This window comes from Benincasa hispida, chromosome 7 (genome assembly GCF_009727055.1).
Source record: "Benincasa hispida cultivar B227 chromosome 7, ASM972705v1, whole genome shotgun sequence".
Taxonomy (NCBI): Eukaryota; Viridiplantae; Streptophyta; class Magnoliopsida; order Cucurbitales; family Cucurbitaceae; genus Benincasa; species Benincasa hispida.
This window is the reverse complement of record NC_052355.1, coordinates 45,148,326-45,220,414: the sequence shown is the minus strand read 5'-3', so window position 1 is coordinate 45,220,414 and position 72,089 is coordinate 45,148,326. Positions and strand designations below refer to the sequence as shown.

The following is a 72,089-nucleotide window of genomic DNA, read 5'->3' as shown; positions in this document are numbered from 1 at the left end:
ATCAAGCAACACGACCGCTAGATTCGGTGAAGATCAAATGGAGGATTGAAAGTCGAGCAAAATTGAAATTTTGGAAGATTTCGGTGAGGAAAATCGACGATAGTTTCGGTGAGGGAAAACGGTCGGTAGGGGATAAGAATCGTCGTTTCGGTGAGGAAGAAGAAGGGTTGGGCGGACGTTTTAATGCAAGGGAATCGTGTACCCGGTACACGACTTAGGGTAATTGTGTTACACGATTTCTTCAGTCAAACCTGCATGACTGCCATGTCAGACTGGGCGTGCTAGGTGGCTAGGAAATCGTGTACCCGGTACACGAGTTAGGCCTTATCGTGTACCCGGTACATAATTTAGGTGTAATCGTGTACCCGGTACATGATTTAAACACCTATTTTTGGGAATATTTTTTCCCAACCCTATTTTTGTCATTATTTATTAAAAAATATTATTTTAAAAAAAATTCACATTTTTGTCACATTCATCATATTTTCATAGTATTCTCCCCTCATTTTTGATAAGTTTGTTGGAGAGTGATTGGTCATTGTTGTCCTTATTTCTACCCTAAAAAGATGGAAAACAATGTAATGTTAACTTGCATATCTATGTATATACACTCGTGCAAAGAGTCAAAATCTTATTTCGTCTTTTCAAATATAGGATAATGAACCAATATATTTATAAATATTGCAAAATATCAATGTTTATCTTATAGACATATATAATAGTCTATCGTGGTCGATCGCATATAGACTGTGATATTTTGTAATTATTTGTAAATATTTTCAGCAATTTTTTCATTTAAAATAATTTCTTCTTTTTCTTTTTACCTTTTTCTTTACTATATATGATTTAAAAATATATATATATCTTGAAATTTTAAAAAAAGTTGAATATGAAATAATGGGGAAAAGATAATAAAAACGATAAATGTACAAATTTGAAGTTGACTTGACCAGATAAATAGCAAATTTAGAGGTTTCATTTAAAAAAATAACAAAATATTTTCAAAATTATGAAAATGACAAAATCGAATTAAATAATAAAAATGACAAAATTGAATAATAAAAAATAATAATGAAAAATTGTCAAAACTGCCCACACTTATATAGATAAATACTTACCATTTACTACGGTGACTAATGCAGCTTGCCAAATGTCCAATCAATACCTACTTAGGCATTCATACAAAATAAAAAATAATTAAAATCAAAATCACCAACAACTCAAATCCCACATGAAAGAAATTGAGATTTGGAAAGTTTCTTCATGTGATAACAACACCTCTTGTTCTTCCTTCACTTTTCCTTTTTGTCGGGCGACCCACAACACATACTATCATCGTGAGAAATGAAAAATAGTCTTCCCAGGCGACCCAACACAAAAGAAGGTGAGGAAAATCTTTCACCTTCTCATATATAATCTTCCCTAAAACTTGTTTACCCATTTAAGAGACTTTAAAACTGATACAATTACAACGAGTATCACCTATATCTTTTTCACAGGCTATTCTATACAATGTTTCACCCAAACAGAAATCTTTGGATATAATATATAGAGATCTTCATATTTTTTTTAAATAATTCAAGATTTACCTAATTTTTTTAAAAATAAAATAATGCATTTTAAAATAATATTTTATTTGTAATTTTTAGGTCGACCGAATAAATCTTTGTTCTACAAATATTTTTCTCTACTTTTTAGGATTTCAAAACTGGAACGCAATATATTATTTATCCTCGTCATTTAAATAATAAATTTAAAATAATTAACTATTTAAATGCATTTAAAGAATGATTAAAGTTATGAAAAAAGAGAAATTTGAAGGAAGAATGAGAGTCATTGAAAGTTGCTAGAATAATTGGGAGGAAAAACAAAGAAACAAAGAACCAATAATCGTCAAAATACACTGTATTTCTAAAAGTACCCGAAGAAATGAGGTCAATCACTAAACATAGATCATTCTGGGGAAGTCCGATAAAATCTACATCATCTACAAAACATCCTTATCCTCAACAATTTGAACAAGATTCGGATTGTTGGAACCATCTTAGTAAGTCAATTGAAATATAGAAAAATTGTTAGAAAGTAAAAGCTTATCTTAAATATATTCAACAAATTGTTGGAATGACGAGTCCAATTGAATATAAACCTCAAGAACTTGAAAATCATGATAGTGTGAACCTTAATCTCATCTACTATAGAAAAAAAAGTCTAATTCTTTGTAAAGTCATAGCAAAAACAACACGAGAACAAAAATGGCTAATTACTTGTATGTTAGTAACACAATCGTTGATTGAGATATTCATAAAACAAAATGTATATCAAGTATTTTATCCAATCCAAAATAATAATAATATTTACAATATTTCCAATATTTCCAATTAAGCTATATTCAGATAAAGACAAAGTATACGTTATAAAAAAGACCTCAGTTGCATGGCATACGTTTTGCCAGAATCTTCTTATTTTCAGACTTTACCATAAATTCAAACGAAATATCAAATCTTGCTATTTTGTCCCATTTTCCTTTGAATTTCGGATATCTAAGAAATCGAAATCTCTGAATAAAATTTAGGGCCTGGTAGAACACTGGGCTGAAGTGGAAGAGCAGCCCAAAATGGTTGTTGGCCCAGTAGGTATGAAGTAGCATATGACCTTTCGCACCGACGGAGAAATGAGATTTTTTTTTTAATAAATAATTTTAGTATTATTATTGGTTGTTTTTATTTTAGTAAAGAAATGGGAGTTAGGGAGGTGGCATTTGTTTTTTTTCTTCACCTATCATTTTCATCCGCTAGTTTGAGTCATAATATTTTAATTCCTATACATTCGATTGGGCAGTCTTTGTATTAATATTACATCTAAATTTTAATCTTTCTATTTTAATAAATATTAAATTTAGTCCATGCCAAAATAAAAATAAAAATTTAATTTAGTCTTTTAAAATTAAATAATAATAATAATAATAATAATGATTTTAAAGATTTATTGAAATTACATCCATTGAAATAAAATAAAATTCATATTACGTAGATAAAAATAATATTTTAACTTTTTTGGAACTAATGATTGTTTAGCCTTTCTTGTTACACCCTCTTCTAGATTATCCTCTAAATCCAAGAAGGGATGTGAAGACAGTAGTCGTCAACCCTCTTATGACAACTATTGTCCAACCTATACCTGCATACCTGTTAAACCTTATTAGCAATATATATATATATATATAACAGATTTTGAAACTTAAGTTTAACACAACAGTTTGACACAAGTTCTACCCTTACCCTCATCACATGTACAGGCAAAACCAAGGTCTAAACATAACAAAATGAACCACTTAAACTTCAAAATGCTTGGAAGATCCTGAGTAGTGATAGACTGGCACATCTGCTAGGCTTCGGGACGTCGACCACTACCTGTGGAAGAAAACATTTGAAAGTATGAGCTTAAAATGCTCAGTGAGTGACTATTTTAAAAGAAACATGCCTCTGCACATTCATAACATAAACAAACTTATCATAAAACATTTACATTCTCATTTCAAGGGTTTGAAAATAAAAACTGAAAAACATGAAATCATAGCATATAAAAACCCTGAATTACAATTCATCATTATTTCCTGTTAAGCACCTCTACTCCTCTGCCTAAATATGAAGAAGAACCCTTTTGCTCAATCCCTAATAACCTTAGTTGAGAGAGTCCCCTTTTGCTCGATTTCATTAACGTCAATAATATGGGTCATACGTGCACATAGAGCTGAATTGGAATCTGACCACCTTACCATACTTTCGGTGTCAAAGATTCCTAATATAACTATAATTTGGGTACCTTACCATACCTTCGATACGAACATTGGAGTAGGGTTTTACAAGGCACAAAATATTTAAAAACATTTCATGAACATAAACAAAATACTTATAATAACATGACTAAAGTTTCATGAAAACTTGTCATCACATAGTGCTTTATACAGTAATATGTTGGGATTGGTGTCCTAATTCTCCCAGTGGTCGTAGTTTGTAAACTTTTTGTACGCACATTGTTATTAATAAAATAAATGTTATTTTATTTACATTTACTCATATCCAATAAACTAAGATCTATGGTTATTTTATGTAACATAAGCATGTATATGAGACATACAAGTAGATTATACCTTAAGTAATAACTTAACTGGTTTGTAGTATAATGATATAGGAGGGATACCTTATCCGTAGTGTCACTAGGATACATGCGAGCGGGGGTGTCTTATATAAAGAGTTGTAAAGTGCTACAAATGGTCTGATCTTGACCATTCATGTGGATACATGTGAGCAGGGGTGTCCTATACCTTATCCCAGTGACAGTTACGGATTTCCGAAAAACTTCCGCCCTTGGGGTTAGATATTTTTTTTTACAAGTGTTGTAAAGTGCTACAAATGGTCTGATCCTAATCATTCATGTAGATACATGCGAGCGGGGGTGTCCTATATACAAAGAGTGTGTATAAGACCAGACCAACGAATGATTAGTCTCTTTATATAACACCGTTGATAATTGAGACTTATATTTCACTAGGATGACTATAGGTAACATGACCTTAATCTTGAGTCAGTTGGGAACTCTTGCTCATGAGGGCGGTCTTTTGATTTGTATGGGTGAGAGTGGCCAAATTGCCAACTCAGCAAGCCTACTATTTTGAGGATTCGTCTGATTAGGGAGCTGGGAACATCAGCTACACAAGATGGAATTCACTCCTTCCTCGAAGTAGGGCTAAGTAGATAAATTGCTCTTTTAAAGGCTGATTCCGGGTCTTGAACATAGTGGTCACACCCTCTCTTGGGAAGAGAGGACTCAATCATAGTAGGCTATAACTTATTATTCATTAGAGGAGTCAGTGGTACTTAAGGAGTTAGATATAACTACAGGGGCAAAATGGTAAATTGGCCCAGCTGTACTTACGAGCGATTTGTGAAGGGTTATTGCACTGTTGATTGATCATATGGACACATAAATATATATGTAGTGAGAAGAGTGCATCTGTTGGTCTTTAATGGAGTGCCCGGCAGTTAACGGATGATGGATCTCATGACTAAAGAGTTTAGTCAGTTATTCATGTACCGTTGGAGCTTCAAGCTATAGGTTCATAAGGTCCCCCTCGTAGCTCAATGGGTTCAAGTTGAGAATAAGATTTTGGGTTAGTTTGAAGTGTTCAAATTAACAAGAGAAAATTCAATTATATGTGATATAATTAGTATGATGTATGAGATACATTATATGAAGGAATTAATATAAATATGATTTATATTAAGTACCATAAAATAGAAAAAAGAACTATGGTTTATATGTTTCATATGATGAAATATTAAAACTATAGATTATAAATATAATATGATAAGTTGGTTATCATATTTATTCATAATATATTAATTATATGATAATTAATTCTTTTTCTTTAATAACCGATTTGAGTGGGAGGTTATTGAAAGTTTTATGATAACCGTGAGATAAAAAGGAAAATTGGTTTCCAAAATTAAAAAGTTAATTCATTCGAAAATTTCTTATGGAAAAGGGCTATCAACTAAAAATAGTTTTTACTAAGCGATAGCTGTTGAGAGCATACACGATCGTTTAGAGTTGACTATACGATAGTTACTCGTTGATCGTTTCTACATGATCGAGTAGCAAAGTCTATGCGATAGGCTTCAGTTTGCTAAATGATTGAGTACATCGTCTATGCGATAGACAGTGTTCTTATCTCCCACTTACTCGATCGTTTACTCGATCGTATACCTCATGTCTTCCTCAATGCAAGATCATACAGAGCCTACAACTCCTGGATTCTCACACCGAGAATACCAAGGTAACACTTGTGGTGGTGTTCTACATTTGTTCGTGAATCAAGTTGGACTCGATTGGGTTTGAGAAACATTCAGACGTTCATGGAGGCTGTGTTCGTGTTCGTGCTATTGGTTGTTCCGGTTGTTGCATTCGAGTGCATTGTTGGGCGTATTAGACACTGATCGAGGGATACTTGAAGAATGGTTCTTCAAAGGTACGCATACTCTATCCCTTGAATCCTATTGTAGCATGCTGTAATTTCTATTTATGCATAATCTGTATGTTTCCGTTTAAAACTGTAATCATTGTGTTCATTCGGAATGGAATTTGGAACGATCCACTTCCGCTGCTCATGGAGATCTCTGTTTGTGATTTCCTTTATAACATTCTTATAAAATTCCTTTGTTGAAATTATCATGCTTCATCGTATAAACATAAACCTATGGAAATCACATGCTAGTTTTATATTTAAAACCTCATTCTTTGAAATCATAGATCAAGCGATCAACATATAACTAAAGCATGCGTTGAAGAAATCATGGTATTAAAACAATATGTTAAACTGACTATATGCTGAAAATCATTTGTAAAACTACTCATTAGAAATCATTGTGAAAACTTATCACTCACTGTCTTACGCTACTTATCCAAGGGTCTGTAAGTCTCTCTTATTTGTGTCTACCCTGGAATAAGGAAAGGTCCCTTGGTTAGTATCATTAGCTCCCTTATGAGCTTAACAAATAAATTCAACATCGTCGCATACTAGCGATTTCATCGCATCATAATTGAACACATCGCATTGCGTATACTTAGCCAGTGTACCTTCAACTTGGCTTTAGATAGGCAACCCTCGCTATCGGGTACTCAATAAACTCTTAGACATACTTACTTCCTTACTTATGCATGAATGTCGCTGCATATGCTCGCATAAATCCTTGCTAATTTCCTATGCGCTTCGTCACATTCTTTGTCTGATTAGCTGCTTGCTTGTCCCTCGGATGCAGTTGCCTGCTTATTCATTCATTATTTTCAGATTTCAATCTCTAGCTTTAATAACTCTAAGTCTAACCATTATTTTACTAACGTTCTTTCTAAGAATTTGCTCATAAACACTTTATATTTCTTACCTTAGAATTCGAGCATCAAATTCTTCTGAATAGGCTAGAAATCCTTTACTCCTATCGAGCTTGCCTAAAATTCCTTCAATACAACTGAGTTTCAAGTGGCAGCAATACTTCCTTTTAGGCGTCTAAAAAATTTGGCAAAATAGTTTCCCTCTTTGAAAGATATATTTATACTTGGGCTTGCATGTAAGCTTGTCTTAATTAAATACCATATGGCATGTTAATTCTCGATTAGCATTTCTAAGGCTACCATTTAACTCACTAAATAATTAAGCTGAACTCTTCAGCTTAACTTCATCACATGGGGCTTGCGATCACTTAAGCCCTTTCCTAGTCATCGCATACTCCTATCCATCATTACATCAATTGAACGACACCATCATCGCATCAATTCATGGAAATCCCGTTTGCTAACTTCTAAGCCTCTCAACCAACACTTACTTCACGATGCTCTTAACACACTGCCTTAGCATCTTCTTAGAGTGCCTGCTTAGGCAACTGGGCCGCTTGCACAACGCCTACATTGATCCTCACCAATCTCATATGAGATTGGTCGCATACTTCCCATATACCAGCCTCGACCATTCTTTCTCACTCGAGAACCAACTTCCTTCTTCCATGGCCTTTCGTACACAACATGGCTATACTTAGTCGTCATGTCCCCTTTTCGGACTTCTGGCTGCATAGTTCAATAAGACTGGTCGCATAGCGTGACATAACTTCATCCATAAAATTTTATGTTTTATTAATTCCTCTCTACTTCACCCGAAAATTTAACATTCCAAACTTAGAATATTTTCTACCAGTTTCTTCATTTTGACCTTTACATAGAACACAATGAACCTTCCCTACGCTCCAACTAATACAATGCAATCCGATCCTTTCTATTAATTCTCGAATTTGGATCCAACTGTACCTTTAATACCATCGAGTCATTTCAATTTAACATCTTCTGACTTGTAAAATTTAGTAATACTTGGTTGCTACCATTTTAAAATTTTAATATTGTGGTTTAATCATATGGTGCCGTCTTATGACAAAATCTTTTAAAGTTTTCTTTATTTTGTAAGCTGTGAAAAAATACAGCTGCTCAACTAACCATTAAGTATTACTCGTCAAAAGCTTGCTATGATTTTTTTAGAAAGAAAAATTGTAAAGCACATATATTTACTTTTTTAAAAATAGAATATCAAAGTTCTATGCTCAATCCACCCACAATAACTCCTCCTTTTTCATTTATTCCATGGCATTGTAGTATGAAACATCCTTCTAACACTAATGAATGTTAATTTCCATTTTTTTTTCTTCTTTTCGATATATTCTTATTTTCATTCTTCTCAATGTTACACCAAACTTACTATTACATGAACCTAACTAAACAAAGTTGTCTTTTAATTTCTCCGCCCTTACTGCAAGAATTGAAATTAACTGTGAAAACTTATATTCTACCTATCTTAATTCTCATAAAGTTAAATTTCAATTTTCAACTTATTTGTGACTATTATTTAGATTTTTTAGTTGAATATATAAAACAAATATATTTTCAAGAATATTTAAGGTAGCATAATTCAAATTTAGAAGGAAATTATCTCTAAATTTTTATGCAATGGGTGAAGACGGGAGATATTAGGCCAAATTCATGGTCAAACAAAAAAGAAGTCCATCTATTATTTGAGAGAAACTCTCCAAAAGAACTAAGTTTTATTTCAAAATGATATTCCAAGAGTTACAACTCTAAGGTGATTATTTGTAACCTTAAAAAAATAATTAGACAGTTAACTAATTAGTTTTAAAATACTAATTAAACACTATTGATTAATCTAATAATTTCCTCATTAGCTTTCTTGTAACATAGTAGGTTTCTCCCCTTGATACGAATCAAGGACCACCTTTAATTCTTAATAATACTTAGAAGACAGTTGAGTTTTTAGTTCCATAAGTTCTTGTAATTAGCCAAACTCTGAATATCAATCCATTTTGAATATGGTTTTGAAAGCTTGGATCACAAACAAATTAAGAGTAGTTATCTCACATCAAAAAAAAATTTTTAAAAAGTGATGGATTCCAAATACTAAAAAAAATCTGTACATTTGGTTTTAAATCATCTTAATTTGAAGTACTTTAAACCTAGTAAATTTTAGTTGGGCGAGTGATATAGTGCTTTGGGAGTTTTATTTTTATTTTTTTTAGAGTAGGGGAGAGATTTTTATGTGATTGTAATAATTGTTTACATAGTGGAACGTTTTCCTGGTCGGTGATTTTTTTTTCTTCTTCCGTTTAGAGTTATTCCCGTGTAAAGTTCTTAGTTTTATTACTTTATTTTAATTTCACTCTTATTTTTATGTTTCTTCCGACTGGGGGAAATTGTTAGAAATAACACTGTCAAGTTTTCACTGTTCAAAACTAGCATGCTTTTTGGAAACTCGTTAGACTAATTTTTCTCGGTCCATCTTGGGTGAGATCGACGACTGAAATTTAGTTAAAAAATTAATTTTTTCTAATTTATTGATTGTTTTGGAGTTTTCGATGAAATCTTAAGCAATATTAACACCGAGATTCCACTAATTTTTTCAATATTTCCAAATTTTATATCTTTTCAAAATTTCTCCAAATTCAATTATTTTTACCAAATCTTATATCAAAATTTTACATAATTTTTCAAATCTTTACTCTAATTTTTATTTCCACAATTATATGAATTTCCAAATTTCCAAATGAAATGACCAATTATAATTATTCAGATGGATTCAAGTGCACTATGAAAATATCAAATTTTGCAAATAATAATAAAAAAAAAGATTTGTGAAAATATAAAGAATCTTGGTGTTAATCTATTCAGGATTTGATCGAGAAAGCTCAAATATATAGAATTTTGGTGTTAATTTTACTCAAAATACAATGAGATTCTCAAATCTTACATAATTTTTGGCAAACTTTGATCTTTGGGTTGAAATGTTTGAAAAATTAGGTAAGATTTCATATAAAATTTGGAAAGATTACATAATATATAGAAATATTGATAGAGTGTTAACTGGCTGAGCTTTCATCGAGAAAGTCCAAAATAATAAATGTTAAACTTGTATGTAAATTTTAGTGATCGATCTGAGTGAGATGGATTGAAAAAAACTATTGTAACGAGTATTTTTTAATTAAAAAAAAAAGTGCTAATTTTAAAAGATGGAAATTTGATGGGTTATTTCTCATAATTTCTTGGAAACAAGCTTTTGTTCTTCAACCAACGCATTGCGGAGGTATTTTTAGAAAGAAAAAAAAAGGGGGTGGTAATGAGAGAAAATAAAGTTATAGATTGATATAGTTGAAAGAAGAAAAGAAGAAGAAAAGAAGTGGATGAGGGTTTGCTTTATTGGGTGGTCCATTGGGTGCATAATAAAGTGCATTACCAACAAACTAAGCGTTCAATGGGTGGTGCCTCTCTACTCTCTAGTGGATCATAATCCATCTTCTTCTATAAATGGTTATGATAGATAGATGTGCCATCTTTGCACCTATTGCTTACACCAATAAACATAATTATATCATTTTCATTGCTTTACTGTCAACTCCTTTTCTTTTTCCTTTTTTTTATATTTATCATAAATGCACACACTACACCATCCCCAACAAATATTGATTGCTCGGTTTGTTCAAACATTGCATCACTAATGTTAACATGATTCACTTCCATTGCAACCTCATCAAACTTTGCAAATTAATATCTCACTCAATCTTAAACTACCTACACCTTTTTACTTCATTCCATTGTTCCATCATAATTTATCAAGTAGTATATTTAGGGCCAAACAAGATCCAAAGTTTACTGACGGATCTAAACTAAACGCACATCTCAAAAGGTAAAAGTCAGATATTCGAATTTTGTATTGGCCAACTGAGCTAGAATATTTATACTAATAAAGAAATAACCGAGCCAAACTTGATCCTAGCACTCTACAATCTAGAAGGTTACAACCAACCCCATCGCTAACATTGCACGTAATCACCGGTGTGTATTATAAAAAGCCCCATTCAACAACCCCAAGGAAAAGAAGTAAGTAAACTCCAAAGAAGAACTCTAACCTTACTTTCTATACTTAGCTAAATTATACACTCTCTGTACTAACTTATGCATTGGAGTGTAGTCAACTCAACACTACACCAGTACAAATACTCTCACGTAGGTTGGCTTGGATTATGCGATTAGATCAAAGAAGCAGGCTGACAGATAACTCACGAAGGGCTTACGACAACAACAAATGTGTGCGAGTTTCCTACACCAACATGACAAAATTTTCTTTCTTCTCTTTTCTATAAAAATGTTGTTGAGTTTTTTTGTTGGGTAATATTGATATTGGGGTGTAAAAAGATAAGTACAACTCAAGATGCGCTTAATTATTGTTCAAAAGTCATTAGGTATATAAATATGGACAACTTCTTTATTCATTCAAGAACTTTTAATTTTACAAAGGTAAAATCATGTCATTTACATTTATGGTATTGAGGTTCGCACATTAAAAAGATGAAGACGAACTGAAAGGTAGGATTTTGATATTATATATTACAATTATTTGATCTGTTTAAAAAATAAAAAAAGCTAAATTCTGGTTGAATTTGAACCCCCCACATTGGAGACCATGTATGTTGCCTCAAAATTAATGGGCTAACCAATCCTATGTAAAATGCTTCTCAGTTTGATTCTCCAACAAATCCAAACATAATTTTAATTTAATGATTAAATTTTATTTTTCCTTATATGTTATCAATTATAATGTATAATGCGCTTACACATAAGTAACACTGTGATATGCTTTTTCTCTTTTACCACTTTGGCTTTTAAGATCTCATAAGATATGATAAGTTTTGGGTATTAATTAAGTATTGCTTCTTTCACAATCATTATGATTAATTAAACATCTTGATAACCACTAAAATTGCACAAGGGAATAAAAATCAGGACACACATTAGTGGTTGAGGACATTACAACAATTGGCTAAAACTAAAGGAACAACTCTAATTCGACACATAATCCTGGATCCAATTCTCAACAAGGGTTATTCCAAAATTCACCTTATAAAATCTACTTCTTTATCTTCTTCTTCTTATTATTATTATTATTTTCATTTGTTACCAATAAGGCATAAACATTCAGAATTTGAATTGATTTCATGTTTGAATGGACAATGAAACTAACATCATTATATAGAAATATTTGTCTCATTAGACTATTTAATTAAAACCTTTTTCTCTTCATATAACAACTAAAGGAATGGAGGATTAAATCTCCGACTTCTAGAAAAAAAAAATCATACCAATTACCGTGTATTAGAAACTTTTTTCCATCATATATTTGTATAACTTATATCAACTTAGGAAGATGAAGGATTATTTTTAGGTAACCATGTAACACTCTATGCTCCTTCCATTATTTATGCCTAACCTAGGAACTAATCTATCTTCAAGTTTTAATTTATCTCAATTAGCACATCTTTAACTGCAAAGTTTACTTTTAATAATCATCATAATTGTTTATCTTATAAATAGGAACTCCCACCCTTCATTTGAGCTACATGCATTCTGCACATAAAAATTGAAGGCCTACTAATTGTAAATTTGGTCCCCATGATTTGGAAAAAGTTAAAATTTAGTCGCTATGATCCTTATAGCATACTATAGAAACTAAATTTTAACTTTTTTCAAATTATAAGGGTCAAATTTAGTACAAAATTTTAATTTTTTTGATTATATGAAAATAATTGTGTTGGTTTTATTTTTACAAATATGCATTGAATAATTATTTAGGCTCGTTCAATAAAATATATTAAATAACGTTTGAATAATTGGTAAGAATCTATTTGATGAAATATAATTTTATAAAACAACACATCCAAAATGGTCACGGAAAAAAGTAATAAAGATAAGCATAGAATCAATTCAAAGCTTTAACCAAGTTTATTCCAAGAATATAATTCATTAAAAATATTCTTATTATCTAATTGCCATCAATTTATATTTAAGTCATATCTTTTGGACTGCTACCTTTAACTATATAATTAGTAAGTTGCAAAGGAACTTCAAGATCAAGGCCACTTGACTTGCTTTAGCATTTCTTGACTCTATTAATTTGTCAAGAAATTTCATTCTTATTCTGAAATACCAGCATAATTTCACATCAATAATTCAAACATAAATGAGGACAAAATTTTATTGATATATTTATATTCATTTTTTGAGTTTAACATATAGACGTTAACATCTGAATAGTGATCTTTAATTTTAAATTGTGATGACATATGTATTTTAGTAGGTTAAACTATGTTCCGATGTTCAAATAAATATGAAGTAGTTGCAAATATAGCAATTAAGTCTAAAATATTTGCAGATCTAGCACAATGCAAAAAAAAAGTTACAGATATACCAAAATTTATATTTTATTTTCGAAATCTATTAATGATAGATCGTATCGCTAGTCTAGTAGGATTTTATCAGTATAGACTATATTATTTGTAGGAGTTTATAAATGAGTCTATTATTGAGAGACTTTACTATATTTATAATTTTTTAAAAAAATATTACTATACACTTAATTATTAACTTTAAATATACTATCCAATGTAATTACTCTAGAAGAAGTAGGAAGGGATTGATAATTGAAATAAAAGATGATTGAAAGATGATTATGAAAATGAGGGGAAATAATGATGTGGAAGGAAGGAAATTGGTTGAATAAATATGGGTGAAGAGGCCATCCACAAACAATTGAAGGGTCCACCTGCCAAGTGGTTGAGGTACACCACATTATGGAAACTTGCAACCAAATTTTCTCACAATTTCACATCCAAAATTAAAATCATCATAATACAGTCTATAGTTGCTGGCACCACATGTCACACATATGTCTTGCAACTTCATTATACTTGATATTGATTTTTTCCCCTTTGTAATATGGGGTTTTTTTCTTTAATTTCTTAATTAAATTATTGAAATGCTTTAAATTTTGAAGATGCTATCTGATGTTTCGAACAACTAAATACGAAGACATAGCTAACATACGTTATTAATGAACTATCTAAATTTTTATGTCGATTCTCTACTGTTTTATATTTTTTGTTTTCTTTATTTGTACATTCCATAACAAATATATTTATATATAAATAATGAAGATTATTGTAATGATATTGATTACCCAATATATTTCGTTTATCCTAAAATTAAAACCATTAAGATATATTAATCATGTGCCATTTTTGCATAAAGTCAAGCAATTTGGTAATAAAGCATCCATTAAAATATGGAGTGGTATGTTGCAAACATACAACTTGTCAACTTTAGGCAATTGAAAAGTTATTTTAGATGAAAAGCAAAATGGGTCAAATTTAATTTGATAACGATCTTATTTTTTAGATTTAAAGAAAAAAAAAAAACTAAGACGGTTTACTTTACCAAACTTCTTTCTTTGTGTGTGTATGACTTCTTTCCATTTTATTTCTAAAAATTGACCCATTTTAAAACATGGAGATGTTAAAAATAGAACAATAAAGAAAATTATTTATATCAAATAGTAAAATTTTAATCTTTTTTAATAGAGATCTATAAATAATTTGACATTTTTTCTATTTTGTGAAAATTTACCTTTAAAATATTTGTTTTGGGGATTTATTTGTTAATGTAGATGATGTCAGCATAGAGAAATAAAAATACCTTTATTTCGTTACATTCTTCAATTTTTCTCGAATCCTTTTCAATGTTTTCACAAACCCTTTAAATAAACAATTGATTTTTTTTTTTAAATGTACTTCTATCAAAATTAAATAAGAAAAAAAGTACTAAAACAAAATGGTTTTCGATTGATAAGATTTTTCTAAAAAGATGATAAGAATTTAAAAAAAATTATTTCATATAATGTTTTCTTTGTTTGATTTAGTAAAAAAAATCCTAAAACAATAAAGATATAATAATAATAATAATAAATAAATAAATAATAGGAAAAGTTTTGGTTTAATAGAAAAACTAAGACAAAAAAGATATAATAATAATAATAATAATAAATAATAGAAAAAGTTTCGGCAATAATGATTTTTGGCCAGTATTCCTTATTTTCGAAACTTAGGGTTTTTTATATATAGAAAAAAATCAATATTTGTCTCTTTTTTTATATGTATAATGTTTCTGTCATACATTATTTATCTCATATATACATTTTAATTTTATTTTCTATCAAACCAAATAGTGAAAACATCATGAAGAAATACCTTTTTTTAAAAAAGAACTCTTATCAGTTTTTTATTTCTAAAAACAAATTTGTCAAAGAATTGTATCAATAAAAATCGTGGAAAAAAGGGGAAAAAAGAATTTTGAGTTAAAGGAAAAAGATGAGAAGTTTAAAGATAGGAATAGAACCCTAATAAAGGACATTTGTGACTTTTTACAGGTAAAAGGGTCCGAACAACAATCTTCTTAAAAATAGGCTAATTTTCAAATTTGAAAATTGAAAGAGTCCACTTTTGTCAATTTTCCATATATATATATATGGATCTTGAAATTCATCAATCAATTTTTTGAGAAAATTTAATTTGGTTTGAAATATTTAAAATATCCCTAAAAGTTAGATCACAGACAAGAAGAAACCTTTCAAAATATAAAATAAAATGCAAAATTATTATCAAATGAATATTAAATTGGCCACAAAATGGGTTGCATGCATAATTGAAATTTGACCCCCCAAAAAAAAGCATGTCCTTGATTAATATTTATAATATTATGTTTATAGATCCAGATCCATCCTTATAGTGGCAACTGAGATTTATTTTTTTGCTACAAACTTGTGGGTCAAGCTTTATTGTCTAGTCCTACCTAGCTTCATCATAGTTTTTTTTTCCCCTCCTTTTCTTTGCTTTTTGCAATTGAAGATGCTTATGAAGTCAATCAAGTTTGGTTTTTGATGACCTGAAATCATGTCTCCTACTTTAAGGATTGGAGAAGTTTAATTAATTGAAGCAAAGTAAGGAAAAGAAGGGTTCACTTAAATTCATTTGCTTTCACATTTATATATATGTTCATATTATATGGTCCCAATGACATTCTTTGTTGAGAGAGATTTGTTTTCTTTAAAACAATAATGAATGTCAAAAGTCATCTAAATCCCATATACTTAAATAAATATTTAAATTTCTTCAAGAATTTATCATGTTTGAGCTCACAATTAAAAAATAATTTTGCTTCGTAGTTCAGTTGCTTATAATATATCGATTAAACAAATCAATGTATAGAAAAGGAAGAAAAGATGTGCAAGATATAAAAAAGTAGTTAATACTGAACATATATATGAAATATTAGGGAAAATTAGGTTTTGGTCTAATTTTTGGAATCTAATTTTTATTTCGTCTCTAGGTTGCACTTTTAGTTGTTAAATTTTGAGTTTTGTTTCACTTTAATTCCTAAGTTTCAAAATAGTACATTGTTAAAAAAAAAAATTCAAAATATTGCAATTTTACCATTGAATTATTTCAATTTGATCTCTAAATTTCGAGATTCACACTTTTAAACCTCAATTTTTTACTCAATACTCACTTTCAATCTTTGACGTCAATGTTTATTAATTAATTTAAAATAATAATGAAGTGAACTTTTAAATTTAATTTTAATAATGATGAAAAATAGTTCAACTTGTTGGAGATTTGTTGATTGTCTCTATATTTTTCTAAGGCAGTTTCTGGTGATTTTACAGTTGTCACAAATGAAGTCTTAACATTTGCTGTAGGTGTCTAGTTCCTGCATAATATTTTATTTTCATAATCTAGAATTTATAAGTGCAAATGTATATTGTTCGATATTTTTCTTATTTATGGTGCAACCTTATTTTCACAAAAGATAAATATTTTCTAGAAATTCTTTGCTTAATTGGACACGATTTTTAAAAGAAGAATAATGACTCTCTTTTAGGGTTGCCACATTTGTCCATCATGAGAGTGTTTATTCTTTGTGACCGATTGTGCAACATGGTGCTTTGATTTTTGCTCACTTTATTCCACTGTGCATATCCATTGGTTGAACCATTCATGAACTTGAAGATAACTTAGGGGGAGCTTAAGACTTCATTATTGAGAATGGATTCTCGATCTTAAGATGAGTTTGATACTTTAATTCAGATAAACGATTCTCAGTTATAAAGCAAGCCTAAAACTATTGCTTGAGGAGGAGTTCTCCATTAGGGGTGGTCATTCAAACCACAAAAACCGGACCGAACCGAACTAAAAAATCAATGAAATTGAAAAATGCGGTTCGATCCGGTTTGAAGAAATTTTGAAACTGAAATAATTCGGTTCAGTTCGATTTCACTTTTGAAAACCGAATTTGAAACCCAATCGAACCATTTTTAACTAATATATATAAAAAGTAAAACCGAATTTAAAATCAAACCACTTTTAATTTAAAGAACAAAATCGAATTTAAAACCGAACGGAACCGAACCGTTTTTAATTAAAAAAAAACTGAATTTGAAACTGAAAGTGGTTCGGTTCGGTTCGGTTTGAACCAATAAATCAGTTCGATTCGGTTTCACATTTTAAAAAATTCGGTTTGACTACCAAACCGAACCGTTTCCACCCCTATTCTCTATCTTAGGGGGAGCCTAAGGTGAAAAGTGATTGGAAAGATAACTTCGAGAAGAGAGAGAGTCTCTTACACTATGAAATGTCAAAGTGTCAATCACTAATATTCAATAACTTAGAGGGAGCCTAAGTTCATTCAGAGAGGGAGTCTTGCATTTAGGGGAGCCTAGGTGTTCATTAAGTTAGGCTCTGCTTGAGTCACTGTAAAAGTCGTTACTTTACGGATAAATACTACATTGTAAATGCTTGACTTATTAATATAGTAGATTATCTTTCATGGACACACCGCTCTTCAAACGTAGATGGTTTATCGTCAAACTGGGTTAACAAACTCTATGTTCCCTTTACTTGTTTTTCTTGTCGTTAGCTTGTTGTTATTACAATTTTTATCAGTGCTTTCCATTTAACTTACGTATTTCAAGTGAGCGGTCATCCTATCGCTTTTCACAATTTAATTAGTTATAATTTTCTTAAATTAACGTATAGATATTGTCACTCAAGATAGAGAGTGAGCATTTAATGAAAATCGAGGTTAAGAGCATAAATCTTGAAATTTAAAGGATCAAATTAATATAAAACTCAAATCTCAAGGTTATTGTAACATTTTAAAACCTAGAGACTAAATTGAAACTAAATTCAAAACTTAAAGACTAATAGCATAACATTTTTAAATCTATAAATAAAATAAAAACTACATGTACTACGAAAAGTATTTCCTGAATATTAATATTACGTAGTAACCTACATCAAAAAGTTGATTAATATATCAACCATTAATTATCTATAGAAAATGAAATAATAAATTTTATTCAAAGCTATATATATGAATTTAAATAGATTTTTAATGACAACTAGAGACCTAAAGGAGGAAAGTTACAAACATAAATTTTACATCAAAATTTAGCATATATATGATGGGTGTATATAAAAAGAACCTAGACACAAGTTGATGGATTTATTGGAGTTAAAAGTCATAATAGTAATACCTCGAGCGATGAACAAGATTCTTAATTAAATCAAGAATATGTTTGGTTTTGATATCTTCGATTAAAAAAGTATTAATAATAAAAATAAACTCTTCTTTTTCTAGTTCAAAACTATATAGTAAAAAAATCGACCAACAAGAGTAAGTTGTAGTCTAAAATAACAATATTATAATGATCTCAAAGCCTCTAACCCTAAATTAGGGTTCAGATGGTTCTAAAGAGATAATAAAGTGAAAGGTGGGTTATATAGTGAAGTTGGTTCTAAACCAATAACTTTCTTCCTTTACCTAAAGTTCTTGAAATTATAAAATTAATTAGAGATTCGGCATAATCTGACATAATCCCAACAATGCTGTAATGACCAAGAACTTTGTTTATCAACTTCTCTTAATTTTCTTTCAACAAATATGTACATTTTGCTTAGGATGCTCATTAGCTTTCACAATTTCTGAGTTAGGTTGAGTCAGAAAATATTTTAAATCCAATTAAATTATAAAAATAATTTAGAAATTTAGTAAAATTAAAATAAATATATGTATATCATTTAAATATTTTGTGATTTCATGATAATTCGATTGGTTTGGTTCAACCCAAATTAATTTTTAGGCTAACCCCAAAGTTAATCTAACCTATAAAGTTTTTAGTTATTTAAACCAAATCCAACATAAATATATCGATAATCCAACTCAAATCGTACGAATTAAGTTGGATTGAATTGATTGAGTTCTTCAAATCATCGATATTTTTTACCACTCTAAATTACATATCTTAATAATTTATAAACCCTAGCTCATATATTGTTTTCATTTCTTTATTTAAAAGCTAAATCGAAGTCTTGCTATTCTACCATCCAAGATCCAAACACACACATCAATAATCGATGTCCCTAACTTTTAAGTTTTGTTTTGATTAATAATAATATTTGCATTTAATACCAATCTGCTGAGGCATGAATCTTCCCCCCTTGATTACATAAACATTAGCATAAAAAGAATCAGACCCATAATCGAAGAACATGGTTTATTAATTAATATTCTAATAACACTCATCAAAATGGATTAATAATTTTTGGAATTAGCCCTTTTAATAAGCTATAGATCTTTCTAGTCTCAACTTCAACTTGATAATTCTTTAATTAACTTAACTTACATGGCTCTCTTCAGTTCATAACATAATCATAATTAATTAATAAATGTAATCAGATTTTGAACATCAGGAAGTTTCGTGTGACGAATAATTAACATAATTGATGTGTACTTTAGCTGGCCTGTTGCATTCTTTTCTTTTTTTTTTTCCTTTTTTTAATTTTTTCTGTCTGTCCTTGTCTCTTTGAGAGACTGACATAATGTATAATTAAATTTATACACAGCTTAATTAATTTTTATCATTGAAATGATATTTGTTTTGTCCTGTTTTTAGGTTTAGTCAATATTAATTATTGTGTAGAACAAAGAGTTCACACAAATTTAAAAAACAAAGAAACAAGCTTCCCCACGCATGCTGCCAATTGTCTTATAGCCCATGTGAATTAAACACTAATTTAATTTAAATTGCATCATTTGGATCCATTTAGCTCGATTTTTTAGATTTGATATTAAGCAAAACTCCAAATTCTGTGTTAAATTCAATTAATTTTATGAAGCATTTGGTCAAAGCAAAGTGGGATTGAAACTTGCAATTCCATTCAGAGCTCCCCTTTAATATTTACTATTATTATTATTATTATTATTATATACAAAAATATAAAATATTAATGGTCTCACAGTTAACATGGAGTAAAATTTAAAGAATAATTTGTATATACCGATGATCAAATCATGTCTACTCTCATCAAATTATTATTATAATAATCCAATTTTTTTTTTTTTTTTTATCAAACTATATACCATAATTAAAGTGATTTTTTGCTTCAATGTTCTTTTTCAAAATTGATGTTTCAATATCTTCTATGTTATTTCTCCATCTAGCTCTTTTTTTGTTTTGTTTTTTTTTAGTGATATGTACTCTTTTTTTGGGATAAGTTAGAGACCTACACTTAAATAGAAATAAATAATTGTTTTGATGGAACCTTATCCTTTACCTCCATTATCGATTGTCTATTTGACTATATTGAACACATTTCAATTATAATTGAGTAATAGTGTAGTTATAAGAAAAAATAATTTTAAAAAATTAAATAGTCTTTTCCATGTTTCTGTCACTAAACATAAAAATAAGTTTCTATTTGTTGTCTCTTAAGCGTATACGCTCCTTTTTTTAGATTGGAAGCTCAATTTTTATATTCTCATTTATTGTACTACACAAAATTAAACTATATTTTGATCTGATTTTTTAATGATATGAATTAAATAATTACAAATTTAAAAATATTGATACTAAATTATTACCAAGTGTTAAACTGTAGAATTAAAATTAATGCTTTGTACGTTAAATCATTTACTTCAATGAAAGTGCTGTTTTCTTTTTTTTCTTTTTTTTTTTTTTATAAAAAAGATAATTGTTAGTCTATCGAAAATGTTATTTATGGCGAGTTTGACGCACTTTCATATTTAATTATTTTTTATTTAGACATATTTAATAAAAATGATTACTCTTGCGTTAAATTACATTTTCTTAAAAGTGATTTTAATCATAAGTTGTTTCACTATACTACATCTAAAAGTGATTCTACAAGATATGAAGTGATCATTCTATTTTACTAAAAAAAAATGATTCTAAACCAATTTGATTATTCAAAAAATGATTATTATTTGTTAATTCAAACACATTTTGTTTTATTTTTATTTGTTTTGATTTAATAAGAGATAGAGTTGAATGTTGAATCATTGATCTTTAAAATAATAATTGATACATTTATCTCCTGAGTCATTCTTGAATTAACATACACACTTTTATTAATTTCTAAATCGTGACTGATTATTTTTTAAAATGAACAGTGGTGTACATCTTTTTTAAGAAAGATATACATCTATTTTGAATAAAAACTTTGGACGTTTGAAAGATCTAGAAAAATTTGAACGTAGTAAGTGAAGTACTATGATAGTATGATACTCTACTCCTTTATTTAAATTATTATATTTTCTTTGTATATATTTTTTTTAAAGGCAATGATTCTATCCCATACATATCACTTTATGTTACATAATAAGAAAAATAAAAATGATTCAATTAAAAAAATTGACCCCTAACAAATTTAAATGGCATAAAGATAAGTGTAACCGAGATAAATACCAAAGTTATTTTCTTTCTTTTTATGGTAGTGGTCCCATCTTATTTTTATAAAGATGGTGACATGACAATCCAATTGTTTCTTTTTCTTTTTCTTTTTCTTTTTTTATAAATAAAAGAAAAGAACAAATCTCATTATCATTTAAACAAACAAACAAAGAAGAGAGCAATGAAAAACGATGAGATATATTGAATTAAGCATTGAAGAAAAGCAAACTCCCTTTTTTGGCCTCGAAATGTTATTCATTATTAATTATCTTAAACAAGGAAATTAAATTAAATTAATTAAATAAAAATAAAATATGTAATTAGAAGTAGGTTTCCTTGATCACCGACACCTTAAAAAATAGGAATCATAGAAGATAGGACTTAGGAGGAGGTTGTTCACTAAAAACAGATAGCGACCACACATAAAATAAAAATCTCCAGCCTTTTTTTCTTATTGAATTCATTAACTCAATTTCCTAAAAAGAGAAAAATAAATAAAAAAATTTTACGAATAGAAAAAATGTCAAATTATTTGGAAAAATAGTAAAAAAAAATACTGATAAATTTTTATCCATATCTATCCTCCTTATAAAAAAATTAAAATTGTGTTATTTTCCATAAATAGTTTTTTTTTTTTTTTGGAAAATCTTCCAAAAGTAAACAAAAAAATATATTTATTTAAAATATATAGATATGAAATGGGTGGTTGGAAAACAGATTCTGGCAATGGGGTGGCAGGATTCTAGTTGATGAACAGCCAAATACAGTAAAGCTCCGAACAGACGATTTTCTTTTTCTTTTTTTTTTTTAATTTAAATTTTAAGATTTAACATCAGTTGTCGTTTTGTTTATTTTAATTTGAATAAAATTTTTAGTATTTCCTTTTGTCAGGACTTTGTGTATTGTAAACTGTAAAGTAAAAGTAAAGGCCTTATGTTGAGTCCATATCCATATGCCAAAAAAATTGTTTAAAAAATATTTATTTGAAATTAGGTGTAAGAAAACAATTGAGTCAGTCCAACTGCAACAATGCCACAGCAAAAAGAGCCAACAACTCACGAGGCGCCCAATAACCTATATTAATTCATTCAAAAAATATATATCTTTTTTATTCTTAAAATTTAAAATATTATACATTTGGGTTCCATTTTATAATAATTTCGTTTTTATTTTTAGTTTTTAAAAATTAAATCTATTTCCTTACTTTTCTTTAAAATATTCGAAATTTTAAAATAAAAATAAGTGTTTAAAAACTTTTTTTTAGTTTAGAATTTGTCTTGATTTTAAAAATTAAGGATAAAAAGTAAATAAATTTAGGGATGGAAAGGGTGCTTGTAGGCCTAATTTTAAAGAAATAAAAACTAAAAATCAAATGGTTACCAAACGAGACATTTGTTTTTAAATATTGAGTTTATTTCAATTTAATTTCTCATAATGTTACAATTTTGTACTTGATATTTAAGTTCGATTTCAATTTGATTTCTAAGTTCAAGATTTATACTTTTAACTTTGCTTCTTTATTAAATGTTCATGTTCAGTAATCAATATCAATATTTATTAAATAATTTTAAATAATCACAATGTTAAATTGAATTTGATTTCAATAGTGATAATAAAAATAGTAAAACCTAATTAATTATAACCCTTTTATTTTTAAAAAAATAATTAATAGACACAAAAAAGTAAATTTTTAGTGAAAAATTAAAGTTAAAAGTGTAAATCTTGAAATCTGTAGTCAAATTAATATAAAATTCAAATATCAAAGATAAAATTATATTATTTTGAAACTTAGAAGTTAAATTAAAATTAAACTCAAAACTTAAAAATTAAAAAGTTTACTATTTTGGAGGTTATGGAAAAAAAGCTATTATTTTCTTAATTAATTAATTTCCAAGTAAATATTGCCTTTTCTTTTTAAAGTTAATAATTAAAAAAATAATAATTCGGCATCTTACTTCTGTTTGCCATAATGACTTTGAAATGCATTAAAATATCTGGGTTTATTTTATTTTATTTTTGTAATTAATTTCCACTAAAAATTTTGACCTTAAATTCTTTCTCTTGACGTCTGAGTTGTGCGTCTATTTAACCCTCCTCATCCTCTGTTCTCTCTCCTCATCTTTCTTTCGTGAGTTCATATCCTCTGTTTCAGAAAAAAAAAAAAAATGGCATCAAAACGCCAGAGGAACGAAGGAGAAACAGAGGAACTAAGGGATGGGGAAGAGCTAAAACGCCAAAAGTCATACAACCAAATCCTCTCCCTTTTAGAAGAAGAAGAAGAGGAAGAAATTGAAGATTTATCCTCAATCATCACCACACTCCAACAAGAAATCTCTTCTCCAATAATCCAAACAGAGGCAGATGTTGGAATTGCAGACTCTGTTTCTCTACAAGATTACTCTTCTTCTTCTTCTTCTTCTTCCTCTGTAGCTAATTCCCCTAAATGTATGAACAAAGAGGAATTAGAAGAAGAGGGTGAAAGAGAGAAGGTTATGAGACACCTTCTGGAAGCTTCGGATGATGAACTTGGGATTCCAAATGGGGAATTTTCGGTGGGTGAAGGAGTGGATGGAGTGGCTTTAAGTGATGCGTTATGGGAGTTGGAAGATGAGGCTGCTAATTACTACACCTTGTTTCAATCCCAGCTTTTTATGTAGTCTTCTTCTTCTTCTTTCTTTTTTTTTTTTAATTAATTATGGAACCATATTGTAGGAGTAAATTCAATGTTAGAAGAACAATTCAAAAAAATGGGGGAAAAAACAGGGGATTATTATATTGATTGGAAGAAGACTTGAAGCTCATCATCTCTGATCTAAAGAAATGGGAAGAGTACTCTGAATTTCAATCATTTTAGAATGAAATGAACAGTTCAACATCTCTTTCTTTTCTTTCAATTACTTTCTTTTTCTTTCAAAGAAATAAGCTTCTGCTTTGTGAGGGTTTATGTTTACATCCCAAACCACCGGCCGTCAACAAAAAAAAAAAAAAAAAAAAAAAAAACGTAGGGATATTTGGGACAATGAGTTAGATATTATAATCTTAAATTATTATAGTTGAGTTATGATAGTTTTCGTTTGAGGTGTAGATTATTTTAGTTTAGATTATAATAGTATGCGCTTGAGGTGTAAACTATTTTAGTTTGAGAAGAAAATAATAACGATAGAAAATAATAAATATTATAGTAAATAGAGGTTTTGAAATAGTATTGGCAGTAACTAATTAGAAGTTTTGAAATAATTATTATATAGCAAGAAGTGGTTATTATATTTTGATGATAACTCTTGCACCAAACGTCCTAATAAACTTTTTCGGCTTTTCCAATGGTTACCTATCTTTTTCAACTCATTTTAATTACAAACAAAAATATTTAAAATATTAAGTGTAGTTGAATAATGGGGCGATGCACCCAATTTTCCTTTTTTTAAAAAAAAAAGAAAAAAAAATATTCTTACTTTTGGTCTATGATGGATGAGATCTATCAAAATGAAAGGAAAATTTTAGGTCAAGTCTTCATTTTATTCTCTTAATTTGAACTTTTGCTAAAGATATTAAGTTTTAGTCTTTCCACTTTGAAAATGTGTCTAATATACTACAAGTTAAATACTCGTAGTCTTGAACTAACGAGATTGGAGGTTTCCATTCTCTCCCCTTATTGTCAAAAAAAATAAAAAATAAAAATAAAAAAAATAAACCTACCCCGAATTTAATAATAATAAAAAAAAGTTTTCCACCATGGCTATCTACTTTTCTTTTCTTTTTAATACAATAGGATAGTGAGAAGAATCAATCACAAGCTTTTGATCTCCAAACACAAATCAAATATCAGTTGAATTTATGTTCGTTTCGATCACGATTTATATCTACTTAAACATTTATCTATCAAACAATTGATAAGAATTAAACCTAACTAAATTGGTTATATTATATAATTTTAAGGACTAGTTGCATAAATAGAATTCAAGCCCAAAATAATTATAATATATAGTACAAATGGTAAAAATAATTGCATATATATAACAAAAAAATGGTTAAAAGAATAAAAAGCTACATGCCTAACCACCATTTTGCCCGCTTCTTCCCAATTTTCTCAAATTGAAAGCTACCATTGATAGCAGCTATCGATGATAGCGACTGATAGCTGCTACTGCTGATAGTTGCTATCAATGATAACTTTCAATTTGAGAATATTTATATAATCTTGAAATATTAGCTTTTAATTTGCTATCAGTTATTAATGACTATCATTGAAACACTTTCATCAATTGGAATCAATCTTGAAATATTAATAGTTAAGGCTATAAGTGGATGTAGTTATCAACATTGAAAAAAAACTAACAACTTTGAAAGATTGAGTTATACCAATGATGGAAAACTATTAGTCGATATTAGTGATAGTCACGATAGAAGATTATCAGTCAAAACCAACCCTTCTTCGTTTGATTTTGTAAACAAATACTACTGTATACAAATACATAAATATTTCAATTTGTGTCATTCATTTTTGGGCCATCTATGCCATTTTTTCAAGTTTATTTTCTGATAGACATCATACTCTTTTAAAGTCTTACAAAAAAGAAAAAAAAACTATTGGCTTGTTGATATTGTTCACATTTCTCATTTTTTTGATAAATAAACTTTTTATAAATATTCTCGTTTCTTATTTCAAATTTTTAAGATGGATAAAAGTAGTGTTTTTAGTTATTTATTTATTATTTTTTGTGGGACTTCCAATTGATTATTTGAAATGAAAATTTCAGTTGTATTAAAATTTTCCTGTATTAAAGATATTTCTATTCCAAAGGAGAAAAAAAAATCTATCTCGTTATAGTTATTTGATAACTATTTGATTTTACGATAGTTTTTATATGTGTTTCAAAGAAATATTTGAAGTATACACAAATATTAATAAAAACAAAATTTTAAACACTACTTTATATCGGTATATAACGTTCAATTAAAATTAAAATGGAGATTTTCAAAAATAAAAAAAATAAGACCTAAAATATGTAAAATTTTAATTTTTTTTTTTTTTTTTTTTTTTTTTTATAGAAATTGGTAGAAGTCTATCGTTGAAAATTTTTCATATTAGAATAATAATTTACCAATTTTATTTTCTTTAGAAAAATAATATTGAATTGATCCATCAACCTTTCAAAATTAAGAAAAAGACTTTGAAATCGAATTTTACATTTGAATATAAATGACCAAATCATCACTAAAAAATGAGGAAACCCAACCGAAAACGAACGGAAAATGACTACACCACCCAATTCAAACAAGTTGAAAGATTTTTTTTTAAAAAAAAACAAGAGAAACATTGAAATGATGTAGAACCAAATCAACCAATACTAATTGAGTCTTGATATTGATTGTTTTAATTATTTATTTGTTTATTTATTGTGGCTTGAATCTTCTAAAGTCTTAGACCCTTAATCTAGAGATGAAAACAACGTAATAAATATTTAAAAATCAAATAGTTACCTAAATTGAACCTTAATTTATGAATTTAAAAAGTTTACATTTATTATTTGATGTCCAAAATCTAAATCTTGATATTCTCGTTGTTGTATTATTAAAAAAAAAAAAAAAAAAAAAAAAAACTAATATTCTCAGTAAAGATTATGTAACATAAGTATAAATAAGTATAATAGTAATATAGAGAATTTACATTACACAGAAAAGGTTAATCATTAAAAAAAATACAATTAAAAAACAATTTGGTGTAGTCAAAAGTCAATTCCATTATATTCGAGTGCTTTTGAAGCCATCTTTCTGTCGATAAAGGTAAAAATGCAATGAGTCAATTATTTATTTTCTTTTCTTTTTTTATTACATATTGATATTATACAATTATCACTTTCTATTAATGAATTATTGTGGAAATAAATTACTAATCCATTTTCAGACACCTTAAATCATTGCAGCTTTTAATGGTCTTATTGGTTGGTCACTGCTCAGAATACTACTACCGCAAAATTTCGTCATACCAGAAAATTTGAAACTCGTAAAAAATACGAGAAAATTCATAGTTTCAAGGGACGTTTGTTTCACAAATTTTCTCATGTTATTTCATACAGATATTTAATATATTTATTTGTTTCACATTGTTAATCCATGAAACTTCAAAACCTATATCGTGAGTGTTTTTAATACCTTATAAAAATATGAGATTTTTATATCTAAGAGATTACTAGTAAAAATATAATTTATTTATTTAATAAATTAATATCAATTACTTAATTTTAATTAATTATTAAATATAAATATATTAATTAGACTTAATAAATTTCAATTAATATTTTATGATTAATGTTTTAGGCTATCTTAACCAGATGATTAACAATATTCTTATTAATTTATAATAATTTAATTATTTTTAGTAATTAATTTAAATTAATTAATTATGTTGGATAAAGGTTTAATATAAAAGTATTCATTTATTTTTATTTTTATTCATTAAATAATGCTAAATTTATTTGATGACAATAATTGATTTTTTATATTCAATTAAGTTATTATTTAATTTTGGTTTCCATATACAAATTTGGTAAATTGAACACGTATTTAACTTCCAAATATTGATTATCATACATATCTAAATACAGATATTAATTATCCCAGATATTCAAATCTCAAGTATTTAATATCTATACCCATAAAAAAATGTCTGCGATTTAAACGGGTCCTAAAAGATAAGTACACTACCATACTTTCTTTATAAGTTTCTTCGTTTTATTATCCACGTTCCACTAATATTTTCGAAAGCCAAATCAAAATTTGAAAATCTAAAAAAAAAAAAAGATAGTTTTCAAAAATTTATATTTAATTTTAGAATTTGATTAAAAATTTAAATACTTATTCAAGAAATATGAAATTTACGAGAAAGTAAGTATAATTAATTTTGAAAACTAAAATAAAAACAGTAGTTTTAAAAAATTATTTACTTTTAGAATTTAACTAAAAATTTAAATATTTTTTAAGAAAGGTAAAATTCATAATATGAATTATGAAATTTAAGAAAAAATAAATATAATTTCAAAAACAAGAAATAAAAAACAAAATCGTTAACAAATAAAACTTTTGATCTCACAAAATTGTTTTTGTTTTTTTATAATTGACTAGAAGTCAAGTATTTCTTTGACGAAAGGTAAACCTCATATAATTAGAAAATTAAAGGATGCAACAATATATAAATTTCAAAAAATTAAAACTTAAGAAACGAAACGCTTCAATTGTTTAATCCTTTCTTTCATCCAGTCTTTAAGCTAATCTTCTTACCTAACTTGATATAGAATAATAGGTAGAATATTGCATGTGTATCTAAAAAATAAATGAATAATTAATATGGTATTATATGGAAAACCATATATCTTTCATAGCATCTTCTATAGTGCAAATGAAAAATTCTAAAAATGAAAGTTTGTTAATTGTACTGAAAATAAACCAATATATTTATAAATATAGTAAAATTTTACTATATATCTACGATAGACTACTATCTATGTCTATGTACATCATGATAGATTCAGATGGTAGTTTATCGCGGTCTATCGCAAAGTCGACTGTAATATTTTATTATCATTTGAAAATATTCTCAATATTTTTTCATTCAAAATTTTTTTCCAAATTAATAAGTTGATTTTTCTCATCAATATCATGTCTAGGGAGTTGATTGCGTTTAAAATTGAATAATAAAATAGAATTATTATATAAATATTATTTTTACTTTTCACTTTATTTATTTACCATTGTAATTCTACTACTATTATGAATAAATAAGAAAAATACTTGGCACGATGCAAAATTTTCATTTAATATATATACATATATAATTAGATGAGTTGCATAAAGATAAATATAGTCTAAGTTATACTCAAATTTCACTCTATGAATAAAGTGGTCCCCACTCTAATTGTGGTGGAGAACATTATTTTTTCTTTGAGTTAAAGAGGTCAAGATATTTATAATTTTTCATACAATTGAAAATTCAAACCTACACATCTTGTTGTAATAATTTTTTTTTTTAATGAATGAAATAATAATGTTAAAAAAATCAATTATTGGTCATGTTCAAAAAAAAAAAAAAAAAAATTGGTCGAGAAAATATCATAGGCATTTATAATATCCTCCACAATAAAATTGATGTATTTATTTGTTAATTGATTTCCTTTAGTATTCAAGTGGTTGCGAACAAAAGTTACTAATTTTCCATTTGAAATGATTAAAATAGGACAACGAATGACATTGCCTCCCAATCTAAAGCCTTGTGCCACCAAATTTATCGTCTAATTTTGTAAGGATTGTTGCAGGGATTTGTTTAGATTAATGTCAGGGGATCAAATTTTTAGCAAGGAATAAAGTTAATTTCAATCAAATATAATATTTTTTTCCCTAAAAAATTTTCGATGAAATTTCCATTTAAAGAACAATTTCTAATCAAAACTAATAGTATTTCATAAGCAAAAGATATATAATTAAAATGTTCAACAATAATTTTTATACTTTTAAATTATAATCTACACCATAATATTCAAAATGTGTATCAAAATAGGATTGAGACAGGGAGTTGATCCTCATCCCGTTACTCTCGTTTAGCCAACAAGTAGAAAATTTTAGTCAAGATTTTAAAACAATTTGAATATTAAAAAGAAAGAAAAAAAAAATGAACAAACTGTTTTCAAAACCAAAATTTTGAATAAATATTCATTAAATACAAAAAATGGAAAATTTTCAATTTTGACCCTAACTTTGTTGCATCAACTTGAATCTCAAACTTTTATATTCATCCACGTGAATCCTAAATGTCAAAAATTATTGTCATTTTTACCATCGGTTTAGTTTCCACTACTTTTTCTACTAATTAAATAAGAAAGTTCATACTCATTGATTAAATTCAATCAACATTTTGACTCTAATACCATTTTTTCTAAAATTTTATAAATTTCACATTGTGTTTTAATTCATTGAATGTTAAAAGAGAGTATTTTGTTTCAAGATATTAGAAGAAAAACTTATTAGTAGAAACAACAATTATTATATTAACACTAGAATATTTATCTTTGTTTGAGGTGTAATTCAACCAAATTAAAAATTTATGGTTAAAATTGATAAAAACTTCACAAGTTCAGAATCTAAAATTGATTTTTTCCCAAGAAAAATTAGTATTATTTAATATATAGTAATTTTTTATATGTCGGATGAGAAAATCAAACCTCTAGCTTTGAAATTAATTATACAAACACCTGACTTATAAATTTCTAACTTTGGGAGAAACCCGACACCAAAAACCGACCAGAAAAAGTGTGCGAAATCCTACTGACAGTCGGTCAGTTTTGTCAATTTTTTTTGCCAAGCAAAGTCAAAGTAAATAAAAATGAAAGATAGATATGAAGTATTATGGTTAGGTTAACATAATTTGCAATTTTTTTTAAAATTTATATCATCCATTTTTTTATGAAAAAAAAATATTTCAATCATGTAATGAGCTTGAAATTTAGGTAAAAAGGGATAACAACACAAGACCTTAATAAATGCCCTAAATTTCGTTTTTGTCCAGCTTTACTATTATTTTTAAAAAAATGTCCAAGTGGCTTCTTATTTACACAAAAATTAGGGTCTAATTACCTTTTTATCCTCAGCCTATAATTAATTATACATATTTTAAAAAGAAAACTCAAAAGTTCCCTGGACTCACGTGCAAGATTTTTTTCAACCAATTTTTTTTCAAAATTCCCACTTATCATCTCTATCTCTCATTCTCTCCATCTTCCCAACAAATTTTGATGGTTAGGATTTTTGATTACTTAAATGAATGTGATATAAATGAAATTTATGATATATATTGTGATTTATGTCGAACAATAAGCCAATATGAGATTTATATATTGTGGTATATCTTATATATTCGTTTATACTGATTTATGTTGAGCATTGGATTAATCTCTTATTTATAAATTGTAGAATTTTTTATATATTGGTTAAAATATTTTCAAATACCTAACAAAATGTTTTAAGATATATTTAAAATAACCATGAATCCGTCATAAAAACCAATAAGTTGATAGGTAAAACCAACGTAAATAGAAAATAAAATTTTATTAAATGCATTTTCTCTTCTGGATTAACCAAAACAATAAAATCTCAACAAATAAATGCATTTTCTCTCTTCAATATCAAGAGTTCTTTGTAAATATGAAAAATTTCTCCTAATGCCACATTCTCTCTCAAATTAGACAAAATAATAAAATCTTAATAAATAAATGCATCTTCTCTCTCCAATATCAAGGGTTCTTCGTAAATATGAAAAATTTATCTCCGTGCCACATTCTCTCTCCAATCGCTCACCACATTCAAATGTATTCTAGCCCAAAAAATCTTATATACGAAAATATAAAAAAGTTAGGACTATTTATGAAAATAAATTTTGAAAAGGGATTAAATTTATAATATTCTCGAAAGAAAATAATAAATTAATATTAAGGCAATAGATTGGACTTAGATTGATGATAGTGGACTTACTTTTATACTTATCTTTTAGAAAAAAAAATTAAAAAAATAATATTTCTATACAACGATCGATCAATTTTCCAAATTTTTTATATGAAAACTGAAAACCAACCAATTCCTACCTTAATTCAGTCGGTTTCAATCAGTCAGATCGATTTTCGACACCTTTATGTTCATTTTAATGTCAATTGAGTTATACACATTTAGACATTACATTAAAATTTAATTAAAAGTAATATTGATGATTGATTAATTGAATTAAATCACTAAAAACATTCAGTACTATAATTAGAATATTAAAAATTAATAATAGAATTTTATAGTAAATAGTTAAAATAATATAAAATAATAATGGTAAATGTGTTCAATGAAATTTAACAATTCAAAATAAAATGTATTTAAACTAGTAATGATTAATGATATTAATTAGTTCATTAATTATGCTAACCTTTTATTGTACATCTTCTCCTAGAAGGTACTAGAAAATATGTCCGATGAGTTTGAAATTTTCATGGATAGTAATATCATGAAAAATACAGAGTCGAAAAACGAAACAAAACAAACCCTCACTCAAAAGAAGAGTGGGCGTGGGATTTTTTTTTTTTTTTTTTTTTTTTTTTTTATCAAGAAAAGACATATGAATTTACTTGACACACAGCTGATGCAGAAGTATCCTGCATTGCTACAGAAATTCGGTTGGAACCTGTAGAATAATACTACATCCTTTATGTATATACATAGAAAGAGAATAAACACTACTGCTCTAACTTTGTCAGCATCAGTTGTGGGAAGAATCCTCAACTCAAGCTCATTGCAGGCCATGGGTTTATCCCGGCGGCAGGGAGAGCGGGTCGAACAATTGGAACACGTTTCACAACTGAAAAGGCTTCGTTAAGACGAGCAGCTTGACTCATTAATGGAGATCCCTTCTGCAAGTAGTAATTATCTCAGGAGGTCAATAAATATCATCTAAACTTCAAAGATATGTATATATATATATATATAAAAGAAAAACAGAAACAAAATGGAAACCCCAAGAGAGTACTCAACAAAAGAGCACTTGAACAAATGGAGAAGCTAATATCTCCCTCAAAACTAAGCTACACTAAAAAGTTCTTTATATATATATATATATAATAAAATAATAAAATAAAACAACAACAACAAAAAAAAAAAACAAACAAACAAACAATCAAACCAACCAACCAATATTACAGCATAGCGTGATAATCTTGATTAATATTTTAGCACATCAATGAACGGAGATGACACCGACAGTTTGATGCCCGACCACCGAGCCTGTCAACCCAAACAACTAAATCCCACCACTCAGCACTAACAACGAGCCTGGGAGACGTTCTATTAAGCTTGATTCACATATCACATTATAGAGAAAAATACTGGATTTTCACCCAAATTGTTAAGATACCAAGTAAGGGAACCACAAATATGCAACACAATAAACCCAACACCTACAACTTCCAGAATTTCTTCACATTGTGTAGCAATTTATTACTAAACCCAACACTCAAATGGTTATTATGAGAAAAGTGCAGTACCATACCATAAAGAACAAAAACAATATCATCAGGCAAAAGAGAATAAACAAATTCAAACAAAGAGTGTCAAAAGTTCAGCATCTCTTTCTCTTTGCCTTATGTATTCTTACGGAATTTACCTTCTCATCCAAGATAACCTTCAAATGTAAGCTCTGGCTCTTCCTCTTCAATTTGTAGAGCTTCCTTCCTAGAATAATGAAACCCATCAAAGCAGCCACTACAGAGTATGACCAGACAGGGCTTGCCTTGAACAAGCAGTACTTCAAGACCTCAAATGGAACCTTCCACCAAATTACTTTCCTCTTATCTCCAACCTTACTGCCAGATTCTGCATTGACTTTTGTTTCTTCAACTTGGAGATTCTTGTCCTCCTCCAACTGCTCTTTCCTTTTTTCCAACTTCACTACTTTTAGGCCACTTTGATCAATATCCCCACTAGACTCAGACCACAAATTGCTCCCATCCTTACTTTGAGATTGAATTTCATCAATTTCTTCAAAAGCTAATTCAATATTGGGATCAGAGCCATTGATTTTGCTCTCATGGGACTCTAAACTTTCCAACTTCTGAATCCTACCACTCAATTCGTCATCACCTTGCAGAAATTCTGCGATTCTGGACTCAGTTTTCGAATTGGGTTCGTTAAATTTATGCTCATCGGACTTATCACTACCAGAATCAGACCATATTTTCCCCGAATTTACCCGATCATATCTATTTTCCGAACTCGGATCAATCCAACTAGGATTATCCGATTCGACTGAACCCTCCTCTTCGATAAGATCACACTCAGGTACAGTTTTCCCTCGCCGTCCCTGATTATCAAGAGAGAAATAGTCGGATTTGATTAGGGAATTGGAATCGGACTGACCTTCAAATCCCCCAAAATGGGTAAACTCGGCCGGAGTTGGGGAAGTTTCGGGGTTCGAATCATGGAGCAGCACTTCCCAATCCTGAAACTCAGCTCCCACTGATCCTTCCATGGCGGCCAGCACCGAAGTTCCTCAACCCACAAACTGAAACGAAAAAGGAAAAAGCACAAGAAACAGCTTATACTCCAACCAGCGAAAACACAAAAAGAGTAAAGACCCCAACAGAAATGGAAGGGAAAGTAGTAAAAAGAAGATCCAACCCACTGAGAATTTAAGAAAACCGATGAACCCCCGAAGGTAATCTGACCCAACAAACCGGGATGTTCGAATTCGACTAGAGAGTATCAAAAGGCAGAGGCGCAGGGGAAGCAATGTGGAGGTGAGAACAGGGGATTAGGGTAGGGTTTGACACACAGGCAAATTGAAGCTGGTGGACAAAAAGACAAAGGAAAGAAAATGGAAGATTGGTTCGGGTTTGGATGAACTCGCCGCCAGTGTCTATGTATTCTAAAACACCCAATTCTTACGTCACCTATATTTCCTATTATTGGAGACTTTTTGAGTTTTAAGGAGGAAAACAGAAATGGTTCTCTTTTCGCATATCAAACATTTTTCTCATTCATTTTTGAAGAGTTCAAATTTCTCACTCATGATTGTTTTGGTTGAATTATGAATTTGGGGGACCTAACTTGAATTTTATCTTTATATTGTTTTAAACGTTTTAATTTGGTTTGTATTGTTAAACCTACGTGTTTGACTTTAGTCAATGTTCTTAAAAGAAGTCCAGCGTTTCTTACCAACCAAAACCTACCTTAAAAAAAAAAAAAATTAAATAATAATAATAATAAGAGGGTTACAGAAAAGTCTAACAAGTTTAAATTAACAATATTTAGATCTGATTGATAACGTTCTCGTTTCTCGTTTCCTATTTTTTGTTTCTTTTTACTGAATAATATGTTTGATAACTATTACTATTTCTTTCAAAAAAAATAGAAACAAAATTTTTTTTTGATGACTATTTCTTATTTCTTGTTTTTTTCAGTTTATTTTTAACAATATAATATAAAAGGAAAATATATGTCGTACATTAAATATAGAAAAGATATCATCAAAAGTTTATGTATCTAGTACAAGTAATTTCCTAAGAAAACTAAATGCAATAACAAATTGTATCATATTCTTCATATGTTACTCACATTTGATAGACATTGTCATCTCTAACTCGAGTTATTAGTCTTACATGATGTCAAGTTATATCCAACTTAATTATATTATTATGTAAATGTCATCGTTGTAAAATATTAAAATTAAACTAAACGAATGTCTTAGTCGACAAAATTTTAATATATTACAAAAGTCTACTCAATTTTAAATATATTAAAATATTAGAATTAAAATAATATATAAACGTGTATATTACAAAATTTGATAATCAAAAGTTGAAATATATATATATATATAAAATTAGTAACATAATGAAAATTAAAATAATTGTAGAATTTTAAAATTCAAAATAAAAATATCTATCTTAGGACTTGAATACACAATCAAGAAGTGGAAGGAAATTGTAGACATTCAAAACTACTCAGGTCAAATATGCATTTTGTTAAAGAAAAAAAAATTAATATAATACGAAAATGGAATAAGGTGTAGTTTCTCAAAATTTATCATTTTTTATAAACATTTTTCAAATCTTAAAAACAAGATACGAAAACGATTACTAAACAAGTCCGTTTCTTAAAAAATGAGAATAAGAAATAACTAACAAAAAATAAGAACCAGAAATAGCAAACAGAAAATGAAAATGTTATGAAACAAAATGAGCATGTGGGTTAAGAACCATTAAAAGGCCACAAGAATTACTCTCTTAAGTAATTAAAATTTACTTTTCATCATCTCAGAAAGCGTGCGCAAAGGATTTGATTTTTTCTTTTTTCTTTTTTTATAAAAAAACATTTGTTGTTCTTAAAAGTTACCAAACAGTTCAAAAACTACAAAATTAGCTAAAAATTATTCGATCTATAATGGTCTATGAACAAGTAATAAATTAAAAATCTTAAGAAAAATATCAATTTATAACTATACAAATCTATCGATTTAAATCTGCAACTTTGGTCGGTGCATCAATATTAGGATATAAACGATAACTAAAATATCATCAGCACGTACATCGACTTACAGCTCCAGAATCATCTTTTCAATACAATATGGATCATACATTAGATTTCGTTTCTCAACAGACCTAAAATGATCATTTATCAATTATTTCATTTCCCGCTTAAAACTTAGTAACAGTATAAATATGATCTGAATTAATGGTAGAGTAAGACAAATCCACATAACTTCCCTAAACTTTGTTAGTCTTTTATTATATTTTTCTTAATGAGAAATAAACTTGGCTAGTCAAAGCATCCATTTAAGTGCAAATCCCTCAAAAACATTTTACGAACCTTAAATTCATCAATTTACAAATAAACATTAGTGTTTAAATGATATTTATCCATATCTGCCGTATCTCTTGGAAAAGAAAAAAAATTTAATTTCAAGAACTCCATGTGCTGGCACTAAAACCTCGTAACGAACCAGATTCCCAATCAAGCAGCAAGATATAGAAGAAATCAACTCAATACATTCATGATGCGGAGGAGTTTTGATTAACCAAGTCCAATGATGGCAAGAAAACTATGGAAACTAAGTTCAAATAGTCCAAAATTGGAAACTAGTCCCACCACCAAAAAACAAACAAGATTTCTAAATGACAAATAATTAAAGCAAAACTTCTAAAGACGTAACATTCTCATCTATATGATGGAAAAGATTTAGCTGTAGGAAATAGGTCGTTGAGGTTAACCTCAGTTACCTTAGATCCTTGGCTAATCTTTACCGTCTCAGATGATGAGTTTTTTTTAGTCAGTAACTCAATCCTCATCTTCTTCATCCCCATCTCCACCAGCAGCCTTCTTGGCAGCTGCCTTCTGGTTCTTTCTCTTCACCCTTCCAGGGCGCCCACCTCCAAATGGACTAGTGAGAGAGAAGTCTATGTGCTTTTGAGAATCGACTCTCACCATGAAAGAAGGGATGTTAACCACTTGTCTCCCAACCCTAAAATGCACGGGACTCAAACGTTAACAAAGATGAAAACATTAACAATAAATGCTTAAGAGCCTACAGACATGTCAAGCCTGCTATCATCTTGCAAGAACTGTCCACCAACCATAAAGAATGCAAATATAGTGCAAATGCACTTAAAACAGCTAGTGAAAAAAAATACGAAGTTTAAAATTCAACATAAACATTAGTTGGATTCAATTATGCCCCGTATCATGTCCATAGTAGCTCTCCTGATGAGACATAAATTGAATATATACTTTCCACTATCCGATCATTTTTCAAACTCAACCTTATATTTTGACAATTGATTACGGAAAACACCACATATTTTGTTGCCAAATCATAAGAAAGAGGCAATATATGAAAATTCAGTTCATCATTTACCACTCACACCCTAAAAGTCTGAGCATAATTGAAACCAACAATCCACTCTATACGTAAGATATGTTGCACAACTTAAAAGCTTAAAAGATTAAACTTTTGAAATTGAAAGAGCACAAATGAAATCAACGGTATACTTTAAACGTATGGTAAATAAAATATATCTACAAAAAAATGTTGTTGATATACAGAGATCATGTATGAAAATAAAAGCCAACAATGAAGAATAATTCTTCTGAGAATAAGATAATGAAGCCACCCTACCTTATATGCCTCTGTCTGATGAGCACTCTAGCATGGTGAATAGATTTAGCCATTCCAGACTTGAATACGAGGGTTTGGAGACGACGCTCAAGGAAATTCTCGACAGTAAGAGCCAAAACATAATCGAGCTTGTTTTGACTCTCATCCAAAAGACCGTACCTGTTCATCCTCCTAAGCAAGGCCTCTCCCTCAAAAATCCTACGCGGATTCTTTTCATCAAGGGTTAAAAGCATCCTTGCATTATTACGGATTCGGCTCAATGCATATTGAACCCTCCAAAGCTCCCTTTTACAGCGAAGCCCATATTCACCGACAAGTTTAAGTTCTGCATCCAGACGTTCCTTCTCATAAGGACGTCGAGGTTTCTTGAAAGTCTTTCCATCTATAAAATGACAGATCCCACTATTCAATAATCACGGTTCTAAGAAAACATATTGTTGAACGAGCTACTATGTCATATGCTGAACTCCATAAAATGAACTGAAAACATTTGAAAGAAATGAAAACAGGAAGATCCTCCAGCATTATAAATTTAATCCTATGAATCTGAGACTCCATGATTTCTAATATGACTACCATGTAAACCTAAACAGACGTTCCTCCTTGGTTCCATCTAACCTAGCACTAACCGTGATAAATAGCAAGTCCAAAAACAACACAACCAAAAGAAAATCACAAGATAAATAGAAAGTCCAAAAACAAATGTAAATGTAAAGCGGATCTTTGGATGCGATAATAGAAAACGATGGATAGGCAGTTCCAGAAAGTAGCTGAGCTGAGAATACTTACAATTACGATAGAAGGAGACGTGCACCATGTTTGGTTCTCTGCTACGGCTTCACTCCCTGCCCTGCCGCCGCGCTCTCGATCGGAAGCCCTAAACACGAAAACAAAGAAGCGCCGAAGTGGAAGGAGGGTTCGTGGTGGATTTATATGAGTTCTTAAAAACCCTTGCCTGAAGGTTTGAGGCTGAGCCCTAGACGCAGCTCTGGATGGGGAGAGTGACGGCCCAATTAACATATGGGCTTTGCAGAAAAAGGCCCATTATGAGTCTGTTTCGGCCTTTTGACAGTGAAATCACGGGCTCTGCACTCTCTCAATAGCATTTCCGCACAAGTTTGGGACATCGCAATTTATGTATAAATATAGATCTTTTTTCGAAATTAGTAAAAAAAATTAAAAAGAGGGGTGAAATGGAGTGGATCTCACACTTGCTCGATTATCCAAAAGTATAGGTCTAAGTTTGGTCGAAGGGCAAACTTAGGGGTATAAAGACAATGTTTATGTCGTTGGTCGAATTTGCCTAATCTTCAATAATCAATCCGGTAGCCCTACACTTAAATGTGGTTTATTACATTTAAATTTAAGTTAGGCTTTGATCGTGTTTCTTGAGTCAGCTCATTGAATTAACAAATGTTCATTCTTAAATTTGATCATCACTTTTTTTTTAAATAGGTTATTCAAGAAAATATTTTGAATCTTCTATATTTTATTTATATAGTTCATTTTGTTTTTAGTAAGAGTGCAATTTTTTATTTGAAATGAACGATAATAAGTTTTCTACTATTGTTTTATTTTGTTGGACTATTAAACCCTTTTTATGACCGCTTTATATTGAAGAATACGGCAAAAAAAAAAAAAAAAACTCATTATTTTATATCATTGGAAACTTGAAGTAACTTCTAGTTTATCTCAATGTCGATTTTTTCATCCACGTATTGTTTATTATTATTATTATTAAAAAAAAAAAAACTTGAAACTTCTTCCCCGCTATCATTGCAATTGAATTTTACATAATATCACTCATAATAGTTCAAATTAAAAGAGTCGGACATGATTTGATAGGTTTCCTGACATACGGGCAACATGCACTCTCCTAGGCAAGTCCTTTTTCTTTGGCTAAATAATGGAATTCAAATAAATTTTTAGCTATATTTTTTCAATTGACCAGACGATGGGGTCGGTCCATCAAGGGTCATTTTTACTAAATTTTAGGTCTAATTTTTATTTGATTCCTAGTCAAATAATGTTTATATATGTAGTCCTTCAATTTTGACGTTTGATTTAATTTAGTCTCTAGATTTAAATGTTGCAATTTTCCTCTTGAGATTTTAATTTTGTTTCAATTTGGTCCATATGATTCAAAATTTACACTTTTAACTTCATTTTTTTCATTACAGTGTCTATTAACTAATTTAATATAATCATGAAGTGAAATTTTAGTATGATAAAAAATAGTGAAACTTAATTAATTTTAATTATTCTAAATTATTTTAAATTAATAAATAGGCATTAACATTCAAGATGTTGTGTGGGTATTTAGTAAAAAATTGATATTAAAAGTGAAATCTTGAAACCTAGGACCAAGTTGAATAAACATAGGGACCTCCTTTGTTTGGAGTAAGGCTTGTGAAGACAGTTTTCAGAATCTCAAACAGAAGTTGTTTTATGCCCTAGTTCTTATGGTACTAGATGGATCGAGAAGTTTCGTTATTTACAGTGACTCCTCCAAGAAATTGTTGGGGATGATGCCCTAAAGTCTCATGTCCTGTAGTTTGTAAACAGTTTCTACGAGCTTGTGATGTATAATATATGATATTTACTTCACTTCTTGACTTTGCACATTTGGTTGTTTTATTTGCTTTACCACAAACCAATAAACTAAAATCTTTGGTTGTCTTTATGTAACTTAAGCATGTATGTGATGACATACAAGTGGATCATGTCTTAAATGATAACCAAAATGGTCTGTAGTATATAGATATAGGAGGGAAACCTTATCCTGGTAACGCTACGGATGCGGCCCGCTTTGTGGAATAGTTACAAGTGTTGTGACTTGTCACAAATGGTCTGATCCTGATCATTCATGTAGGGGGCATGCGAGGAGGGGCGTTCTATACAAAGAGTTTGTATAAGATCTAACCACGAAGTGTTAATGTCTCGTTATATAATGTCGTTCATGACAGAGACTTCACTTCACTATGATGACCATAGGTAACATGACTTCAATCCTGAGTGAGTTGGGAACTCCTATCGTTAAGGGCGATCCTTTGATTTGTATGGGTGCGAGAGGCCAGGTCGTCAACTAAACCTACCATTTTAGGGATTCATCTGATTTGGGAGTTGAGAACTCAACTACACAAGATGGAATTCACTCATTCCCCAAAGTAGGGGCAAGTAGATAGATAGCTCCTTTAAGGGTTGATTCCAGAGCTTGAACGATGTGGCATCACATACCTTTTCATGGCCCGAGAGGTGATCACACATAGTTGGACTATGTTGTATTATTCATTAGAGGGATCAGTGGTACTTAAGGAGTGAGATGTAACTACAGGGGCAAAACGGTAAATTGGCCTGGCTGTACTTACGAGTAACTATGAAGGATTATCGTACTCATGATTGGTTATATCCGATGGACACAGAAATATATCTGTGGTAAGAAGAGTTTAGCTATCCATTTTTAGTGGAATGTCTGGCAGTTAATGAATGGTGGATCTCGTGGCTAAAGAGTTTAGTCAGCTATTCACGTACCATTGGAGCTTCGAGCCATGGATCCATAAGGTCTCCTTGGTGGCTTGGATACAAGTTGAGAATCAGTTTTTGGGTTAGTTTGAAATGTTCAAATTGACAATAGGGAGTTCGATTATATATGATATAATTGAACTGGTTAATTATATATGATATGATTGACTAAATGTATGAGATACATTAATTTGGAGGAAATTTGATATAAATATGATTTATATCAAGTAGAGGAGAAAACACTATGGTTGATATATGATGTCAAACTATAAGTTATGAATATAATATGATTATATTTATTAATTTATTAATTGGACGGTTATGAGATAATTGTTCACCATTTTCTCCGAAATCATGCATTAGTAGGAAGCTCAATTCAGTTTTCATAACTAAAGAATAAAATGAAAATAGTTTTTATTTTTGCAAAAAGACAAGCATAATAGCTCACAATGTGTTAGCATTCGATCGCATAGTACTTGAGAGCCTATACGATAGCGCTTACCATTTACTAAACGATCGCACACCCGCGTGCACTTTTCCTAAACGATCGCCTACCATTTCCTAGACGATCGCGCCTGAGCAGATCTAAACGATCGTATAGATGATCGCCTAGCTTTTACTACACGATCGTGTACCTTGCCTAAACGATCAAACACCCGACTATACGACAGTCTTTCACTTCTCCCACTTACTTGATCTTTAGTACACGATTGCCTTCCCTCCGCACCTCTACCAAATCCGAACAAAGCCTACCCTTTGGATTCTCACTCCCAGAGTACTGAGGGCTCCGAGTGATGGTGTCATCCCCGTTTCCTGGTGTTCTGATGCGTTATTTTATGAGGTGAAATTATGAAATGAAATGCGATTATGGAAATACATTGAGCAACAAATTTTCTCAGCAGAATCCAAGTATAAATTCCACTGAGTTTCCTGTTAAGTTGATAACGGGCAGAAATGTACGTTATCATAGTGCTAAGTTCTTAAACAATGTTGGATTGCGTTGATAGAATATGTTAAATTGCGTCCATTAAGCATAAATTCTATAATATTGCGGTCGCATACGTCCAATGCATTAGAGCAATTGATCTTTATATTTTTGTACAAAATAATGCGTTAACGCAATGCAAAGAATGCGATCATAGGAATACATTGGTCGAGCGCAACTTCACCGCAAGACTTTGCGTTGGTCGTACTCGCAAACATTCACCCAAGAAGAATCACCGCAACATGGTGGACGCATTCAGATGAAAGGATAATTAAGATCGATGGGACAGAAAGCTGACGGCAGTCAGATCCAAATTAAGTTGACAGCCGATAACGGTCACAAAGTACATCCAACTTTATCGGTGACAATTATTCGACGCATCAGTCAGGAATTAAAGCTGTCCCATCTGTACAACCAGGAGAGAGAAGCCGCCTTTCACCATTGATGCTCTATAAATACCAAGTGCATTCTTCAGAGAATGGGTTAAGCAGTCGATTACTTCACATCACTTTACAAGTTCACACCTTTGTTCATAGTTTTCTTTTCCATTTTTACGGCGGAGCTAGAGAATAGTGGTGACACTGGAGATCGTCCATGGCAGCTCGAGAGAGAACCTTGGGGCGTAAGAGTAGAAAACGGGTTGACTCTCGCGAAAGCGAGAATATCTTTAGAGCACAAGTAGAACAGTGTAACGCCTGGTGACAAAAAATTGCTTCAGGCTCTTTACTATACTTGCATTGTTATTCTGTACTTCATCTTATATCTATTCAATGGAGGTTCTATTTCTACATTTGCTCACTCTCTTAATACGCATGAGTAGCTAAACTAGTTGAATGGGTTGAGAGGAACTAAGCTAACATGATCTAGGAAGTTCATTGCTTGCGATTGTTTTGTTTTATGTTGTGCAAATTACCCCTTTAGAATTACTCGAGAGAGAATCTAAAGAAAGAACTTAATGTCTCGAGAGAGCTAGGTTAGAATTTGGTCTCGAAAGAGCAAGATTAGACTTGCATAAACAAGAGATAGGGACTTAGAGATAAGCTCTGTTTGTCAACTTGCATCGCATGCATCCTAGGAATAGGAATGATATTATGTGGTCGCATATTTGTGTGAATGTCATGTTTTCATCGCATAAATAGAGAAAAAGGTTTATGTGTAAACCCTGTAGACTTATCGTATATTTATCGCATACGTTCTAGCCTTAGAAGCCATGGCATTCACGTCAAAAAGTGGTTTACTATTGTATGCATGTTGCACGATCGCAAAGCATGAACGCATCCTAGGGAGTGTTAGCCGAAACCTTTCTCTACCCGTTCACCGTATATTCATCGTATTTCCCGTTTACCAACTCTTTTCAAACTTTGCCACATTTATTATTAATTTTATCAATGCAACAACCAACCAACACTTGTTTATTTCACTGGTTACCACAAGTTTTCATAAAAATCTCCAATGCAACTATTTTCACAAGTCCCTGTGTTCGACCCTAGACTTATCAGGAAACTCAGAGGAATTTACACTTGGATTCTGCTGGGGAAACTTGAGTGCACAATGCTATCCATCAACACATATCATCCATATTTTCCACACCTCATAAATCTAAGCATCATAAGTCCAGGGTCAAACTCAGGGACTAGGAAAAACGGTATGCGGTGATAATTTTCGAGAAGACTTTGCGGTAACTAATAAATCAAATAGTTGTTTTTGGGTTGTTGTTTGCGATATGAACTAAATGTATGTGGTGGAGTTATGAAAAGAGTTGATAATACGGAAGATGCAATGAATATACAGGGAACGGGTTGAGAAGGGGTTCAGTTAATACTTCCTATGATGCGTTCATGTTATGCGATCATGCAACACACATACAATAGAAAATCATCTCTCAACGCAAATGCTACGGCTTCTAGTACTAGAACGCATGTGGTATATGCGATGAGTCTATAGGACCTACACATAAGCCTCTATTGTTATTTATGCGATGACAAATGACACACACACAAATAAGGCGACCACATAATATCATAACCTATCTCTAGGATGCATGCGATGCATGTTAGCAAACAAAGCTTCTCTCTAAGTCCCTATCTCTCGCTTATGCAGATCTAATCTCGCTCTCTCGAGTCTAGATTCTAACCTAGCTCTCTCAAGTCTTAGGTTCTTTCTTTAGACTCTCTCTCAAGTATCTCTAAAGGGATGTTGGGCGTAGCATAAGACAAGATAATCGCATGCGATGAAGATCCTAGGTCATGTTAGTTTAGTTCTTCTCAACCCATTTGATAAAGTTAACTACTCATGCATGCTTTTAAGAAAGTAAAAAAAATGTAGAATAACAAGTTTCATTTAATAAATATAGAGTTGAAATACAAAATAACAATGCAAGATGAGAATAAAGAGCCTGGTAGCAATCTCTTGCTTCCCAAGGCTTTTACACTGTCTTTTCTACTCTGTTCAAAAGATAGTCTCGCTCTCACGAGAGTCGGCCCTCTTTCTGCTTTCCACGCCTCTAGGTTCTCTCTCGAGTTGACCAGAGTAATCTTTCGCGCGTCTCTTTCCTTCTCTCGCTCCGACTTCTAAATAAAAAGGAAAACTATGAACAAGGCTGTTTCTTTCTGAGGAAAAATTCTCTAACTATCCGAAATCCTTCACTGAAGGTTGCCTTCGGTATTTATAGAGCTTCGGGGTGAAAGGATGCTTCTTTCTTATGATTGCACTAATGGGATGGTATTAATTCTCTGTCTGATGCGCCAAATATTTGTCATCGAAAAGTTAAGTGTACTTGTTACAGTAGTTCGTTAGTGGCTTGTCAACTTAATTCAGAATCGACCGTCATCAGCTTTTTGTCCCATCGTGATTTATTATGCTTTCACCCAGATGCGCCCACCAAGTTACGGCAGCTCTATACGACAATCCTTCTTGAGCATATATTTGCGAGTACAAATCATCGCAAAGCCTTGCGATAACGCTGCGCTCGACCGTTTCTTTCTTGTGATCGCATTTTATTCTTTGCATCAACGCATATTCTATACAAAAACACAAAAGTTAACTGTTTTTATGCGATGAACGCATGCGACCGCAATGTTATAAACTTAATGCTTTTTGGACGCAATCTTATATATTTTATCAACGCAAACCTGCATTGTTTAATACCTTAGCACTATAATAACGTGCATTTTTGCCCGTTATCACATCCCCAAATTTAAACAATACTTGCCCTTAAGCATAAGCTAAAGATTTCCTTTAGAAAGTCAACCACAATCTCTTTTCCTAGATTTCTCAAGGATACTCCATTCAAATCCTATACTCCAAAATTTCTTTAATTCTTATTCAAGTCTCTTCTTAAAATATTTCTAAGACCTAGGGACCGCAAGTTTAACCTTCAAAAAGACTTTACTAGATTCCATGACATCACATGATTTATTTCAAAAAAAATTTTTCACTGGGGTGTTAATGATTTTTATCCTTGCAAATTTTTGACATTATTATTTTTCTCTAACCTTGCTCTGATCCAAGTCCCTCGTCTTCGTTTTAGCTTGCCCCCACGTGTGTCATGCGGACATCCAACTACGAGCAGGGTGCTCTTTCTCAGACTAAACTCATACCCATTCGACAGCGTAGTTGCGGTCATTTTTTATGTGTTGATCACGATTTCTACCTTCATTTTGGCTTGCCCCCATGTGTGTCATGTGGACATCCAACTACGAGTAGGATCCAATCGCAACATTATGATTTTTTTTTAGAATAGCAAAATAGCAAGGTCGAAAATAAATACCTCACACCCAAATTTAAAATGCGGCAATGTCCTTATTGCCAAAAGATTGAAAGAGATCATGCGGTGTTCATAGGAAGTCTGATAAAGGGTCAGTGTGAAAGAAAACTAGCAGACCACTAACTTTTAGAAATATTTCATGAGGTGACTGTCCTAAAATTAAGTTGACGTTAGTGTACATGAAAAAATAGAAGTATGTGTTTCATCATTGAAATCATAATTGACAAAGAGAAAGCATGCGGTGACTTATTAAATTTATCAAAGTTAAATGATTGTAGTAACCAAAGAGGATGCACTGATAAAATGTTCAAAATTAAAATGCGATGCGATAGTGCAGAATTTGGAATAAAGTCAAGGAAGAATACAACTCCCAAATTTGCACTGTCCCCCATATTGTTTTTTTATGCATTCTGTTTTGCGGCAATCTACCTCATTTGGATTGCGGTGACGGAATAAAGTAGTTGCGTCTTCATGTGGCGCCTCTGCAATTGTTCATCTCGATCGTTGCAAGAAAAATATTGAAAGGGTCAAAAAATATTAAAGAAAAAAAGGTAACAAAATCTTTTACTGCAATCGTTCAGCATGATTGCATTTTTTTTTTGTAGAATGTATTAAAAGACAATGAAATGAAAATACTAAGGAGTAGAGATAAGTTGAAGATTTCAGGATTCCAACAGGTACTTTACAAAACTTGCGTCCCTAATGAATTTAGATCGCCTGATAGCATAGGGACCACCCATTTCTTTCTCATTCAGAGTTTCTCAGGTCCATGGAGTCGACTTGATGATGCCAACCTTCTCCGCGATACACTTTCACTCGTTGCCCATTAACTTTGAATATGTTGGTTTCGTCATCATTAGATAACTCAATCGCGCCATGTGGGAATACCTTTCTGACTATGAATGGTCTGGACCAATGTGACTTTAATTTCCCAGGGAAGAGCTGTAGTCGTGAGTTAAATAGTAAGACCTTCTGCCAGACTTGGAGGTTTTTGCCACATATGTATTTGTCATGCCAGTGCTTTGCGTGCTCCTTGTAGATCTTTGCGTTCTCATATGCATTAATTCTCCATTCCTTCATCTCGACCAATTAAAGTTTTCTCGCTTCTCCTGCTGACTTTAAGTCAAAGTTTAGCTTCTTCACCGCCCATAGCACTTTGTGTTCCAGCTTCAGTGGTAAATGACATGCTTTATCAAATACAATGCATACTGGGACATACCTATGGGTGTCTTATATGCAGTCCGGTATGCCCACAACGCATCGTTGAGCTTTGTTGCCCAATCCTTTCATGAAGGCTTTACCACCTTCTCAAGTATTAGCTTGATCTCCCGGTTGGACACTTCGGCTTGACCATTCGTCCGCGGATGGTATGCGGTAGCCACTTTATGGAGGATATTATATTTGTGCAGCAATTCTTTGATAGTGTGATTGACAAAATGGGAGCCTTCGTCACTTATTATGGCATGTGGAGTGCCAAAACGAGTGAAAATGTTTTTCTTCAAGAATTTAGAGACTACCGCCGCATCGCTTGCAGCGCATGCTACTACTTCTACCCATTTGGACACATAGTCGATGGCTAACAAAATATAATTTTGACCATTCGATGGTAGGAATGGTCCCATGAAATCGATACCCCAAACGTCGAATAACTATAGTTCCAAAATGGTGTTCATAGTCATCGCATGTTTCCATGAAATGTTATTTGTGCATTGGTATCGGTCACACTTCATCACGTAGTCACTTGCATCCTTAAACAGTATTGGCCAATAGAATCTACTTTGTAATACTTTAGTTGCGGTGCGCTGTCCTCCAAAGTGCCCACCATATGATGAATCATGACATTACAATAATATGTGTTGTTGAGCAGCATTCTGTACACATAATCGCAAAATCTGGCCTGCCCCCTTCTTATATAGATTTGGCTCATCCCAAAAATATGATCTGCATTCGTGCTTGAACCTCCTCTTTTGGTGGTCAATATAATCTTCGAGAAATTGCTCGCAAACCAAATAATTTACCACGTCTGTATACCATGGCAATTCTTCAATATGAAACAGCTGCTCGTCTGGGAACATCGCACTCACCTCTGACTAATTGCGGTCAACCTCTGGATTTTCCAATATGGATAAGTGGTCCGCAACTTGGTTCTCCATCCCCTTGCGATCAATTATTTCTATGTCAAATTCCTAGAGGAGGAGAACCCATCTGATCAATCTCGACTTCACGTCTTTTTTTGTCATCAAATATTTTATTGCCAAGTAGTCAGTGTGGATGAGTACTTTTGTCCCCAGTAAATATGCCCTAAATTTCTCCAAGGCAAAAATTACCGCAAAGAACTCTTTTTCTGTAGTGGTGTAGTTAGCCTGAGCAGGATTTAAAGTCTTACTCGCATATGCGATGGGATGTAATATTGTTTTTCTCTTCTGTGCCATAACTGCTCCCAACGCATACCCGTTCGCATTGCACATTAATTCAAAGGTAAGTGTCAAATCTGGTGTGATCAATACGGGCACGGTCGTCAATGCATTCTTCAAGATCCTGAATGCGTTGAGGCAATTGTCGTCAAAGTCAAATTTTCTGTCAGCCTCCATCAATGCACTCATCGGTCATGCTATTTTTGAAAAGTCCTTGACAAAATGTCTGTAAAATCCGGCATGCCCTAAGAAACTTCTTACAACCTTTACACTTGTTGAAGGTGGGAGTTTTTCAATTTCTTCAATTTTTTCCTTATCCACCACCAACCCGTCCCTGGATACCTTATGTCCTAGCACGATGCCCTCTTTCACCATAAAATGGCATTTTTTCCAGTTAAGTACGAGATTCGTCTCCTCACATCTTTTCAATATCTTTTCTAAGTTGGCAAGACAGACTTTGTATGTGTGCCCATATATAGAGAAGTCGTCCATGAATATTTCTACAGAGTCTTCAATATATTCTGAAAAGATGGCGATCATGCACCTTTGGAAAATGTTTGGTGCATTGCAGAGGCCGAACTGAATGTGGCGAAAAGCAAAGGTTCCATATGGGCAGGTGAATGTGGTCTTGTCCTGATCTTTGAGAGCAATCATGATCTGATTATAACCGGCATACCCATCCAAAAAGGAATAGAAGTCATTTCCAACTAGTCGATCCAATATTTGGTCAATGAAAGGTAAAGGAAAATGATCTTTCTTCGTTGCCACATTTAGATTGCAGTAGTCCATGCAAATACGTCATCCGGTGATGGTCCTTTGCGGTATCAGCTCATTATTTGCATTGGGGACTACCGTCATCCCACCTTTTTTCGGCACGCACTGCACGGGACTGACCCACGTGCTGTTTGCTATCAGATAGATGATGCCCGCATCTAACCATTTGATTATCTCCTTCTTAACGTCCTCTTTCATCGTAGGGTTAAGTTTGCGTTGATGTTTGATCGAACCCTTGCGGTTTTCTTCGAGACGAATTCGATGCATACAGTATGCGGGGCTAATTCCTCGTATGTCTGCGAGTATCCATCTAATCACCCGCACATATTTTCTCAGAATGCTCAGCAACGCATTCTCTCGGTTTTCATTAAGTTCAGATGAAATAATTACTGGCAGTTTTTCATTATGCCCCAAAAATGCATACTTTAGGTGGTTAGGCAGGGTCTTCAACTCTATTATTGGTGGTTCTTTTAAGGACGGTTGCGTTGTTTTTATTTCTTCATTTACTGTTGACTCTTCTTCTTGGGTTGCGATCATATCATCTTCCTTGTTTGTTTTTTCTATGATTGCATTGCATGCAACAATGGATGCGATCGCATCCTCATATTCGTTTTCATCATTAGGCTTTTCTTCTTCATTCAAACTCTGGCCATCATCAGATTTATTCAGGTCTTCTTCGTCAGGAAACTTCATGGCACGAATGATGTCGAACTTGAGCTTCTATCCATTCACGCTCAAGGTGATCTCTCCTTTGTGCACATCAATCTAAGCACGACCTGTTGATAAAAATGGTCGCCCCAAGATGATGGGCACATGCTTGTCGGCTTCGTAATCTAAGATAATGAAGTCGGCTGGTAATATAAATTTTTCGATTGTAACCAGCACATCCTTCACCTTCCCTTCTGGATGCACCAGAGATCTATCTACTAGTTGAAGAGTCACGGTCGTGGGAGCAAGTTACCCCACATTCAGCTGCTTAAAGATTGATAGAGGCATCAAGTTGATGTTGGCTTCAAGGTCACATAATGCTTGCCCGATATACAGTCCTTCAATGGAGCGAGGTACAGTAAAACTCCCAGGATCTCTCATCTTCGGTGGGATTATGGATTTCGAGCTCTGCGTCAAAGTCATCGTGGCAAACTTACTAGTGCATTTCTTCTTGGTTACCATATCCTTCAGAAACTTCGCATATGCGGGCATCTTCTCAATCACTTCAGTGAACGAAATATTAATATGCAATTATTTTAACATAGTTATGAAGAGTTGGTACTGTACCTCATCATTCTTCTTCTTTCTGAGTCTCTACGAGAAAGGTGGCAACTGTACTCTCACGGTTCCCTGTTCTTTTGGCTCTGAGGTGGACTTAATCTCTGGCTCTATCGCTTATTTTTCTCCTTATTCCTCTCGAGTCACCACAATCTTATTTTTTAGTGCAATTGGAGCAGTCCGGCTAGGCTTCTTCTTCTCCCCTACCACAGTCTTTCCACTCCACAATGTCACGGATTGACATTGCTCTTTACCTGATTCCCCTGGGTTGCGTGGGAGTTCTATTGAACTCGGCAGGGCCCCTTGCGGTATGTTCTTGAGTTCGCTCGCAATCTGGCCCATCTGTAATTCCAGGTTGCGGATGGACGTCGCCTAGTTTTGAAGCACAGTTTCATTTTTCTCGATATACTTCTTCAACAAACTTTCTAAGGAGAAAGATTGTGACGGTTGCGAACTGCTGGCTTGACTACTCGTCTGACCGTTGTTTCACGGAAAAACTCCGGGTGGCTCTTCTTTTTGCACCACTGATTGGAAATTTTGTTGCTGATTTTTCCACGCAAAGTTGGGGTGGTTTCTCCACCCAGGGTTGTAGGTGTTAGAGAATGGATTATTTTTCACAAAACAAATAGACTGTGGGTTTTGTGGGTATTCTTCCATTGCGTGTCCTTCACCGCAAGTCGCACACCTTACGACAGTCTGATTACTTGCGTTTACTTGCCTACTATGCGGTATTGGGCTGTTGATTGCGATTCCCTGAATTAGATTCATCATCGCAGTCATCTGACTTTAAAGTGATGCAATAGCACCATTGTTTGCGTCATTATCCTTTATTCTCAGTCTCTGATCGCTCTCTCTTCAATCCTCGTGATTTTTGGAGATGCGATCGAGGATGTTCTTAGCCTCATCATATGTTTTGTCTAGCAGACCACCAGCAACTGCCGTATTGGCAGCGGTCTGCGAAGCAAGATTTAATCCATGATAAAAGATCTCCATTTGCAAGTAGTCTGGTAATCCGTTATGTGGACAATCCCTTACCAGCCTCTTAAACCTCGCCCAGGCATCGCTGAGCGATTCGTCCATGTCTTGTTGAAAATTGGTTATTAATTTCCTTCTCCTGGCGTTCTCAGTGGGTGGGAAATATTTCTTCATAAACTTCTCTACGACTTGTTCTCAGGAAGTGATCTCCCTCGGATCAAGAGAGTACGCCCATTTTTGTGCCTGATCACACAAAGAAAATGGGAACAAAGTTAGTTGACCTTCTTCGGTAGAGATATTCAGGAACACAAAAGTGTTGCAGATTTCTATGAAGCTCCGGAAGGTGCGTGCAGATCCTTACCACGCCTTCCTTCGAACTGTCCTGCAGTCTGGATCTGCAACATCACTGGTTTCATTTCGAATTGGGATCCATCAAGAGCAGGCCTCATGATTTCTGGAGAGAAATCGTAGAGGTTTGGTGATGCATAGTCCCGAATAGGCCTATTGCGATCATTTACCAGTAGGATTGGATTCATCATGACATTGTTTTCATTTGGTGCTCCGTTTCCAGGTTGCTCTGCCATATCGTCTTTATCTGGTTGTTGTTGTTGGCGACTGTTTCTCAATCTTCGTCGGAACGTCCTTTCAATCTTCGGGTCGTAATTTGCCAGAGATTGAGAGTTGCAAAGAAATCAAAAAATTACCGTTAGCACACTAAATTGCCAAAGTCCCCAACAGCGGCGCCAAAAACTTAATGCGTTATTTTATAAGGTGAAATTATGAAATGAAATGCGGTGATGGAAATGCGTTGAGCAACAAGTTTTCTCAGCAGAATCCAAGTATAAATTGCACTGAGTTTTTTTGGTAAGTCTAGGGTCGAACTCAGGGACTAGGGAAAACGGTATGCAGTGATAATTTTCGAGAAGACTTTGCGGTAACCAATAAATCAAATAGTTGTTTTCGGGTTATTGTTTGCGGTATGAAATAAATGTATGTGGCGGAGTTACGAAAAGAGTTGATAATACGGAAGATGCGATGAATATGCGGGGAACAGGTTGAGAAGGGGTTCAACTAACACTTCCTAGGATGCGTTCATGTTATGCGATCATGCAACACACTTACAATAGAAAATCATCTCTCAATGCAAATGTTACGGCTTCTAGTAGTAGAACGCATGCGATACATGCGATGAGTCTATAGGACTTACACATAAGCCTCTATTCTTATTTATGCAATAACAAATGACACGCACACAAATAAGGTGACCACATAATATCATAACCTATCTTTAGGATGCATGCGATGCATGTTAGCAAATAGAGCTTATCTCTAAGTTCCTATCTCTCGCTTATGCAGATATAATCTCGCTCTTACGAGTCTAGATTCTAACCTAGCTTTCTCAAGTCTTAGGTTCTTTCTTTAGACTCTCTCTCGAGTAGCTCTAAAGGGGTGTTGGACGCAGAATAAGACAAGATAATCGCATGCAATGAAGATCCTAGGTCATGTTAGCTTAGTTCTTCTCAACCCATTCAATAAAGTTAGCTACTCATGCGTGCTTTTAAGAGAGTAAACAGATGTAGAATAGCTAGTTCTATTTTATAGATATAGAGTTGAATACAAAATAACAATGTAAGATGAGAATAAAGAGCCTGGTAGCAATCTCTTGCTTCCCAAGGCTTTTACATTGTCTTTTCTACTCTGTTCAAAAGATAGTGTCGCTCTCACGAGAGTCGGCCCTCTCTCTGCTTTCCACGCCTCTGGGTTCTCTCTCAAGCTGACTAGAGTGATCTTCCAGCGTTTCTTCCCTTCTCTCGCTCCGCCTTCTAAATAAAAAGGAAAACTATGAACAAGGCTGTTTCTTTTTTAGGAAAAATTCTCTAACTGTCCGAACTCCTTCACTGAAGGTTGCCTTCGGTATTTATAGGGCTTCAGGATGAAAGGCTGCTTCTCTCTTATGATTGAACTGATAGGATGACATTATTTCTATGTCTGATGCGCCGAATATTTGTCACCGAAAAGTTGAGTGTACTTGCTACAGTAGTTCGTTAGCAGCTTGTCAACTTAATTCGGAATCGACCGTCATCAGTTTCTGTCTCATCGTGATTTATTATGCTTTTTACCCAGATGCGCCTACCAAGTTGCGGCGGCTCTATGCGACAATCCTTATTGAGTAGATATTTGCGAGTATAAATCACCGCAAAGCCTTGCGGTAATGCTGCGTTCGACTGTTGCTTTCTTGTGATCGCATTTTATTCTTTGCGTCAACGCATATTCTACACAAAAATACAAAAGTTAACTATTTTTAGGCGATGAACACATGTGACCGCAATATTGTAAACTTAATGCTTTTTGGATGCAATCTTATATATTTTATCAACACAAACTTGCATTGTTTAATAACTTAGCACTATAATAACGTGTATTTCTGCCCGTTATCTTGTTCGTGCGAAGCTGTTCGTGGTAGATGACAGGAGAGTTGCTAAATGATTGCTTGCTGATCTAGCGAGAGCGAGAGGAGTTCGTTCACGAAGAGAGCAAGATTTAAAGTGAAGAAAGTCTTCAATTGGTATGTTCTCTCGGTCTCTTGTTTGTTCATCCTTTAAGCATGAAGAAAGTCTTCATGCTTAAAGGATGTTCTCTCGGTCTCTTGTGAAGAAAGATTTAAAGTGAAGAAAGTCTTCAATTGGTATGTTCTCTCGGTCTCTTGTTTGTTCATCCTTTAAGCATGCCAGTAATTTAGTGTTGTTAATGCATATCTCTTTGTCTGAATGTATATGTGGAAATTCTATCATAATGAATGGAAAGATCCGATTCCGCTCATATGTACTCTTGTATAAGAGTTCCTTCACCTTCAATTGGTATTAGAGTCAGGTATCTGATATTCCAATTTTATTGCTACAAAGAATTAAATTTACATTCTCAGTAGGTGTAGCATGTCTACTCTCTGTTTTAACTGTTAATTCATTTGTGGATGTGTGGATTAGTGGAGTTTTCTGGGATGAAACCTTGGTTTGTTAAATTCTTTTACATTTTCAGTTAATTGTAAAGGCCCCTGCATTTTTTGGCATAATTAATTACTATTGAGTCTGTAATTTCAAAGTTAGTTTGAGTTTTGAGTCATTTGTGAAGAAGTTCGGAGTAAGGGTTGTTGTTCTTCGAGGAAGAAGACGACCAAGCGTTGGTCGAGTCGTGTAAACGATGAGGTAGATGATCACTGAATATCGGATGCTCGGGTGTTGTTTAACGCACGCGTGCACTAGACGATCGTATAGCTCAGCAGGCCTTCTCAAGCCCCAGTTGCTAATGCATCCCAAAATGTTTGGGAGCATATGAACGATAGGTAAAGGCTTGAGTGTATATCTTGGCCAGCTTGTCTGAAGTTTTAGTAACAAAGCATGAGCCCATGCTCACTGCCCCTAAGATCATAGAGTCCCTAAAAGAAATGTTTGGACAACCGTCCTCATAACTCAAGCATGACGCTCTCAAGTATATCTTCAATGTGAAGGAACTCTTATCAAAGAGAACCTATGAGCGGAAGCAAGATCGTTCCAAATTCATTGTGACAGAAATACAAGCATTCACAAACATACAAACTAGTTATGCATTTCAAAATAAATTACGACATGCTTTTTAACAATAAATACACAGGAACGAGAGACTTACCTTTGAAGAACTTTTCTTCTGTTTTTCTCTCGCTTTCGTCAAGAATTGGGATTAGCACCTCTCGCTGTTGTTGCAATCGTCTGCCTAAATCTCTTGCTGCCACTTAGCATACGAACAATCTTCTCTATGAACAAGTAGCCTCTCGTACACCACCACTCAGTGACCTTGGTATTCTCAGAGTGAGAATCCAGGAGGTGTGGGCTTTGTTGGATTTGGTGGAGGGAAGGAGGAAACAACGATCGCACTCAACGACCAAGCAATTGAGAGAGGTTTGTGTCTATCGTATAGACTTGTGCTTGATCGTTTAGAAAAGATGCACAATTGTTTAGTAAAACAGGTCTGATTGTTTACACAATCGTTTAGAGAAGCTCGCTTAGTAAAAATAGCATGATCGTTTAGACAAATGCGCATGTACACAATCGTTTAGACAAATACTTTAAGTTGTCGTGTAGTCTCTTGTGAGCTAAACGATAGGCAGTGTACACCTATGAAGCGATGCAACGATTCTCTTTCAAAAATGAAAACAATTTTCACTTTATCCTTCAGTTATGATAACTGAATATAACCTCCCACTTTCATGCACAGTTATGGAGGTAACAATTATCTCATAATTGTTTCAAGTATAAAGAAATATAATAACTAACTTATCATATTATATTTATAACCTATAGTTTTAATATCACATCATATGCTACATTTAAACCATAGTCCTTTTTCTCCTTTACTTGATATAAATCACATTTTTATCACTTTCCTCTAATTAATGTATCTCATACATCATGTCAATTATATCATATATAATTGAATCAGTTTAATCATATCGTATATAATCAAATTCCCTCTTGTTAATTTGAACATTTCAAACGAACCCAAAAACTGATTCTCAACATGAATCCATTGAGCTACCTAGGCGACCTTATAGACCTGTAGCTTGAAGCACTAACGGTACGTGAATAACTGACTAAACTCTTTAATCACATTATCCACCATCCGTTAACTGTTGGGCACTCCACTAAAGACCGACAGTTGCACTCTGCGCACTACAAATATATTTCTATGTTTATTAAATATAACCAATCAATAGTACGATGACCCTTCACAAATCGATCGTAAGTACAGCTGGGCCAAACTACCGTTTTGCTTCTGTAGTTACATCTAACTCCTTAAGCACCATTGATCCCTCTAATCAACAATATCTCATGGTCCCACTATGACTAAACCCTTCTCAAGCCAAGAGAAGTTATTGCGCCACATTGTTCAAGACCCAGAATCAACATTTAAGGGAGCAATTTATCTACTTACCCCTACTTCGGGGGAGGAGTGAATTCCATCTTATGTAGCTAAGTTCCCAACTCCCCAATCAGATGAATCCCCAAAATGGTAGACTTGTTGAGTCGACGATATGGCCACTCTCACCCATGCAAATCAAAGGATCGCCCTCATAGGCAGGAGTTCACAACTCACTCAAGATTAAGGTCATGTTACCTATGGTCATCCTAGTGAAATGAAAGTCTCAATTATGAACAACATTATATAACGAGACTAAACATTTCGTGGTCCGGTCTTATACAGACTTCTTTGTATAGAATATGCTCGCTCACATGTCTAATACATGAATGATCGGGATCAAACCATTTGTAGCACTTTACAACATTTGTAACACCTACAAAGCGGGCCATACCCATAACGTTGTTGGATTTTATGTCCTAGAACTCGTAGTTTGTAAATTAATAACATATTTTGTTTTGTTTTTCGATAAAATTGTTATTGAAATTGTAATCTTAAATCCAATAAACTAAGGTCCTGAGTCTATTTAATGTAGTTTGAACTTTATGTAGTGACATAAATGTGGATAAAGTTCAAATATATAGCCAAAATGGTTTATAGTATATGAATGAGGTTGGGCGCCTTATTCTGGGGACACTATGGATGCGACCCATTTTGTAGTTAGTACAAACGATGTGATCCTAAATCGTTCATGTGGAGACATGAAAGTGGAGGCATCCTATGTAAAGAGTTTACATAAAACTGAATTATGAAATAGTCACTTTTTATGTTCTAAACGCTGTTTTATGTATAAAACTGACTATTTCATTAATTGATGACCTAGGTAACTTAATCTTAATTCTGAGCTAAATATGAACTCCTGTTCACTCGGAATTATCCTTAGATCTGCATAGGTGAGGGCAGGTCATTATCGCTGGCCCAATAAGTCTCCCATTTCAGGGGTAAGATCAGGTGGATAGTTGGGAACATAGGGTGGAAGACGGAATTCACTCCTACCCGTTATAGGGATAGTAGATAGGTTGTTCCTTTTAGTACTAAATCCAGGTCTTGAACAAGGGGCCCCACCCTCTCCTTGGCCCAAGAGGGTTCGGTTTATAGGTTGGACCTTAAACCAATTGTTCATTAGAGGACCAGTGGAACTTAAGGAACAAGATGTAGTCTTGAGGATAAAACGGTTTTTATGACCCAGCTGAGATTACGAACAACTTATGAAGGATTAGCTTACTAATCATGGTTATATCAAATGGACAAAAATATATCTATAGTGAGGGGAGTGCAACTACGAGACTATAGTGGAATGACCCGTTAGTTAACGAATGTTGATTAGTTCCGTCTAAAAGAGTTTTAGCTAGCTAATCTCGGATCGTTGGAACCCATGATCTATAGGTCCATTAGGTTCCCCTACTAGCTCATATGGAATAAACTTAGAACAGTATGATAAAATGATTCGAATATTCGAATTAGGTGAAGAGAGAGAAATCGACAAGTATATGTGATATAGTGGTCGGGTTTTCAGTTTAGAGATACAACTTTAATATTTAAATGTGATTTAAATATCAAGAATATGAATACGTTCATATTCGGAAGCTCGAAAATAATGGAAATGGTCAAAGATGTAAAAATTCAAAGAGTTGACTTTTGACTTTGAAAAGTCAAACTTTGACCGACCTTATATTCAAATGTGATTTATATTTCGAGAAAATGAATGCGGATTCATGCTCGGGAGGTCAAAATTAGTCAATAGGAAAAAAACATAAAAAGTCAAAATGTTGACTTTGCGGTCAAAGTTTGACTTTGAAAAAATGACTATTTTGCCCTTTGACTAAAGTTAGTGGGAAAATCCAAACTTTTGTTGGATAATTCCGCTAACAAAATAGTGGGCTAGGTGTTGGTTTTTAGTGGAGACATTAAGCCCACTTAGATAGTGGATTCTAGGTGTTGGATTTTTATGAATTTGTTTCATGCAATTTTGCATGGCCCTTACCTCCGGCACTTGACTTTCTCCGGCGCATATTAGCTTAGTTGCGCTACGAGATGGCTCCGTGTACTGTGACTCAAACCATTCAGGTTGGACCATGTTTTTCGTTGGTCCCTTGAACTTGAGTACATCGGTTCCATCTTTTGTGGGCTTTCAATTTGGATTAAAAACTTTTACATTTTTGCTAAATTTAGTTTTCAAAAATTAGGCTAAAAAAAAGAAAACCCAAACCAAAGAGAAAAATTCATTTCTTTTTCCATCTCTTTCTCTCTCTCGGTTTCTTCATCCATCGAGTCCCACAACCCGGTTCTGAGTCCAGAGGATAGTAGGTCAGCTCTAGTGGTGGTTCGAAGAGTTCGAGTCGAGATTCAACAAGGAAAAGCGTTTTTCGAGAGCCACAAAGGTTGTATCCTATCCCTATTAATTTTTTGTTTTTCCTTCATTTGCATGCTAATTTCCTTTTAATTAAAAGCAATTAGAGTATAATTAGACCCTTATTCCGCTGCGTATATCTCGTGTTCCATCAAGTGTCGCTAGGATAAGGTATCCCTTCTTATCCATATACTACAAACTATTTAGGTTATCACTTAAAACACAATCCACTTGTATGTTTCTACATACATGTTTAAGTTACAACGATAACCATGGATCTTAATTTATTGGTTTGTGGTTAATGCAACTAAAATATCACATATTTCATAGACTGAAGTGAATAAAATATTATATATTATAAATCACAAAATGTTTGTTCATATGTTTACAAACTATAGGACCTTACGAGATTTAGGGCATCAACCTCAACACCTCTAATGAAAAATAAGTTATAATCCAACTATGACCAAATCCCTCTCAGGCTAAGAGAGGGTGTGGCCATATTGTTCAAGCCCCGAAATTAGTCCTTATGGGAGTAATTTATCTACTTACCCCAACATCAAGGAAAGAGTGAATTCCGTCTTGTGTAGTTGTGTTCCTAGCTCCCCAATCAGACGAATCCCCAAAATGGTAGGAATATTGTGTCGACGGTCTGGCCACTCTCACCCATAAAAATCAGTGGACTGCCTTCATAGGTAGAAGTTCACAACTTGTTGGGATGGCCTAAACTTGGAGTTCGTAGATGTTGTTAACATATTCCATTCATCAATAAACATGTTGTTGAGTTTTTTATTCAATAAATTACTATTGATATTGCATCCTTTTATGAAAATCTAATAAACGAATCCATAGCTATAACATGAATATTTTAACTTTATGTGGTTACATAAAAATGGATCAAATTTTAGTATGTAGTCTAAATTGTCTATAAGTATATGGATGAGATTGGATACCTCATCCTAATGACACTATTGGATGTGGCCCATTTTGTATATTGATTTAAATGATATGAACCAAAACTCATTCATGTAGAGACATATGAGTGAAGATACCCTATGCAATGAGTTCGTATAAGACCAGACCTTAAAATGACTACTTTTCTTTGTAATAACCGTTTACTGTTAAAACTGACTATCTCAAACTGAATGACCTAGGGTAACTCAATCTTAATCCTGAGCTAACTATGAACTCTTATTTATTTGGGATTATCTTAATCTGCATAGGTGAGATCAGTCGAATACCACTGCTTAATAAGCCTCCCATTTTGGGGATAAAATCGGATAGATAGTTGGGGACATAGCCTTGCCATATGGAATTCACTCCTACCCGATTTAGGGTCAGCAAATGGGTTGCTCTCTTAAGAACTGATGTCTTGTCTTGAACAACGAGGCCCCGCCCTTTTTAGAAGAAAGGGTTATGATTTATAAGTTGGACTATAAATCAATTGTTCAATGGAGAATCAGTGGGAGCTTAAGGAGCAAGATGTATTTACAGGGGTAAAACGATAATCTTTGACCCAATTGTAAATACAAATGACTCTGAAAGATTGACTTACCAACTATGGTTAAAATGGACAGAAATATATCTACAGTAAGGAGAGTGCAATTATCGAACTATAGTAGAATGTCTTGGTAGTTAACGAATAGTAATTAATTACGTTTAAAGAGTTTAGACCAATTAATTACAAGTCGTTGGAGCTCATGATCTATAGGTCCATAAGGTCCCTCTACTAGCTCGTAATTTGGATTAGTAAATTAAATAATCTTGATAAGATTTGAAATTAGGGTCTAGAATTTGAAATGTTCAAATTCAATTAGGGTTTCTATTTATTGTATTTGATACAATTAAAAGCTTAATTTTATCAAAATTAAACGAAATTGGAGAAACGATTAATGTTTAAATATGATTTAAATATTAATTAAATTAATTTCATTTTGATGGAATTGGTTTTTGTTAATTTAATATTAGATATTAAATTATTTTTAATTAAAAGGTTTAATTAATTAGTTTTATTTAAAAATTAATTAATTGAATTCATTTTATAAAACTAATTAAATAATTTTAATTTACAAAATTGATTTTAGAAATCATTTTTTTGGAAAACTTTTTTGAAAATTGATTTTCAAAGTGAAGATTTCCAAAATGTTGGAAGTCTTCAAGTACCTTATTCATTTCTTCATTTTTTCAATCAAGTAGGAGCTTCCCTTCATGCAAACCACGTATCTGCATGGTGTAAGCTCTATAAATTGAAGTGCTAAAATGAACTATGATTCATGCTTACTAAGAACTCTAATAGAAACTCTGCAGGAATCACCAATCCCTCTTCATTTCTTATATACTTCCAGCCTAATTTAGTGTTTCCATCACACAATCCTTGCAAGAGAATACCGAGAAGATCTTGGTGGTTGTCAACTTGAAGGTTGAAGCTCTTTAACGTGGATTTCAGCCAGATTTGAAGAGGATACTTCAAATGTATTGTGTTTAACAAACTATCTTCTGTAAAAGTTACTTTGAAGCATGTTTAAATTCAAATTAAATATGATTAGAGTGCTTATTGATTCTGTTTTTCCTTCGTTGCACGTTAATATACTCTAACAAACTCACTCAGGATTCAAGTCATATCACCTATGGTCATCTTGGTGAAATGTAAATCTTTATTATTAACAGCGTTATATAATGAGACTAGTCATTTCGTGGTCTGGTCTTATACAAGCTCTTTGTATATGATATCCCCGCTCACATGTCTCCACATGAATGATCAGGATCAGACCATTTGTAGCACTTTATAATACTTGTAACATTTATAAAGCAAGTCGTATCCGTAGTGTCACCAGGATAAGGTACCCAACCTTATCCATCTACTACATACGGTTTAGGTTATCATTTAAACATGATCCCCCTGTATGTCTCTACATTTTAATGAAGGAACTCGTTTTACAGGGATCCTTTAGCGGAAGTGAATCGTCTAAATTCTATTTTAATTTAAAACTAAATTTATAGAGATACTACATTTGAAGAACTTTTCTTCTTGTAAATCCCTCGAACAGTCACGAACCTCGAACTCAGCAAAAACTTGAAGACCCTCTTCAAGAATTCTCGAACCAACAAGAGAAACAACCACTGGGAGGCTTTGGTATTCTTAGGGTGAGAGTCCAGGAGTGGTGGACTCTGACTATTTTCATTTGGAGGGTTTGTTTGAGTTTGAAAGAGGAAGAAGATTGAGAATTCAGAAAGTTTCTATTCTTCAATTGTATAGTGCTCTATGTTTTTCTTGTCAGGAAGAAGAGAAACAAATTTTTTTTATTCCTTTTGCCATAAAAAACCAATTAACCACCAACTAAGGTGGTTGTGGAGAAATTAGGTATTATTATCTAAAATAATAAAATTAATATAAATAAATATCATAACTAACTTATCATATCTTATTTATATTAAACTATATGTTATATCAAATATAACACATAACCTATAGTTTTAATATTGTATCATATACAATATAAACTATAGTTCCTTATCTCTATTTTATGGCATTTAATATAAATTAACTATGAATCACATTCATAGTAAATATATTTGAATCCTGTTCAAATATTTATTTCCTCCAATTAAACTATAATGTATCAAATACATTATAACAATTATATCATATATAATTGAATGAATTTAATTATATCACATAATTAAATTCCCCCTTACTAATTTGAGCAATTCAAATTAACTCAAAGACTGATTCTCAGCTAAATCCTTTTGAGCTACCAAGGGGACCTTATGGATCTGTAGCTTGAAACTCCAACGGTACATGAATAATTAATTAAACTCTTTAATTACATTATCCACCATCCGTTAACTGTTGAGCACTCCACTAAACAAATTAACAATATGATTTGGATATAACAATTGAACTCTTACCACTACAGATATATTTCTGTGTCCATTTGATATAACAAATTAACAATATGATGACCTTTCATAAATTGCTCATAAGTACAGCTGGATCAAATTATCTTTTTGCCCCTGTAGTTACATTTAACTCCTTAAGTATCACTGATCTCTCTAATGAACAATAGACCATACTCCCACTATGACTAAACCCCTCTCGGGCCAGGAGATGATGTGGCGCCACATTGTTCAAGACCCGAAATCAGCCCTTAAGGGAGCAATTTATCTACTTATCTCTGCTTTGGGGAAGGAGTAAATTCCATCTTGTGTAACTGAGTTCCCAGCTCCACAATCAGACGAATCCCCAAAATGGTAGGCTTGTTAAGTCGACGATCTGACCACTCTCACCCATACAAATCAAAGGACTGCCCTCATAGGCAGAAGTTCACAACTCACTCAGGATTAAGGTCATGTTAGGTCATCTTGGTTAAATGAAAGTCTCTATTATGAACGTTGTTATATAATGAGACTAAACATTTTGTGGTCCGGTCTTATATAAACTCCTTTGTATAGAATATCTCTACTCGCATGTATAATACATGAATGATCAAGATCAGAGCATTTGTAGCACTTTACAAAAATTGTAACACGTACAAAGTTAGCCATATTCGTAGTGTCACCAGGATAAGGTACCTAGCCTTATCTATATACTACAGACCATTTAGGTTATCACTTAAACATAATCCACCTGTATGACTCCACATACATGTTTAAGTTACAACGATAACCTTGGATGTTAGTTTATTGGTTTGTGGTTAATGCAACTAAAATATCACATATTTTATAGACAAAATGAATAAACATATCATATATTATTAATCACATAAAAGTTTGTTCATACAAAGTTTACAAACTATAGGACCCTATGAGATTTAGGGCATTAACCACAACAGACTCCCACTTGTCTTAAAGCTAGTGGGGTGTACAAGATAATAAAATATAAGTATATAAAACAATAAATAGGGCATAACACACCCAATACAAGATCTTCAACTTGCCTTAGTCCAGCCGTGGTCTGTCCCATAGACCCATACTCTGCAGGTGACCCTCAAACACTGTAGCCATAAGGGCCTTCATAAACGGATCAGCAATGTTGTGCTTTGAAGCTATCTTTGTGACAATCACATGAAGGAACTCTAAATTAGAGAACCAGTGAGCGGAAGTGGATCGTTTCAAACTCCATTGTGAAAGAACAAAGACATTTACAGTCATTCAGAAACGATTATGCATAGTAGATAAATTATAGCATGTTACTTAAGAAAATACAAGGGGATTGAGTATAATACCTTTGAAGAAATCTTTCTTCCACGTACCCTCAATTAGTCTCCAACGCATCCAAATAGCACAAATGCAACGATCAACACAAAAAACAGCACGAACTGGAAAAACCTTGATCACAATCGAGTGCAACTCGATCCTCGATCTGTTGGGTTTTATGTCCTAAAACTCGTGGTATGTAAACAATGGAACTTATTCTGAAAATTCAATAAAGGTGTTATTGAATAAATCTATTGCTTGAATATAAATCCAATAAACCTAAAAGTCCCTTGACTATTGGACGAGTACTTGAACTTTATGTGGAGACATAAAGGTGGATCAGGTTCGAGTAAATAGTCAAAATGATTTGTAGTACATGGATAAGATTGCGTACCTTATTCTAGTAACACTATTGGATACGACCTGCTCTGTAGTTATTACAAGGAGTTGTAAAGTGCTACAAACGAAGTGATCCTAATTCGTTCATGTTGGACATGAGAAGTGGGGGTGTCCTTGTACAAAAGAGTTTGTACAAGATCGGACCACGAAATGAGTCACTCTTACTTTACAACGCTGTTTACTATTTAAGACTGACTATTTCAAAGCGATGACCTAGGTAACTTGACCTTAATCCTGAGCTAACTATGAACTTCTGTTTATTCGAGATTGTCCTTAGATTTGCATAAGTGAGGGTTGGCTCAACAACGCCGACCCAATATGACTGACATTTCAGGGGTAAGACTGGATAAATAGCTGGGACATAGGGTGCAAGAGAGAATTCACTCATACCCACTTTAGGGATAGTAGAGAGTTGTTCCCTTAAGTGCTGATTATGGGGCTTGAACAAAGGATCCCGCCCTCTCATTCCAAATGAGAAGGACTAGGTTTTGTGATTGGATAACAAAAAAATTGTTCATTAGGGGATCAGTGGGGACTTAAGGAACAAGAAGTAATTTTGGGGGTAAAACAGAGATTTAACCCAACCGTTATTGCGAACAACCTATGAAAGGTTAACTTACTAATCGTGGTTCTATCGAGTGGACATAATATATCTACAGTGAGAAGAGTTCAACTATGGGTTTTAGTGGAGTGACCCATTAGTTAACGAATGGAGATTAAATCGGTCTAATGAGTTTAGCCGATTAATCTCGGATCGTTGGAGCCCATGATCTGTTGGTCCATGAGGTCCCTCTACTAACTCGAAAATGGATAGCTCTATAGTAGCGTGATAAGTTAATTTGAAACGTTCAAATTAGAATCAAACAGAATTGGAGAAAATATATTTAAATATGATCTAAATATATGAAGATGAATTTGTGTAAAAGTTAATTTAATATTAGATATTAAATTAATTAGAATTATTTAAATTGTTTAAATAATTATTTATTAATTTTATTAGAAATTAATTTTTGAAATTAATTTGTAAAATTAATAAATTTTGATTTTAGAAATAAAATATTATTTTAAAATCAATTTTGGATTTTGGAAATTGAAAAATCATAAAACTTGGAAAATGGGTTTTTTCAAGTCATCTTCAAGTAGCTTACAAACTATGAAGCACAAACATAGATACGGCTACACAATATGGATACGATCCGATACGGCTATTCGTCAATTTCTAAAAACTAAGATACGGATACGTCTAAGGATGCGTCATTTTTTTAATATATTTTTTACTAAATATATTTATAAAAAACATGGATACTGATATGTTGAAGATACATTTTTTTTCTTTAAAAAAATCTAGGATATAGATAAATTTAGCAAACAAGTTAATGACAATAACACAAAATAGAATACAAACTCTGAAATACAATATAAAAAAAGCAACATCTAAGATGAGACAATATAAAAGTTACTCATATTGCAAAGAAGAAAAAGAAGAAGATTAAATAGAGAAGTATGAAGATAAATGAAGAACTTCTTATTAAAGATATCCAAATGGTTTATATTTTGGTTGATTTTGTGGGGACTAAAAGGTGAAGATGAAGATTAGATGATTCTAGTCTAGGGTTTGGTCCGTTATTTAGTTATTTTTCTTCTATCATAGCTTTCTTCCATTGAGGATGATTGAGGGCTTTTTTTAGGAGGATATCTTATCGCTGATCAAAGCCATAAGATTTGATCGCAGTATCAAATCTTATATTCCAAGATCGAGATGCCTGTTTCAGTCTATAAATGGACCGATTAAGCTTTCAAATCTTTTATTCTTGACCTTGGATTATTAATCCCTCGGGCTGCACCATATAAAAGCTCTTCTCAAGATTACCATTCAGAAAAGCAGTCTTGACATCCATTTGCCATATCTCATAGTCATAATATGAGGGAATGGATAGAAAGATTCGAATAAACTTCAACATGGAAACAGGTGAGAAAGTCTCCTCATAGTCGACTTCTTCTACCTGGGTATAACCCTTTGCCACCAGTCTAGCCTTGAAGGTTTGCATCTTCCCATCAGCACCCCGTTTCCTCTTGTAGATCCGTTTAAAACCTATAGGTTTAACCCCATCAGGTTGTTCTATAAGATGCCAAACTGAATTGAAGTACATAAACTCCATTTCGAGTTCCATGGCTTTGATCCATTCATCTCTGTCAACACCCTCCATTGCCTTTATATAAGACAATGGATCCTCAACCTCGCCATCAGCTACCATAACCAGAATCTCAGTTAAATCCATATAGCGAATAGGTGGGTTCACAACCCTCCCACTACATCGAGGTTCCCTCAACACATAAGGTGTATTTGACCTACTAGATGAACCTACTTCAACAACTCTTGTTGAAGATTCAATAATTTTTTTGGAAAGCTCATTCAACACGATTTTACTTCTGGGTATGTGCTCCCTCATGAGGTATTCCTCAAGAAAAGTAGCATTTGTCGATACAAATACTTTGTTTTCTTTAGGATCATAGAAATAACCACCTCTCGTTCCCTTAAGGTAGCCTATAAATAGGCATAACCTTGAACGTGGTTCCAGTTTCTTAGGATTGGCCCCAAGCACATGTGTTGGGCAACCTCAGATTTTGAAATGATGTAAACTAGCTTTACAACCATTCCATAACAACAGAGGTGTTTTGGCAACACTTTTAGAGGGAACGCAGTTCAGGTTATAAGCTGTAGTCTCTACTACATAACCCCAAAACGAGTCAGGTAAGGAAGCGTAACTCATCATAGACTTAACCATGTCCAACTGGGTTCGATTTCTCCTTTCTGATACACTATTTTGCTAATGTGTACCAGGTGTTGAGAGTTGGGATACTATTCCATGTTCTATCAAATAGTTTTGGAAAGTCAGCTAAAAAAACTCTTCACCTTGATTAGATCGAAGTGTTTTAATCGTTCTATTTAATGCATTTTCAACTTAAGCCTCGAATTCTTTGAACTTTTCAAAAGACTCAGACTTATGTTGCATTAAATAAACATATCCATACCTTGAATAATCATCAGTGAAAGTGATGAAATATTTATAACCTCCCCTAGCTCTTACATTCATCGGACTACAAAGGTTTGAATGCACTAGCTCTAGAGGTTCTTTGCCCTATTACCTGTTCTAGTAAAAGGTCTTTTAGTCATTTTGCCTTCAAGGCATGACTCACACGTAGGTAAATAATTTTCTTCTAACTTGTTTAAAAGTCCACTTTTCACCACCTCTCAATCTTATTGAGATTAATGTGTCTAGTCTTAGGTGCCAAAGTTGGGCATTTTCCTTAGGAGAAATTCTAGGTCGCTAATGTTGAGTTACGATAATTTTAAACATCTCTATATTATGAAGGGCATTTGTTGCTAACGGCCTTAGCACATACAAAATATTTTCCAGTTTTGTAGAACATATATCAATACCATTCTTAGTAATAAAAAATTTATTATAAGAAAAGTTAAATTAATAATTACATTCCAAAAGACACTTTACAGACACTAAGTTCCTTTTTAAATCAGGAACAATAAACACATCATTCAAAATGAGAAATTTATTTTGTAAAGATAACCGAAGACCTCCCACTGCCACAGTTGAGACGACGTGCCTGGTTCCAACATATCGTCATCTTACCAGCATCAAGTTTCCGCCAAGGACTAATTCTCTGAAATGAAGAACAAGCATGGTTAGTGGCCCCAGAGTCTATAATCCAGGCAGAATCATCATTCTCCATTAAACAAGCAAATCATATTTACCTTGTTTTGCCTTCTTCTGCTCTGCCAAATATTTGGGGTAGTTTCTCTTCCAGTGCCCATCCTAGTTGCAATGGAAACATTTTCCCTTGTCAATCCTCACTAGTTGTCTACCCCTTGAAGCAACAACTCCTGGGTTAGCAGCAACCTTCCCCTTTCCACCATAATTCTTCTTCTTCCACTTTTTGGTGCCGAAGGAAGAAGGTGCAGACTTAATTCCTGAGGTCGAACCTTTGTGGAACTTTTTAGAAGATGAAGCAACATTTGCTTCACCCTTCTTTTCCTTGCTTTTCAACAAGGATTGGAAAGTTGACAGCTCGTTGAGCAGAGTAGTCAGGTTGTAGTCAATTCTGTTTAGAACAACATTGCTACGAAAGTGAAGAAAGCTATCTGGTAAAGATTCCAGAATGATGCTAACCTAGCTGGTCTCATCGATGCTTGACCCATTCATCTCTGCCACGTTGAGGTGGATCATCATGTTGAGAATGTGTTCTCGAACAGATGACCCCTCTTGCATACGTGAATTGAAGATGTACTTGAAAGCGTTGTGTTTGAGCTATGCGAACGGTTGTCCAGACATCCCTCACAGGGGCTCCACGATCTCACATGCAGTAACCATGGGCTCATGCTTCTTGGCCAAGATTTCATTAAGGCTTGCCAAGATATACGCTCGGGCCTTTTCGTTCGCCATTGTCCAGCACTTATAAGCTTCTCGAATATTTCGAGCAGCAATAGGAGGTGGAATGGGAGGACACTCCTCCATCAGGACAAAACGTAGATCATCGATTATCAAAATCGTGTTTATGGTGTTTTTCCAACTAGGGTAGTTTTTGCCAATTAGTTTGTCGGCGACAAGTAAACTTAGAGTCGCAGTGGCCATATTAAAATTGCTGAAACAAAACAAACTTTATTAAGTCTACTTGTATTAAACCACTTTTAGAAAACCAATTATGTTTTAGCAAAATAATTTAGTGTACTCTAAGCTACATCTATTTTGCAATAATGCTTCAGTGAGGCAAGACAAAAGTCACAGTAGGGTGATCAAGTGCCCCTTCACTAAAATGAGACATTCTAAACCATTAGACAGAAATAACTCCTTGTAACTGAATCTAATAGTCATCATTGTTCGGTTCAGAATTTATTAACATCTTTAACAATTCTATGTAAGTGTAACTCCTCATTTTAGGTTCTAGAGTTCCACCCTAATAAGCCAACCTTAGGTAAAAACTGATTAAAATAAGAGACTAAAGCAACCCTATCCATTTTTGGAGATCAAATAAAGAGTTATGCAAAACTTCCATCATTTAGGGGGACACCCACGATGCCACGAGTTGATGCACGAAACTTTATCCAACCTAATGAGAAAGACCGAGGGATATGTAGTCACACGTCCTGCTCCCACTTACTATGAACATTCTCTTCATTCACCTTGGTATTGACCTACCCAAATGCCACCCATAGGGGGACACCCATAGTGCCTCGAGGCCGATGATAGAACTCACGGTGTATAATTTTAGGGAGAACATGTAGAGGTTAAAGTAAAGTATCATATACCCCATTTTTCTCCCACCGAGTGTTCTACCTAGGGTTCATTAACTTAGAAAATCCGGCTACTGATTTTATCTAAGTGATTGTTTAATTTGCTCAAAAACAACATTTGTCTTTGATGATTAAACAACTTTGATTCAAGTCTTATTAAACTCTTTAACAGACTTTCATCAAATTTGCATGCATGTAACAAATCTATCTAATTCACCTTTCCAGATAGGTTCGCAGGTAGGGATGCGATGTTTCCATCGACTTAAGTCCCCCCAGCCTAGCCAGAACTAGCCTTAGATAAAAAGACCCTTATATATACATTTGTTACATGTTTAATCTGCTATTAGGAATCAATTTAATCCGATTAATTCGATTTAAAAGATTAAACTTAGATTTATAATCTCATCAGAAATGTGATCTTAAGTCTATCTCAATCAAATTTTAAAACACTTTTAAAAAATGATTAAAGCCTAAGATTTGCATGCAACTCTTTATTATTGATTTTAATTCTAATTTCATTTATTATGACACTTATAAGAAATGAAACAATTAAGACCAACCAACATTGCAGGCTAGACATACATAAGTTATTTATAACAATTATAAATTAACCTAAGGTAGTGTCATGCTTCATGCAATGTTCATTCATTACTAATATATAACTCTTGTATATACAAGTAATGAATTAAGCTATAGCATATATTCCATACAAACATTCAACCTTATATTATAACAATTATAATATAAATAATGCATGGGTATGCTATAATGCATGAATACATTTATTATAACTCTTATATTATATGATGCATGAGCATGCTTTATGTAATAAAAATCATGCATATAAATATATTATAACACTTATAATATAAAATGATACATGAAAATAAATGCATAACCTATGATGAGTTTTAAAACTATATGACATACATTATGGTATATAAAATAAACATACATCACATGTATATATAACTAAAGTTGATGGATCGGGATAGATAATCTCAAAACTAGAAATAAATGGCTAAACTATTACAAAAAAAAAGTTCACCGGTTCAGAACAAGTGAACTGGGTCTTGAACCGCTCGCCTCGAACCGCTTCACCAAGAACCCTTGCAGGTTGATCATGTAGCAAACTCTTAATCATCGAGCAGCATGGCGTCGAGTATAAACGATTGTTTATATGCGATCGCGTAGCTTTTGACTATGCAATGAGCATGAAAGTCTACACGATAGTATAGCAAACTTCAAGTATTTATACTATGTGATCATGTAACTAATGACTATGCGATGAGCATGATAGTCTACACAATCGAATAGCGTGCGTCGAGTATCGTATATTATGCAATCGTATAGCTAATGACTATGTGATGATCATGGTAGTCTATATGATCGTTTAACACGCAAGCTTGTGTCGAGTATCATATACCGCACGATTGTCTACCCATCGAGCATCTACGCGATCATGCAGCTAACGCAACACGATCGTGTAGCAAAGTCTACATGATCGCGTAGCATTAGTTATGCGATCGTTTAGCAAATGCTACATGATCATGTAGTAAATTCTATACGATCGCATAACAAAATCTAAACAATCGTTAGCTGTAGCTACATGATGCGACAATCTTTGTTTCGTCTTTTCCATTGAAACGCACTATAGCCCTTCTTAGCGACTCAAAACTAAACGAATGCAGACTCGATTGCAATTTATTGCCCAAAAACGTAGGGGCCCTTATAAATTAACTTTGTAAA

At 32.5% G+C, this 72,089-nt stretch overlaps 3 protein-coding genes across 4 annotated transcripts; 1 reads left to right on the top strand and 2 right to left on the bottom strand.

Annotated features, from left to right (window-relative positions):
- Positions 1–23,829: 23,829 nt before the first annotated feature.
- On the top strand, positions 23,830–24,636 carry LOC120081124. Its single transcript, XM_039035799.1, has one exon. The coding sequence runs from the start codon at positions 23,908–23,910 to the stop codon at positions 24,397–24,399; it is 492 nt and encodes a 163-aa protein (XP_038891727.1). The 5' UTR covers positions 23,830–23,907; the 3' UTR covers positions 24,400–24,636.
- An 8,088-nt stretch (positions 24,637–32,724) lies between these two features.
- On the bottom strand, positions 32,725–35,211 carry LOC120082064. 2 transcript variants are annotated; one of them, XM_039037285.1, is made up of 3 exons: positions 34,940–35,211; positions 33,927–34,823; positions 32,725–33,177 (listed from the first exon to the last, which is right to left on the bottom strand). In XM_039037285.1, exons 2-3 carry the CDS (start codon positions 34,788–34,790, stop codon positions 33,046–33,048), a joined length of 996 nt encoding a protein of 331 aa, XP_038893213.1. In that variant the 5' UTR covers positions 34,791–34,823; positions 34,940–35,211; the 3' UTR covers positions 32,725–33,045. The 2 variants fall into 2 exon arrangements, with proteins under 2 accessions (XP_038893213.1, XP_038893214.1); XM_039037286.1 differs by having other exon boundaries at positions 34,944–35,211.
- Positions 35,212–37,288: 2,077 nt separating this feature from the next.
- LOC120082218 (40S ribosomal protein S9-2) lies at positions 37,289–39,381 on the bottom strand. Its single transcript, XM_039037497.1, has 3 exons — positions 39,225–39,381; positions 38,436–38,817; positions 37,289–37,781 (listed from the first exon to the last, which is right to left on the bottom strand). The coding sequence occupies exons 1-3, from the start codon at positions 39,250–39,252 to the stop codon at positions 37,598–37,600; spliced, it is 594 nt and encodes a 197-aa protein (XP_038893425.1). The 5' UTR covers positions 39,253–39,381; the 3' UTR covers positions 37,289–37,597.
- Between the last annotated feature and the right edge of the window lie 32,708 nt (positions 39,382–72,089).

Excerpts from the sequence above, each read along its gene's own strand:
- LOC120081124 (XM_039035799.1), top strand. The coding sequence starts at position 23,908 with ATGGCATCAAAACGCCAGAGGAACGAAGGAGAAACAGAGGAACTAAGG.
- LOC120082064 (XM_039037285.1), bottom strand. The coding sequence starts at position 34,790 with ATGGAAGGATCAGTGGGAGCTGAGTTTCAGGATTGGGAAGTGCTGCTC. Across the intron at positions 33,178-33,926 it reads AGGTTATCTTGGATGAGAAG|AAGGGATCTCCATTAATGAG; the intron begins GTAAATTCCGTA and ends TACTACTTGCAG.
- LOC120082218 (XM_039037497.1), bottom strand. The coding sequence starts at position 39,252 with ATGGTGCACGTCTCCTTCTATCGTAATT. Across the intron at positions 38,818-39,224 it reads CGTCTCCTTCTATCGTAATT|ATGGAAAGACTTTCAAGAAA; the intron begins GTAAGTATTCTC and ends GTCATTTTATAG. Across the intron at positions 37,782-38,435 it reads ATCAGACAGAGGCATATAAG|GGTTGGGAGACAAGTGGTTA; the intron begins GTAGGGTGGCTT and ends CGTGCATTTTAG.